The sequence below is a fragment of the Magnolia sinica genome, chromosome 2 (assembly GCF_029962835.1).
Source record: "Magnolia sinica isolate HGM2019 chromosome 2, MsV1, whole genome shotgun sequence".
Taxonomy (NCBI): domain Eukaryota; kingdom Viridiplantae; phylum Streptophyta; class Magnoliopsida; order Magnoliales; family Magnoliaceae; genus Magnolia; species Magnolia sinica.
This window is the reverse complement of record NC_080574.1, coordinates 39,584,033-39,656,121: the sequence shown is the minus strand read 5'-3', so window position 1 is coordinate 39,656,121 and position 72,089 is coordinate 39,584,033. Positions and strand designations below refer to the sequence as shown.

General features: G+C 40.0%; 1 protein-coding gene across 1 annotated transcript; it reads left to right on the top strand.

Annotated features, from left to right (window-relative positions):
- Positions 1 to 17,480: 17,480 nt before the first annotated feature.
- LOC131237000 (uncharacterized) lies at positions 17,481 to 70,099 on the top strand. The gene is made up of 13 exons (XM_058234601.1): positions 17,481 to 17,964; positions 22,724 to 23,978; positions 25,314 to 25,535; positions 26,343 to 26,566; positions 33,194 to 33,268; positions 62,548 to 62,619; positions 65,249 to 65,347; positions 65,885 to 65,956; positions 66,036 to 66,150; positions 66,963 to 67,031; positions 67,935 to 68,274; positions 69,185 to 69,305; positions 69,398 to 70,099. The coding sequence occupies exons 1-13, from the start codon at positions 17,836 to 17,838 to the stop codon at positions 69,821 to 69,823; spliced, it is 3,219 nt and encodes a 1,072-aa protein (XP_058090584.1). The 5' UTR covers positions 17,481 to 17,835; the 3' UTR covers positions 69,824 to 70,099.
- Positions 70,100 to 72,089: the final 1,990 nt, after the last annotated feature.

The following is a 72,089-nucleotide window of genomic DNA, read 5'->3' as shown; positions in this document are numbered from 1 at the left end:
CAATTGATCATCTTATATAGATCGAAGCTATTCACATGAAAGAGATTTTAATTTCATGACATGCCCAAGTCTAAGGGCAAAACTCATTAAGGATGGATTATACCAGAGGAAACAATTTGGAAATAACTCACAATGTTAATGCAGTCGTGGGTCACAAATAACTTTAATTTGTTTTGAAATGACCCTAGTGTGAGCTTATCATTTTCTGATTAAAGTGAACAGATTAGATCGACCGAGAAGTGGCCCCAATAATTAATTTAGTAGTGTTTACACTGCTATTCTCAAAAGGCCTCATTGACTTCCACAAAAAGCTACTGTAATATTGTTGAGTGTCAAATATTGCATATTCTCCCTTATTTATATCTTGGTTTTATGAACATGATAATGCTTAATGATATATTTTATACATGTTTGTGTTGTAAGGTGAATATGATGAGGGTTTGGATTGAAAAGAATGTTAAAAACATGGATTTGATGCTCAAGAATCACCAAGGCAGGGGATGGATCTTACGAGACCAAGATTGAAGAATTCATATGCCAAAGATTCTAGGAAACTAAGTGAAGAATGAAGAGAAATGAAGACTTGAAGTGAAGAAAAGGAATCCTAAAAATTCAAGTGAAATTCTACTTGCTCGAGAAAATTCGGCTCGAACTCTAACAATATTATTTTTTAAATTTGCACGAAATTTGACTAGTCAAAGATTACTCTCGACTAGTCGAACTTGTCATTCAACTAGCTCGAGTTCTGGTTCGACTAGTCGGAGATTATGTAGATTTTGCACGGATTGCGTAAATTTGATGTTGTAAGTGTTGTGCATACTTTTATTTGATTATAAGTGTTGTGCACATTATTTGTCAAATTTCGATTAGACAAAACACCTTCAAGTGATGGAAAGTTCACCTTCAAGAACAAAATTGTATAGTGCAAGAACAAGTTCAAGACATAGATAATTCAAGCTAAAGAGTACTCAAGTTCTACCACTTTTCTAGTAGAATATCACGCTCCACCTCCAAGTAGAAGACTCATCCTATACACTTCAATGTCCAGCTTTCTCAGGTATAAATGACCCTAGAAAGACCTTAGACTTAGGTTCTTTCAAATGCTAAACTTATACCAGTTTTTATACTTTTATTAGGCTCTAGTTTGACCAGTATACGCCTTAGTTCGACTAGTCCAAGCTTTGGTTCAACTAGTCCAAGAATAATTTCAACCAGTTCATGATTTAAATTCAAAAAATGGATATTTTTGGTGGTTTCTCGATCAGTCGTGCAAGATGCTCGACCAATCGAAGAGACACCTTCGACCATTCGAAGGGTGCTCGACTCGAAGTCCAGCAAGCTATTTTTGGCACCCTCGACTTGTCGAAGGCATTGCTCGACTAGTAGAATAGGGCCCTCGACCAGTCGAGCAGGACATTCAACTAATCGAAGAACGGTTTTATCTGATCACGCCTAAAATTTGAAATTTGGTTGGGTCTTTGTAACATCCTGGATTTTCACTGTTTTGGATTTCCAAAAATCCTTGAAATTTTATTATTATTAATTAACTTATAATGTCACTTAATGACCATTAGCACTTAATGATAGTTTAAACATGGGTGAAACAGTAAAAAAATTGCACAAGTCCGAATAATCAGCCGTAGGAAGTTAATGAATTCGCCCGATCACTTGAACATCAGGTGTAGCCCCATGATTTACTCACGTAAGACCCAAATCTAACCGACCCATCACTAACTAATTAAGACAATCATGACTAAATTAAAGATCTAACCGGGGCCGAATCAAATAAGGCCCGGATCTTGACTAATAGACCATATCAACCTCGTTACTCCTTTAGCTTAAAACCGATGGTTCAAAGTAATCATGATCAAATCTCCACTTTCACTAGTTATAAATGGGCCACACTATGAACATAGTTAATCCAAACCCTAATCATTGCCCACGAGAAATTTCACTACCAAATTCATCCAGAAATGCCCTGATTCTCCGAACAAGCTCTAGACCGCTCGTTAGTGGGCCACTAGTTCCAAAACTATATAATAATGTCCGTCTTACTGGGCTTGACGTCCATCGCGGGAGTCGGACCTGGGTAGTATCCAGAACTGCTCAACTTGAGCCAAAGGACAAGTGCATGAGAAGCGTAAATACCCTAAAGAAAGGAGCTAGAACTTAAGTGAATTGAGTCATCCACTCTTATGTAAAGTTGAGGATTTCGGACCGTCGGTTTGCGACCAAACTTCACGCGTGGAGTAAAGATATTTCCCTGCTCATATCCATATAGTCGCTGCCCCGATCGACCATCGATGACCGTTGAACAGACTTCTAATCATATTTGTCGATCGGTGCATCCAAATGGCAGGCCGATCATGTTCATATGTAGATCATCATTAGGGCTAACTATCCTATGGTGTATATCAATATGTACACCCCATAGTGGGTCGTAGAGCTTAAAAGGACCCTCTCATAGTTCTAGTATAGTAAAAACTCAACACTTGGGGCCATTTCCACCAAATCTGACATTATAAAAGGGCCTCATTTGGGCACCCCCTCTCCCCATACGATTTTGCCTTAGAAGAGAGAAAAGAAAGAAATGGGAGAAGAGAAGGAGGAGAAAGAGAGAGGAAGAAGAGAGTGAAGAAGGGTGTTGTTGATGGTGGGGCCCAAGGAAACTCAACCTTGCAACTCTCTACCCCTTCTCCATGGAAATCCCTACACCACAACCACAAGAATCGTTCCGTTGATCATTTAGGTAAGATCCTTCATCCATTTTCTTGAAACTCATGTGTTAAGAAGAGATTGGCTTGGAGTTCTAACATGCAAGTGGTTGCTTTAGGGATTCCGGCCGATCGACCCCAAATTCCTCATTCCTAGGTCATTTTCCAAGTTTTTAACGATCCATAAGTGTGAACTATTGCTCTTAGGTGGCCTAGCACCTATTATGATATGAGTCTAATGATTTCGATTGCTTGAATGATACATTTGGAGAATCTAGACAAACCTAGAAAAGACCATACCCTTGATCCTATCGATTCATATGAAATAGTTATGGAATGTTGTTGCCTTTCCCATAGTTTGGTTCCAATGGATGATTGCATGTACTTGTCATGTTTGGTTCTCATATGATGTTGTTCTTGTCTCTCACATGATTTGTGTATGGATGATTACATGCTCATGTTTTGTTTGATTTTTTCATATGGTGTTGCTTCATAGTATGTATGATTTATTACTCTGGTGCATATGATTCCTTAAGATGTAGGAAGAGCTTAACTTCCTCACCAACCCACACAACACACACACACACCTTATTCATGATATTGCCAGCTTTGTTTGCTAGGAGAATCTGAATTGTATGTTGAGAAGTATGAGAACATGATGTTATGTATGCTAGATAATTCATTGATAGTTGGCATGTTATGAGTCACCACCCCACCCTTGGGTTGGTCAGGAATACGAGGAGAGCGACGGAGGCCCCGTTGGTAGGACTGTCTCGAGGTTAAACCCATGGATTTGGGCGAGTGCGTGTGGGCAACAGCAGTTAGGCTACATGGGCCGCTTGCACCCGATGTCGTTCTGCCACCTACTTGACTGGACTCGTGCAGTCTAGTCTACTGGCTGACCAACCTTGTTTGTTAACATTATTTGCTTACATATATATGGAACCTGGAACACCCTACAACCGTTGCAGCCCACCGATAACCAAATTGAAATCGATCCACTATCTCGTGAGCCAAGCATGGTGGAATGGGACACTGTGTCTGAGCTGTCGGCCTATGCTGGGGTGACACGCCTCCCCGTAGTGACCGTAAGCGATCCCTTTCTCTCAGCACTCCCCATGTGCTTGAAGTCAGGGATGGAAAACCTGACAGGATCAAGGATCGCGGGGTCTCGGCCTCACAAATTAGGGGGCCTTGGCCTCGCAACCAGTTCAGGGCATTGATACGTGGGGTGTATCAGTTTTCCTAACCTGCTAGATGAATAGAATTAATGAAGAACTTGGCTAACATTATCATCGCATCGCACTAGCTAGGTTGGCGACTCAGCAGTCGAGGTCGCTCTGAGGGATGTTGGTCAAACACGATCATTAGACGGAGTCGCTCGAGGGAGTGTTGAGGCAAGGGCATGCGTCATATCATCTATCATGCATATGCATTAACAAGATTAGTTAGGTGTTCCTGAATGATTGTCTTTCATTAAATTCATAATATAATTGTTGTATGTTACGACTTAAGACTAATAGCACCCACTGAGTTGATCATTCACTCCCACTCTAGGACGGTGTTTTAAAACACCAACCAGACTCTCCCGTAGTTGCAGGTGACGAGGAGTATGAGGAGCCTAGTGGCACGAGCTTAGATGAGGAGGAGGAGCTGTCTTACTTCCATCTGATGGGCGGTTCTCCATCGGCTTGATAGGCAGGATTTAGATCGTTGAGCTGTGGGCACAACTTTATTCTTTTGGACGTATTATTCTTTTGCGATTTTTGGTTGGGCAACGCCTTGTGCGACCCATTTATATTTTTGGACTTGTATATATACTTGATCTCTTTTATTTCAGTAGACTTGTGTGTTTGTGCTTTATGTTCCAGGAAATTCTAGGTTGCGCCTTTAAACTTGATTTAAGCGCATCTTAATGAAAACCGGTTATAAGTGACCTCGGGAACTCGGGAGTCGAGTGTATGCACAACCCTCGATTTTCAAGGCGTTACAATCTTAAACGAGTCGAAGGAGACCTTAGACGAGTCGAAGCAACAGCATTTCAGCCTATAAATGTAAGACCCGAGGCCCCGAAATCTGGTTTGTACACTGGATAGTTGTTGACTATAGGTCCATTGGCCCTGAGAATGTTTTGACTTAATCATAATGTTGTTCTATTATCGAGTCACAAGTTATATTGCAACCCGATGTCCGAATTTTAAGATACGGACTTAAAATTAAGCAATCTGAGAAATGACAATTATGTCCTTATTTTATATGGCGGACCCCACCATCGAGTTTTTAAAATCTTTTAGGTCCGAGAGCCTAACCGTTGTAACCGTAGTCGAGTTATGGAATTAATGGCGAAAACGGCATGTCAATAGGACACCCGGATTGTAAGTTATGCATAGAGATGCATATGTATATTTTGAGAAAATATACTCAAATGACCTCGATGTTTTTAAACTCCTTGGAATACGTTAGTTCAAATTACTTAAATAACATTGTTATATTGCTACTATAAGTTTAAACTTTTCAGAAATCATCACAAAACATCCCATAACTCTCCTTTTCAGACAAAAGCTAATTTCAAACCATTTTCAAGTCCATAAATATGAAAACCCTTTAGCAACATTCCATTTTCCAGCACTCTCTCTTGTTGAGTGTGAAGTTGAGAAGAAGAAAAGGAAATAGAAGCTGAGGTTAGGAGCCAATCCTCTGATAGTTATAGGTGAGTGCATAGATTAGGAGTACGCATATGTGTACGTTAGGGTTTCCTTCAAAACCCTTTTGCTGGATTTTCATTTAGGGTTAGAAAATTGCTGGATTTTCTGTTTTAGAGTTAGGTTTTTGCTGGCTTTTCATTTAGGGTTAATAGATTGCTGGAATTTCTGTTTTACGGTTAGATAATTGCTGAATTTTCTGTTTTAGGGTTAGGTTTTCGCTGGCTTTTCATTTAAGGTTAATAAATTACTGGAATTTTTGTTTTACGGTTAGATAATTGCTGAATTTTCTATTTTAGGATTAAGTTTTCGCTGGCTTTTCATTTAGGGTTAATAGATTGCTGGAATTTCTATTTTACGGTTAGATAATTGATGAATTTTTTATTTTAGGGTTAGGTATTGCTGAATTTTCTGATTTCAAATTAGGTATTGCTGAATTTTCTTGAAAACCCTATAAAAGATGAGATTTCTGATTTAGGATTAGGTTCTTGCTAGAATTTCTGATGGAGTTGGTTAATTTGTTGCTGAATTTTCTTTTAAAGCCTTAAGCAGACTAGCTTTTCTTATTAAATTCGTTAGGTTATTGTTGGATTTTCTTACGGGTATGAATGGATTTTCTGAGTTAGGTGATTAGGTTATTAATGGAAGATTAGATGATAAAGATGATTTAGTTTTGTTTAAAGTCATACGTATTTCTAACGGTTTCTCTCTTTGTCCTTTACAATGTCTGCCCACTACCTGTTTGACAAAATGTTTAAAAGAAATATCCTTCATCCTTTTGATGTAGTTAATTCTTGAGAAAAAGCATGCTAGTGGCATGAAGTCTTATAATAGAATAAATCCCAGATTAGATTTAGATTGGCTAAGTCAAGTGCATATCATATGCATGATTCATCCTCGTTGTATCGTTGTATGATTGAGAGTAGTTGAGTCAAGCGCATATCAATTCATAGTCGTTGTATCATTGTATGATTGAGAGTGAATGATTCTTATCATGATATGGTGATATGGTGATCATCGTGGGTTGTATTGCGACACACGATGTGTCTATGATGGGGTTGTATTGCAACACATGATGTGTCTATGATGGGGTTGTATTGTGACACATGATGTGTCTCTGATGAGTATGTAAACCGTCTAGATACATGATATATTACATAAGACCCCTATGAGGAACTTAAATATATGAGCAGACCACATGAAGAAAGTCATCCTATGTTTGCCTTAAAAACTATGACATATAGTGCTTGTGTGTGGACTTATGCATATGGTGATTATAAATACGATTAAACATACTTTCTTATAACTTGAGTTGGACACCACACCGGAAATGTGTAATTCGACAGGACATGATTAGAGGGTCCATGGGTGAAAGTCCCTAAACCCCGATTGGTTCCATTGGGAGCGACCAATGCTTAGACCGAGTGGAAGAACAGAGCGCTGGAATGCCGAAATACCAAAGTAGGCAGCGACTCCCACCAACGCGTGTCGATTGGTTGAGAGATTTGACCTGACCTGCTTATGGGCAAGCAAAGATAGGTTGTGTGTGACGAGCTTGTAAATTGTCCGCTATCGTTTTGCCAGGCAACTTATGACTTTTCGCTATTAGGCAGATAGTGAGGTTCAACACAAGTGGGTTAGACTAGTTCGGCCCGTGAACTATGTAGTCCAACCTCTGTAGTTGACTACGGTGGAAAAGTCTATACAAGTGGGTAGCAATAAAATGCGAGTCCCACCTCTGTTTTAGACTTTGGTGATCCAATTGGGAAATATAGAAAGTTGTGGAAACGTTGAAAGAGTATGTATGTTACAAGTGGGTGGAAGTCCCACCTCTGTAATTAAAAATGATTTGAAATAAGTGGCATAATGCATTGTATCTTTAGTTTATTGTTATCAATTCAGAAAGCTTGTGCATTCCTATGCATTATATAAGCATAACATGAAACATACATTTTCACTGCACACACGCACTCACTGGGCTTAGTAGCTCAAGCTTTCCTTTCTATTTTTTTTCAGGTAAGAGTAGGGAGCTGCAGGAGTAGATGCTATAAACTCCAGTTGTCATTTTTATTTTGTTCATATCAGTGTATATATATTTTTTGTAATACCCTAAATATGTACATCAGGTATAGTAAATATGACATGGTTTATGTTTTAGTTTTGCCTTGATGTGCTCAGTTATACATAGTAATATATATTGAATATGATGAAATTTTGAGAAATGATATGTGTTTGTCGTCTTTACTTTCAAAAATCCTCCTTGTGGAGCCCCGCTTATGGGACTTAGTATATGATAGTTGAAAGTTCCAAAATCGGAGTTCTACGGAGGCTGTCGACCAAAATTTGGTGTATAGTAATCATGGATTACCAACACTAGATTTAGGGTCGTGACAGAAAATGGTATCAGAGCAGCATTGTATCTTTAGTTTATTGTTATCAATTCAGAAAGCCTGTGTATTCATGTGCATTATATAAGCATAACATGAAACATGCATTTTCACTACACACACGCACTCACTGGGCTTAGTAGCTTAAGCTTTCCTTTCTAATTTTTTCAGATGAGAGTAGGGAGCCGTAGGAGTAGATGCTACAGACTCCAGTTGTCCGTTTTATTTTGTACATATCAGTGTATATATTTTTTTGTAATATCCTGAATATGTACATCAGGTATAGTAAATATGACATGGTTTATGTTTTGATTTTGCCTTGATGTGCTCAGTTGTACATAGTAATATATGTTGAATATGATGAAAATTTGAGAAATGATACGTGTTTGTCGTCTTTACTTTCAAAAATCCTCCTTGTGGAGCCCTGCTTATAGGACTTAATATGTGATAGTTGGAAGTCCTAAAATCGGAGTTCTATGGAGGCTGTCAACCAAAATTTGGTGTATAGTAATCATGGATTACCAACACTAGATTTAGGGTCGTGACAGAAAATGGTATCAGAGCAGCATTGTATCTTTAGTTTATTGTGATCAATTTAGAAAACATGTGCATTCCTGTGCATTATATAAGCATAACATGAAACATGCATTTTCACTGCACACACGCATTCACTGGGCTTAGTAGCTCAAGCTTTCTTTTCTAATTTTTTTCAGGTGAGAGTAGGGAGCTACAGACTCCAGTTGTCCTTTTTTTTTTTGTACATATGAGTGTATATATATTTTTGTAATACCCTAAATATGTACATCAGGTATAGTAAATATGACATGGTTTATGTTTTGGTTTTGCCTTGATGTGCTCAGTTGTACATAGTAATATATGTTGAATATGATGAAATTTTGATAAATGATACGTGTTTGTCGTCTTTACTTTCAGAAATCCTCCTTATAGAGCCCCGCTTATGTGACTTAGTATGTGATAGTTGGAAGTCCCAAAATCGGAGTTCTACGAAGGCTATCAACCAAAATTTGGTGTATATTAATCATGGATTACCAACACTAGATTTAGGATCGTGACAATAAATAGAGGCATTTTCTCATTTCAAAATTACCAATCCAAGCTAAGAAAAGCCTCCATTTAGAAAGAGAGAAGTCCACACTATTATCAAGCTATTGCATGGTATTTTACATTTATGTTTATAACTTTTGTTTTGATTCTTTGATCTCTGATTTATGAATCTTACTTTTTAGAAAAGAGAGTAATCACTCTTCTTTTTTAGATCTAAAGGATTTAAACAAGTAGTCTAAGGTTTGAATTAATTTAAAATTATAACGTCTCGGAAAAATTCGTACAAGGACCCGAGTACCACCTCAGGCAGAAATCACCCGGGACTAAAACCTTTAGAAATTAGGTTAATATTAGCAAGTGCTAAACTAGAGTACTTGTGAAATTAGCACTAATCACTTTAAATATGATCTGCAAGATCCAAAACGTGCAGAATCATTGACACTATATTACCCTGAAATCTAGAATCCATCTCAGAACTCAGTTGCTCTCGGGAGCATCTTGAAACTTCGTATCGGACCTGGACCACACGTCGAAAGTCCGATAACCGCAAAACTATACAGTTATGACCGCATTACTGGACTTGACAACCCCCTCAGAAATCAAGTCTTAATTGTGTCTAGAAATGCACAACTTGAGCCTGGAGCAAAGTGTGTGAGAAACGTGAAAATATTTAGAAATAAAATCCGAATTTAAGTAATCTGAGTCATGTCGCTTGCGGGTCAAATATAAGGATTCAGACCGTCAGAATCTGACCCAAATACACCCTCGGATCAGGAGAAATGTCCCACACATGTCGGTGTACTTGTGACCCTGATCGAGTGACCGTGACCGTTAAACTGAAACTGGTCCGCCACGGCTGATCTACAAACCCGATCGGAACAAAAACTCAGCCTGACCTAGATTCATGGTCAGGGAGCTTAAGTCCGACTGCACGTGGAAAAGGGGCCACCAGAAGTGTTCCGTTGGATCGGAACAGTTCGTATTTGGATATAACCTAAGTATACCTTGGCCCTGGGGCTATTCCCATTAAACCTGGGCCTATATAAGGACCTTAAACCCTCTCCCTCTCACCCCATACGAATTTGAGAAACTCTAGAGGAGAGAGAAGAGAAAAGAGAATGGAAAAGAAAGAAAGTGAGAGTGAGAGTTCGAGATTCTTCCTGGGATTCGATCCTGCTAATCCACGCACTCAACCACCATTCCTGTATCGCTATACAGGCGATTTCGACTCCGTACTTAGGTAAGAAAACCTAACCCTAACTTGTCTTAGGGTTTCTAACTATTGTAATAGATGAAATAGCTGACCTATTCCCTAATATAGGTTATTGTGGTGCCGTAGACAAGACTTAACTTTTAAAACTGAGTTCGCTATGAGTCTACCTGCAAAAGGTGCGGACTATAAATGTTTAGGTTATGGTTTTCAAGGCTTTCAATGTCAGTTAATGATTTATGACTGACTTGAATTGCTATCACATGCTTAGACACGTTGTTCCCGCACTTTACACATATATATGAACTATGTCGAATATAGTGTATTCTTGTGTTTGTTGAAATGTTTGTATGTGTATGGATTCTAAGTATGGATTTGCCATAATTAACTGTTGTAGACATATGGTTGAGGTATACGTGACAATTCCTTAGTGAAAGGATTTGCCCTAATTCATGCTATCACCAACATACATCATGTATGTTGGAATATGTAGTTTAAGTGTTTGTAGAACTGTCTAAATGAACAAGTGTGTAATAAATTGTACTTTATATGGGCGTTGAGAAGAGATTCTCAGCTATCTTAACGATGTGCATGATTTCCTCCATGTAACTTACATTCTTTGTCTGTTTTACTTAGGGACTACATATATGTGAATTCAAGTTTAAGTTGAAATCCATCAAATGCTCACATGCTTATATGATTAGAATTGTTGATCCTTTACTGTTCTGATTATCTTGTATGATTATCTGTTATAATTGAATGTGTTTGGGACTACGGAATAGTTCAGGCAATCGTTACAAGCACTGAATAGGCGGCTGAGGTTGTCTCACCACATAGGACGTGATCGATGAATCCGAACCGTACTTTAATTGTTAATAGTGATTAGGCCACACGGAGTGCTTACACACTTCATGTCGGTTAACTTAACGTATGCTCGTACTAGTCGAGCTCGTCAAGTAACCCGATTGACCCGATGTATATTTACCATGTATGGACGCTACTGCTTGAATCTAAGGTACCCAACTCACCAATGACGACAAATTTAAACATTGGTACCTCGATCCGCTAAGACCCATGAGCTGGACATGGTAGTATGGGACACCGTGGTCGAGCTGTCGTCCTACGCTGGGGTGACGAGCCTCCCTGTAGTGTCCAGTGAGCAACATAGCCTCGTGAGCCGAATACGGTGGTATAAGACACTGTATTCGAGCTGTCGGCCTACACTAATAACGTGACGAGCCCTTTGTAGTGACCTCGAGCGTACGCTAAGACTGCGTAAAGGCGACGAGCCCTTACGTAGCAACCAGAGTACAAACTAGGCTTGCACTGATAAGGTGACGAGTCCTTTCCAGTGACCTAGAACCGTAACATCATATGAGATTTACTAGGATTGACGACCCTAGAATGGATCATCGTTTGAGAATTGATATAAGGGAGGTACATTTGCTTCCCAATCCTGCTGTATGAAAAGGACTAATAAGAACTTGGTAATCACGATCATGCACCGCACTGCATGTACTGTTTAGCGTTGGGTAGAGCACTGACGAAGTGACTGACATGCACGACCGTTAGATGAAGATCGTAGAGAGAATGCAGGCGAGGTCATGCATCATTTATTCATACCATTCTTGCATTAATCAGAGTACTTAGGGATGTTTGATTGTATTGTTTTATCATTACTGCTTGACTGAATTGAGAACATGTTAACCTTTGCTTTATTGTTCCACTGAGTTGATCACTCACTCCCACGTTTCGGGACGGTGTTGTACACACCAACTAGACTCTGTCTTAGTTACAGATGGAGACCCGACTAATGAGGCGGAGGCGGACTTCATAGACGATGGGGATGCCTTCTCATATATGCAGTATTCTAGCGGGTTTACCTAGACCGTTCTGATCGGCGGAACTTCAGGGTTATACTTGTAGTGGATTATTACATTTTGATATTTTGTAATTTGAAATAATACATGTAATTATTGACCTGACAATATATACATACTTTAGGGACCTATACTGAGTTATAACGCTATACATATTTGAGTAAGTCTTCCGCTTGCGTATTACAACTGTCTCTGGATTATGTCTTGCTGATTTGACTTAATCTTATTCATGTTTTATGCACTAATACAGACAACATTTAATCATCATTAAATATGTTGCATAAGTGATGCGTTGAAACTCGGGAGTTGGATTTCTACTTGACTCCCGATTTTCAGGGCGTTATAAAAATCAATTTAGAATCTAAAACCCTTGATTGTATTACTGCACATTGAGCTTTCTACATCAAACGAGGCGGTTCCACGGGCTACATCAAAAACGTCTTCAAAGAAGAAGATAAGTATCATTTTGTAATATTTTTTTTAGTTTCTTTGAGATATCCAGAAAATCACATGTATTAGTTTTGACTGAGATAACTAGAAAATCTCAGCATAGGGTTTTGTTTGTGATAGCACATCCAAAAACACAATTGTATAGGTTTTAAGGTGAACATATGAAATCCTTAATTATTAGTGAACGCCGATATCACGTGGGTTGTGATTATTGGGAGCGAAGTAGGTGTGGCTGTTTGAGAATGGTTAGTGTACACACTAAACCACTATAACTTCTGGTGTTTGTGGTGAATGGTTTAAATTTTTGTATATGTGGTAAATGTTTGTAATTTATTTATGTTTGTGTGGCGAATGCTTATAATAGATAGCTCTCTTCTGTCTCTTGCTTAGTTTGTGATCTTGATCCTTACTACATTCATGAAATCAGGTTGTCCTACCTAAAACTTTGTTTTTGGTGTAAGGTTGTCCTATGAACAAAGTTTGAATCAATTTCTCAACACTACTGCTATTGAGATCAGTGATTTATTCTGATTTAATTTTTATTTCTGTACGTTACTTAGTTTGTGATCTTGATCCTTACTACGTTCATGAAATCAGGTTGTCCTACTTAAAACTTTATTTTTGGTGTAAGGCTGTCTTATGAACAAAGTTTGAATCAATTTTTCAATACTACTGCTATTGAGATCACTGATTTATTCTGATTTAATTTTTGGTGTAAGGCTGTCTTATAAACAAAGTTTGAATCAATTTCTTAATACTACTGTTATTAAGATCAGTGATTTATTCTGATTTAATTTTTATTTTTGTACGTTGAAATTTTATTTGGCATAGTCATATTCACCCCTCCCCCAATACTACTGCTATTGAGATCAATGATTTATTTTGATTTAATTTTTATTTCTGTACGTTGAAATTTTATTTAGCATAGATGAGTACGGATGCACCTCGAAGCTGCAAGTTGTACGGATGATTCAAATGAGATCAAAGTGTACAAACGATTCAAATGAGATCAAAGTGACATGGGCCCCACAATGATGTATTTATATTTATACCGTTCATCTATTTTTAGAGATCATTTTAAACCATTAGAAAAAAAAAAGAAATAATCATATTGAAAGCTCAAATGGACCATACCAAAAATAGCAGTGAGGATAATGATTTTCGCCGTTAAAAAATTCGTGGGCCCAACATAACGTTTATTTTTCATCTAATCTGTTAATAAGGTTAAAAATATATAGATGAAGAGGAAAAAAAAATTCGTACTAATCTGAAACTTCTGTGACCCCTTAAAGGGTTTCAATGGTAAAGGTTCAATCCCCCACCGTTTTTTTTTGCAATGAGGTCTAATTGACCTTTAGATCTATCTTACTTTTTGGCTCAAGCCTTAAGATAAGCTCGCCAAATAGATGGACAATTTGGATATAACACATACTTCATAATTTGATCCACAGAACTTGCTGACAACAATCCACCAACTATATAAATGGTGTCTGGTACACCAGCCAATCCGCTTCCCCCTAATAGCACCGTCCCCTCTCTGGCTATGGCTATGGCTATGTCCCCCGATTAACTACCCAATCCACCAGAATCTATGTGGGTAGGATCTCAGCAATGGGCCCTATTGTGATGAGTGTGCCTTATATCCATATTCATATGTTTGGAAAGCTCATCTTAGGACATGATACTAAAAAATAAAGTAAATCCAAACCTTAGGTTAACCAAATATAGGAAAGAGTGGTATTCAACTATTAAGAACTTATTTTGAACCACAAAAGTTTGTGATCAAATTAATATTTGCGTGCTCTCTTCATACAGGTCTATGTAATATTGTCAACATGTTGGATGGCAAATAAACATCCTCTGACTTTATAAAGTGTTTAACGATGGGGATTCAATCACAACTGCTTCCTTTGGTATGGTCCACATGAGATTTGATTCATGTCTCAAAATGAGCTTTCAAAATAGACGGATAGGATGGATGTAAGGCATATACTTGGGTGGGACCCAGAGCCAGCAATGTGGGTGGTACCCTGACCATGGGACCCACCTCGTTACATGCACTGTGTATCTATGCTGTTAATCTGTTTTTTAAATTCATTTTATAACATGAGCCTAAAAATGAAGCAGATGCATATCTCCGGTGGACCACACCACACGAAACAATGCTCCTCAAACACTAATGTTTATTTGTCATCTAACCTGAAGATAAACAAGCATGACCTTAAAAGAAGGTTTCAATGGTCATTCACCGTTCCTATGGTGTGGTCCTATCTAGTTATTTTCGAGCTCATGCCATAAGATGAGTTGGCAAAAAGGTGGACCCCGCCGTATCTAAGATGTCCATCAAGTTGGGGCCCACCAAACAGGGTACCACTCAGGTAGCTGGTTCGGAAACGGATTGGCTGCTCCCCTGCCACCCACCACTGGCTGGTGGTTGGTGCCCTGTGGGCCCACCATGATGTATGTATTTCATCCATGCTGTCCATGTATTTTGATAGATCATTTTATGGTATGTAATAAAAAATGAGTTATATCCCAATCTTAATGGACCACGTTTAAGGAAATAAAGTTGAATGAACGTGGATCGTTAAAAATTTTATGGGGCCATAAAAGTTTTGGATCAAGCTAATCTTTGTTTTTTCCCTTCTTGTAGGCTTGTATGATCTAGTTAACATTTTGGATGTCAAATAAACAGTACAGTGGGCCTTAGAAGGATTTTAATGGTAGATATCCAATCACCATTGTTTTCCTCTAATGTGGTCCACCTAAGATTTATATACCTCTCAATTTTGGGACGAAGCCCTAAAATGATCTATAAAAATGGATGAACGGCATGGATGAAACACATACATCATGGTAGGGCCCAAAGAGCATTGACGATCAGCCACCGAGCTAGTGGAAGGGAGTAGGCAATCCATTTCTAGCTGGTTCCTGGGTCCCAACCCAATCGCGCCCATGTTATCACCAGATCGTTTATGCATGTTATAATTAAGGTTTACTCTATATTGGGATCTAATCCAACACATCTTTGGAGAGATTTCCTGGTGGGCCACGCATTTCACGTGACGATGGGAACCTGATTCAAGCCAGGTTAGGATTAGTTGACATCAATGACCAAGGTATGTTAGCTAGAAATCTTCCATTTCAAATCAATTTTTATGTAGTTCAATTTTATTACAAGGTAAGAGTTAAGACTTCAATAAACCAACCTCTTGTCAGATTTGGAGCACCATTCACAAGATACCTTTACCCCCTGCACACGTGCCACAAGCAAAAGGTGGCCCACTCATTTGTGGGAGATCCGAGCCATGCATAAGGTGATCCAGATCTACATATGACAGGAACGAATTGGCTACTCCCCCTAACACCGGCCAATGGCTGGTGGTCGGTGCTCTGTGGGCCCCCCATGATGTATGTGTTTCATCCATGCCATCCATCTATTTTTAAAGATCATTTTACGGCATGATACCAAAAATGAGGAATATCCCAATCTTAAATGGACCACATTATAGGAAATAGTATTGAATGAGCATCAACGATTAAAAATATTTTTGAGGCCATAAAAGTTTTGGATCGAGATGATTTTTGTTTTCCCCCTTCATCTAAGTCTGTATGACCTAATAAATAGATTGGATGTCAAATAAACAGTACAGTGGGCCTTAGGAGGATTTTAATGATGGATATCCAGTCACTAATGTTTTCATGTGGTGTGGTACACCTGAGATTTATATACCTTAATTTTTGGAATAATTCACTGAAAGGATCTTAAAAATTGGATGAACATAACGAATGAAATACATACATGGGTCCATAGAGCACCGATCACCAGCCATGGGCTGGTGTCAGCGGGAGTAGCCAATCCGTTTCCCAGATGACCTGGCACAAAACATCAAGCAGTACGGATGCGGATTTCCTGCTAAAGCCCTTTCGCCAGAAGTTCCTGTGCAAGGATGCCGGTGGGGCCCACCTCTATGTTTTTGAGAAATCCACCCAGTCCATCCTAATTTAGAGCTCAATTTAGGATCGAAGAACGAAAATTAAGTGTATCCAACCCTCAAATGTGCCACACGAGAGGAAACAGTGGATATTTAGTAAGAACCGTTGAAGCATTCTCATGGCTATAAAACTCTTGTATCAGGCTATGTTTTTAGTGTTTTCACTTCATCCCATTAAGAATGACTTTATAAACGGTTTGGATAGCATATAAACATCAGGTTGGAGCCTAGGAAGGTCTCAACCGTAGGAATTTCATTCCCCAATTTTTCCTCTCGTGTGACCCATTGAGTTTTTTCTCCACCTAATTTTCGATTGCACGTTCTAAATTGAGCTCTCAAAACGGATGGACGGAATGGATTTCTCACATACGTTGCAGTAGGCCCCACCCACCATCCTTGCGCAAGAAGTCCGCGTCCAGGCGGTACTACCAAGGTGATTTTTGCGCGAGGTTATCTGCACAGTGGTACCCACCTTACGGACGGCTCACATGTACCACACATGCAACAATGTTCAGGAACGTGCGGGATTAGAAAACACCACACGTGTTGGCCTGCACATGTGGGGGCCATGGCAGGGTAGCGTTCTTCCCAAAAAATACCAGATTCCAAATTCGTCTTCAGTTTACTGTCCTCGATCGAGAGAGAGGAGAGCGATCTGCAACCAACGCATTTGCCATTTGCAATGGGGGGTTTTATACTCCAGAAGAGTACGATGCCTGATACACATGCACTCAGAAATAATACACGTGGCATACATAAACTCAAGTTAAACGGATTAAATTGTGGAACCCACCATCTCTAAGTCAATCTCCCAGGATCAGATTGGTTGAACAATCCTAACCTCTGATTCGTGGACACTTGTTCTTTGAGTTAAAGCCATTCATTTTTAACCGTCCAATAAATGTCCACCAATCCGATGGTCAGATAATCAAATAAGGCTAAATTTTGTACAAATTACATCTAAAATGGGACCCATGTTTTGGACGGTTTATATCGAATTAATTGTGTGCTACACGTGCAATGCCAGTTTCTAAGTGCCTGAGCATCATACATCACACTCTGCCAGAGTATCGAAGGTTGTCCTTCCACCAGAAGAGAAAGCCTCGAATTCCAACAAACCCCTCAAATGCGTGGGAAATCTCCTTCCTCCAATCTGTAATGTCGGCCGTCCTCGATCCGACCATAGAAAACCCACGAATCTTTCGATCCTCCCGAAAAAACCCATTTCTCCGTTTCTCCAGCCGTTCCCCCCTCACCCAGATCTTCTAAACCCTTGTCTCCTTCTTTCCCATCCGTTGATTCCTGGGCCCTTTTTCAAATCTCGTTTTCGTCGACTGGGATCACCTGGGTCCTTCCCTTTCTCTGATTTTGCGTTGATTTCATGGTCTGATCTACGAATTTCAGCGAATTCCATTGCTTCTTAGCTGCGCAAATGGCGAACATGGAGGTCTTCGACACATATTTTCGGAGGGCGGATTTGGATCATGATGGGAGGATTAGTGGTGCGGAAGCGGTTGCATTCTTTCAAGGATCGAATTTGCCAAAGCAGATCCTCGCACAGGTAGTTTCATTGCTCGTTTCTTGGAATTCTCTCGTTTTGATTATATGGGTGTCTTCGGTTGCCGGAAATCTTTTCGGGATCCTGCCTTTTTCTGACAATTTCCTTGAATTCCTATGAAATTGGATATTTTGATGAGTAGAAACTGTAATCGGTCGAGTTAATTGTCTGTATTTTGCGAAAATGCTTCTTGAATTGCTTGCTTGCTTTTTATTATTTATTTATTTTTATTTATTTATTTTTTTAACGCTTTTACTGAAATTATTGTTATTATTGGGGACACTTAACGAAATTGAAAAAATTCCATAGGAAATGTTTGTCACGGAGAGATGGCTTGAACTTGGGAAACTAGAACATGTGTTTTTCCTTGTAAGGGTAGAATCAGAGATCTTCCTTTTGGATGTGAGATCCAATTCCAGATCACTGACCGTCTCTTTCATCCGATAGAACATGTGTTTTTCCTTGTAAGGGTAGAATCAGAGATCTTCCTTTTGGATGTGAGATCCAATTCCAGATCACTGACCGTCTCTTTCATCCGACCAAGAAATGGTGATGTATGTGGAATGCAATTCCTATTTCTAGTAAATTATAATCCTCCTAGTCTAATCGTCTAAAATTTACACCAAACACATGAAGAAATGAATTTGTCCTGAACAAAGTGAGATCTGTTGGCATTATCATCATGCTGGAGTGGGGATTGTTTTAGGATGGATGCTTGTCGACTCTCCTGCATGTACAGTTCAACATTGGTTTTCTGTAGCTTGTAGCTGATATCCATGAGAAATCGCTGGTATGGAATGGGCACAGAGATCCAATTTCAAAGTCTTAATCTTAGTTGCACCATGAAGCATTATCATGGACGTCAGTTGATTCAGATCCAGGGTAGAGAGGAAGTGTAGAAGTGGAAAGAGGGAGCAGCATCTTATGAAACTAAGCTTCTAACTGTAGCTTGAACTAGTTATTATATTTCGACTGAGAAGAAAACACAGTTGGATGAAGTGTGACTTGGTACAAGCTTGTGAGTATGCGAGCTGCTGTTCTCAAATTTCAGTTAGTGTGAAAGCCTAGGAAGCAGTAACGGGAGTAGGAGCACCATTCTTGCTGCTAGCTCTATTTAGAAGTTATACATGTCATAGATCATTCCAATGACAATGGAGTGGACATGCTTGAATCTGAACTTGCAACCGGTGATTTAAATTTCATGGTTCATTACTTTAATTTCCATTTTTCAGTCGGGGACTTGAAATGCTAGATTTTATTCCAATTTTATAGTTCTTTGATGGATCTCATGCTTTGCACAAGCAGGCATGCATGTTCTTGGCCTGCCACCTGTCCCTGCTCAATACCTTGACTCATCATCATCGTCATCATTATCTAAGCCTCATCCAACTAATTTGGGTCAGCTACATGAATCCTGTTCCGCAATGTCACTCTATCAAGGGCCATAACTTCAGTGAGACCATAGGTCATCAAGTCTTTTCTTACTACACCAACCTATGTCCTTGTGGGCCTTTCCCTTGCCCTTTTATAACCTTCAACTTGCACCAAATCAATCCTTACCGGCACAATTCTTGGTGTCTGTTGGTCAATATCTCGACTATTGAAGTTACGAACTTCTTTCAAATGAAGCACTAACACACACAATCGTACTCTAAATTGTGTGGTTATTTGCTGGAGGAGTGATGACAGGGTCCCTTGTTGTTGGTTTTGTTCTTTTTCTTTATCTCTGTATATTCTTATGTCTTTTACAAAATCTTTGTCATTTATAAAGGAAAAGGTATGGTTGCTGGATGTTGGGATCTTACTTTGTGCAGTCAATGTGCCCGTTTTGCTTCGTTTTGTTTGGAGTTCTCTTTTGTATTTTTTTCTTCACTATCCATTGGTCATACAGCTTCAAATTGTTCTTTGTATACCTCCTTTTCTCTCTCTCCTTTTTATCTCCTTGATTTCTTTCGCACCTCCAATATCTACTGTAGACTTGAGCTTTAGAATTTACGTGCATAATCTAGTGCGTTGACATAAATTCTTTGCCTCGTCATTGATCATGACAAAACTGATTTGCAAGATTATTAGCCTAGCGGTGTGCTAATTGATCAATGCTTGCTATCTTTGGTGTTTCTCCATCCATTTCTGTGTTTATGGAAGTTATAACTGTGAGCAAATTGATGATATGTGGTGATCTGGATCCAAGTTTCAAATATCCTATGGTTGGATGTACATTGGGCTCATTCTGGGGTTAGCAGTTAGGAGCATCACCCTTCAGGTGGTGTGGAATGTTGCACTGTCAGCCACTGGTATCCTCACCTCAGTGTGGTAAAAAATGGGCACAAAAGCTGATGCACAATCTTCTGGGCTAAAATGGACATTTTTTTGAAGATTAAAATGGGCAAAATCGTACTAAGAGAAGATAACCTTAAGAGACCCATTAACCCATTAAAACTAATAGAAATTCATCAAATTTCTTTACCAACATTCACTTTTGATTACATTTTGAAGCAGGACAACTAACTATTTGCTTTAAAAGTTCAAATTGATAGAGCGTGGCGAATCAATCCCTTTATATCATAGCCCAAGTCAGGCCCTCGGCCAAACCCCCTCGTGGGCTCCAGTTCACATGGGTCCCACCTCACATGAGCCACCCGCCTCACACGAGCCACCCACCCCGAGTGTGCCCCCCCTTCACACAGGCCACCCCACTTGAGTCCAGTGTAAAAATGCTCCTGCATTAATCACCCTTGGTGAGGAGTCTCAAACATGATACCTCTCACTTTAATATCACTTTTAACGTAAAACAACTAACCACTCGCTCTAAAAGCTCAAACTAATAGAGCGTGGCAAATCAACCCCTTTATCTCATAGCCTAGGTCAGGTCTTTGGCCGAACCCGCTCGTGGGCCCCACTTCATATGAGTCATGCATTACATGGGTCACCCACCTCGAGTGTGCCCCCACTTAACATAGGCCACCCCACTCGAGCCCGATGTGAAAATGCCCCTGCATTACATTTGCACATTGCACGGACCTGAATCCTTGTAGCTGATATAAGCCATACTGATGTAGGGCAACTAACCACTTGCTTTAAAAGCTCGAAGTGATAGAGCATAGTGAATCAATCTCTTTATCTCATAACCCAGGCCTCACATCCTATGGGTTAGGTCCTTGGCTGAACCTCCCTCGTGGGCCTCACATCACATGGGTTCCGCCTCACACAAGTCACCCGCCTCACACATATGGGTTTTGCCTTCACACGAGCCACCTGCCCTACACGGGTGGGGCCTGCCTCACAAGGGCCACTCTACATTAATCACCCCCAGCGAGGAGTCTTGAATATGAGACCTTCTACTCTGATACCACTTTGATGCAGGACAACTAACCACTTGCTCTAAAAGTTTAAACTGATGGAGCGTGGTAAATTAATCCATTTATCTCATAGCCCAGGCCCCACATCCCACGGGTTAGGTCTTCGGCCGACCCCTCCTCCCTCGTGGGCCCTCATATAATACGATAAGGCCCGTCAGAGTCCGTCAGTTCACGTAGCTGCCCCATCTAGTGACAGTAAAGAAAGCTCGTCACTAGATGGGGCGGAGGCTGCAGGGCACACTCGGGGTGGGCGGTTCGCAAAACCCATGGATTTGGGGCCCGTGTGAGGCAAGTGGCTCATGTGACGCGGAACCTGTGGATTCAGGGCCCACGAGGAGGGTTCGGCCGAGGACCTAACCCATGGATTTAGGGCCTGAGTTATGAGATAAATGGATTAATTCGCCATACTCTATCAGTTCGAGCTTGTAGATAAAGTGGTTAATTGTCCTTCATCAACTTGCCATATAGTCGTGATGGTGTTTACATTGATTATTAAAGAGAAGGAAAAGAAACGGGAATATTTTACACAACATCTTTGAGCCTTTTTGGTGCAATTGGGTTATGCAGTTAATGAGATCTCGATGCCCAAATCGCAAAAAAAAAAAAAGAAAGAAAAAAAAAAGAAAAAAAGAAAAGAGAGAGAGAGAGAGAGAGAGAGAGAGAGAGAGAGAGAGAGAGAGAGAGAAGAAACAATTTAAAAAGAACATGTATATAGTCACAAGCAATTTTAGAGTAGAGTGGGAGAAATAACTGTATTGATATTCAAACTTCTTTTCTTACTGTTCGAAAACTCACAACTCAAACAAATGTGGAATGCCCAGGCCACCCCTACAAAACTAATCTTTAATGAAAATCCCCCAGCTATCCAACTATTAGATTGATTTCAACTCTATCTATAATTTATTGAAGATAATTAAAAAACCCACTAATAAAGATTTAGCCTAAAATAGTGAAAAAAAAAATCTACTAGATACCCCCAAAATCTTCAATCATATCATCCACATCAGCCTCCCTATCTTCCACAAATGGCATATGCGATCTTGGACATTTAGGACCTAAATCTTGCCACAAACGGTCTAAAATCAGCACGTGCTGGGCCCTACAGTGTGCCATGGGCCCACGTCACTTTTTGTCTGCTCTTGTAGTTTTTAAAACTTCAGTAATATAGTTATTGTACTTTATTTCTATGCTGGGTTCCTTATCACTTGGAAGGAATCTGGATATTAATTTTGGAATTGTTGCCTGTATACAAGCAATTAATGAAAACCGCAGTATGGATTTTTTTTCCATGCATGTAAAAACCTATTGTTCATATCTCTGACCAAGAGTGGGCTATTTTACTGACTCCAGCTTACAATTTCTTTTTACTCTATTAATCAAAATACTATTCTGCTTGCCTGCAGATATGGATGCATGCTGATCAGAACCGGATCGGTTTCCTTGGTCGGACAGAGTTCTATAATGCGCTGAAACTGGTAACGGTAGCACAGAGTGGTCGAGAACTCACACCAGATATTGTGAAGGCTGCATTATATGGTCCAGCTGCTGCAAAAATCCCAGCTCCTCAGATAAGTTCCACGGCTGTGCCTGCAACTCAGTTGAATCCAGTGGCGTCGCCTTCCCCTCAGAGAAGTGCAGTACCACCAACAGCATCTCAAAATCTTGGCTTCAGAGGGCCACAAGGACTTCCAAGTGCGGGTATGAACCAGCAAAATTTTCCTTCCCCAGACAACCAGTTCATGAGGCCACCTAAAGCTACACCTGCACTTCCAATGCAGGGTGCTGCCGGTCAAGGATTCCCTGGTGCAGGTAATGTAGTGGGCCCTCATCTTGCAAATCCAAACTTACCATCCAGTCTCCCAAACGATTGGTTTGGTGCAAGGCCAGCTGGAACTTCAATGGATGCAGCTTCACAAGCTCCCACTAGAGGGGTTACTCCTCCCTCTCTGACACAGGATAGGTTTGGACTGGGATCTTCATCTGGACCAACTGCAGGAGTTCCTAATAGAGGGCCTACTCACTCTATGGTCCAAGATGGATTTGGCTTAGCATCAGGCATGACTCCTTCATTTCAACCTAGACCACAAACACCAACCATGCTAACACCTGCTGGCTTAAAACCACAAGATACAGTTTTATCATCACTCCAACCGGTGGTCAAGGATTCAAAAATGCTGTCCGTCTCTGGAAATGGGTTTTCTTCTGACACAGTTTTTGGAGGGGATGTGTTTTCTGCATCTCTTTCTCAACCGAAGCAAGATGTTCCTGCATTGAGTTTTTCTGCGACTACGACACCTAACTCATCTGCCATTGTCCCAGTAACTACCACGCCTCAATCTACAGTTAAGCAGGCCCAGGTTGATCCTTTTCAAGCATTGGCAGTGACGACTAGTAGTAGTCAGCTTCAGCAGACTTCTTCAGTGGTTAAACAGAACCAAGTCAATTCAAATCAGGGTACTTCAGCATTAGCTGCAGCGGGTGTTTCAGTCGGAGCTGCTGCATCTGCTTCTAGTGAATCACAACATCCGTGGCCAAGGATGACTCAATCCGATATTCAGAAATATACTAAGGTATTTGTGGCGGTGGACACAGACAAAGATGGTAAAATTACGGGTGAACAGGCACGGAATCTTTTCCTAAGTTGGAGACTGCCCAGAGGTAGGTATTGCTGTACACAAAGATGCAGGCCTTTGCTCTTCCTTGAGTAATAAATGAATTGATAAAATTTGATCTTCTAACTGCTTTTTTCATTTTCAAAAAAACCAAAATGAATCAATTTCTAGCTTTCTCTGCATGTGCCAATGTGGCACATTTGTGCAAGATCCAGGCTGTTCATCTGGTGGGTCCACCGTGAATGTGCCATGGCATGAATGCAAGTCAGCCCAGCCATCATGTGGGCCATACGAGTATGATAAATATGCATCTCTGGTCATTCCTATTTGTTTTTGTACATGTGTGGCCCACCTGATGACTGGACTGGCCTGATTCTTGAGCCATTCCACAAACTTTGGGCCCAACATATGAATTATCCGGAAGTTGCACACACATCAGAAAGTGAGGGGAGTGTAGGACTGAACTTTAATCTCCCAAGGAGCCATGGGCCCATGGTATTTCTCTTGTCAAATTTATAAATAGAAAGCTAGGCAATAACTGTGTGATGTTGTAATCTGTGCTTGAACTAGTCTAATGCGGGGGTATTTTCACACCGGGCTCGAGTGGGGTGGCCCGTGGGGTGCAGGGGCACACTCGGGATGGGTGGCCCGCGGAACCCATGAATTTGGAGCCCCGCGTGAGGTGGGTGGCTCGTGTGAGGCGAAACCCATGGATTTAGAGCCCACGAGGAGGGTTCAGCCAAGGACCTAACCCATGGATTTGGGGCTTGGGCTATGAGATAAAGGGATTAATTCGCCATGCCCTATCAGTTTGAGCTTTTAAAGTAAGTGTTTAATTGTCCTGCATCAAATTGGTATAAGAGCGGGAGGTCTCATGTTCAAAACTCCTCACTGGGGGTGATTAATGCGGGGGCATTTTCACATCGGGCTCGAGTGGGGTGGCCTGTGGGATGTAGGGGCACACTCAGGGTGGGCGGCCCATGGAACCCATGGATTTGGGGCCCGTGTGAGGCGGTGGCTTGTGTGATGCGAAACCCATGGATTTGGGGCTCACAAGGAGGGTTCGACCAAGGACCTAACCCATGGATTTGGGGCCTGGGCTATGAGATAAAGGGATTAATTTGCCATGCTCTATCAGTTCGAACTTTTGGAATAAGTGGCTAATTGTCCTGCATCATAGTCTCTATTGTTACTTTTGTTGTTTAGTGTTTATGTTTCCTTTTTGTGTTTTTGGGTGTTGTTTGAACCTGCACATCTTTTTTTTTTCTTGAAGAATATTTTTTGTAGGGTGGAGCTCATCTCATATGTGTAGGTTATTGCAATGATCATTTTATTATCCAATTGTGTTATGCTCACTGTGCTATTTGTCTGCATTGGTCAGAGGTCTTAAAGCAGGTCTGGGACTTATCCGACCAGGATAATGATAGCATGCTTTCGCTGAGAGAGTTCTGTACTGCACTCTATTTGATGGAGCGGTACCGAGAAGGGCGTCCTCTTCCAACGGTGCTCCCAAACAGTCTCAGGTTTAATGCGACATCGTTGCCCACCGCTGGGCAACAAACAACACCTGCATATGGCGGAGCAGCTTGGCAGCCTACTCCTGGTACTCTTACAGCGGACATAGTTCTTTGCTGATATTTGCGTCTAAGGGCCCATTTGGACACACTTGCTCAAAAGATTGGGGGGGTTGCAAAAGGGGGTTGTAGGCCTGCATTTTCGGACAACTCCACGAGAACCAATTGGATTGGTTTTCGTTGAGTTGCCATTTTAGCTCCTATTTTGTCAGTGGGATGGTGAAATGGGGGCAAAGTGTGTCCAAATGCACATAAAAAACACTTGTTTGGCTCAAAAGAGGTTTTACACCCCTAATGCAATTTTAAAGGGAATTTGCGGCCATCTTTTTAAACTTTCATAATACGTTTTTTTTTTTTTTTTTTTGAAAGATAATGGAATGTTATTAAAGAAGGTGCACCAAAGCTGGTGCAAAGCCACAACCGAAACATACTATACAACGTCCACGTATCACAACCCTTCAAGCATGAGGCCCATCCCAACACCTCAAGCTTAACCCTCCTAATCTTCTCCAACACTGACATGCTTATATTATGAAAACACCGATCATTCCTTCCCCCCTGAATAGCCCAAAGAACTGCCATGAAGACGAACCGCCAAACAATCCTACCTTGTTTCCCAACCTGTCCTCCATGCCTAGCTAAGAGGAGCTCTTCTATTGTCCCCGCCATTACCCACACAATATTCAAAAACTCAAGGAACCCCTCCCACTCATAGAGGAACTCTTTCTTAATACTTTTTACTATTTGTATTTATTTCTCAGGGTTGGTTTTTCTCATTCTTGACTTCTGATTTTGATCTATGTTTGCTTGATCGGTTTCTTGTTCTTTTATGATAGGCTTGTCACAGGTAGGAGTCCCTGGAACACGGTCAGTAATGCCTGCAGCTGGATTGAGGCCACCTATGCAAGGTCCCATCCCGCATATGGATGGTGCGGCACAACTCATGCCACAAAAATCGAGAGTGCCCGTATTGGAGAGGAACCTTGTGAACCAACTCGGTAAGGAGGAGCAGAGTGCAATGGATTCCAACTTTCACGAAGCAAATGAGGCAGATAAGAAGGCAATACCAATTGACTCACGACCATTTTTTTTTGTGGAGTTAATATCTTACAGTGTGTTCATGCATCTGTAGTAAAAAATAAATTTCTCATTTTGATATTTTGTGAATTCCAATATCTAAGACTCAAGTAGTACGAGGTGGTCTACAGTTTCTCAATTTTCTCGAGTTCACATATGTAAGCTGGGCTCTTACCCGAAACTTCAGTGTTAAAGCATAGGCATCCTACCATCGAGCTACAGGATTGAACCCTACTGTTTTCTCAGTTGTTACTAATTGGATCACCTCCTCTTTTTGATCCTTCACCAATGTGGATTCTTCTTTACTAGCGACATGTACCCACCAACACACACATGAGGGTTCAAATACAACTTGTTGGACTACAAAGTTACTTACCAAGTATTGGATTATTGCCAACCTGTCAAGTGTTTATGACATCCAATCTGTCCAGAAGGTTGGCTCCATCATGAAGATGGAGCAGAAAATGAGAACAACAAACTCATCATGTGGACTACACTATAGAAAACAATGGTTAGCTATTGTTTGTTCCTGTGTGTGGGTGGTTTGTCCATTTCCGATTTTTTGGTGACATGCATGTGTTTGTACAACCCATTTGATCATTTCTTTTGTTGTTGCAATTGTTCTCTCTCTCTCTCTCTCTCTCTCTCTCTCTCTCTCTTATCTTTGATTTTTTTGTTCCTTCTATTCATGCCTATAACCAAATTGGGAATTTCAGTTTAAAAGTTAATCCAGATTGCCTGATTACTTTCTTGCGATGGAGACTGCTATTTATTCTGTTTTTGTTTTAAATTAGTTATAATTTCTCATTGGCATTTTGCATGCAAACTAAACTATGTTTTTCTTTTTTTCCATAAAGGGTCTTTTTGTGGCACAATTTCATGAATTATGATTGTTCTTAGATATTTTGTTTGCTTGAATGCCAAGTGTTTATTATGGTTAACGCACAAGGATGTGGGTCGTACAGTTGTGGCCCACCTAGCCTCTCTCTCTCTCTCTCTCTCTCTCTCTCTCTCTCTCTCTCTCGCTTTCACTTTTATATTTATTGTTTATATTGGATTAGGATGCTGGTTTAGGACTTAATAAGTATTTTTGCTTGTGTTGCTTAAGGGTATTTATGTCATGTTCACTTTTTTATTGAATAATATAAAGAGGAGAGGGGGGGACACCCAATCCTAATATTCTTTCTTTCTTCTCCTAACTCTCTCTCTCTCCCTCTGTTCTTTCGTCTCTTCTTTTACTCTTAATCTACAAACCTACATGGTATCACGCAGCTTTGCTGTTGATTTAATCCATCTTTTGCTCTTTTCTACATTCTCTTTCTTCTTCTTCTCTTCTTGGACTTTCTCATCGATTGTGCAGAGACTTCTCTAAGAAACCTAGGTTTTCTTCTTCTTCTTCTTTTGTGCCGGGCCTTTGTAATGGCCTGTGCATGAGAAGGCAAATAAGGTTTATGTGATCATCACCTCTTGTGTGGTTATTTGAAGTGTGTGGGCTGGTTGCTCTCGTTGGATGTCGTGTTCATGATCATCATACCCTGTGGTCGGTTGGAAAGTGTGGATGTGTGGGCTGATTGCTCTCTCCAAGTGTGGTGTGTGCATTTTGTGAAGCGTGCAAGTGAGGTGTTTGTCAATTGTGATAAGTTAGCCCATGTTTGTGCAAGTGTGGAAGTATTCTTCTTTTACTTGTTCTCATGGAGGTGAAAAGTGATTTGAAAACTGGGTTCATAAATCCATATGATTTCCTAGGGGTCTAGATAACCTCTGTTAAATTAAATAGAACAAACTATCTCTAGTGGTTTGAGTCCATTCAAGTGTTTTTAATGGCCAAGGGAAAATTAAAATATTTGACCACGGAGAAGCCCGATGGGAATGCTTGTACATATGCTCAATGGATCCAAGAGAATGTTTAAATTGTGACATGGTTGTGGAATAGTATGGAGCCATCTATCAGTATAAACGTAATGTTTTTGGATATTACAAAGGGAGCGTGGGATGCATTTCAAGAGATGCGTTCATCTAACAACATCTTTGGCATGCACGGGCTGTTTGAAGAGATATTTAGATTTTAACAAGGAGTTAAATCCTTGGGTGAATATTATTCGAAACTTAAAGGGATATAGAAGATGGATGTGAAAAAGCAATGTTGGCAACATTAGGAGTTTCGAGTGGAGTTTTTATCTAGTTTAAAGCCTGAGTATGAGCCAGTTTGTGCATAGATTTTGAGTAGTAAGGATGTACTATCTTTAAACAAGGTATATGCTTGCCTCCAACATGTATCCTTGGTTCTATAAGTGGAGCCAATGATAGCTTTGCTCTTGTATCTTTTATTGGATGAGGCAGAGGTGGTGGTTACAGACTCGTGATGGCAGAAGTAATTAAAGTGGTTGTGGTGAAGTCGGTCATGGACCTAGGAAGTGCACCCATTGTGGGCTTACGAATTATTCGGTTGCAAAATGTTGGCACTTTCATGAAAAGGTAAATGAGCTAATTAGGTATCTCACATAAAAGAGAGTAGTGGGTCTCATCTGGTTAGTCCCACTTCTATAAAGCAACAACCATGCATGTTTAGAGAGATGGTTACACTTACTAAAGAGAAGCCTTCCATGTTGGTGAAAAGTCTACAGAATCAGCTTGTTCAAATTCCTGCTATTTTTGCTGCTACTTCCGCTCTTATGTTTACATTTGTGACGTCGGGTATGGCCTATTAAGGATTCACCTTTCCTGCTCCATAGTTCATCAACTATGGAGCATTTGACCATATGACAAGTAAATCTAATGCATTTTCCTCAATCAATACAACATTAATGAATTCATTTGTTACCTCGGCAGATGACACCTAGTCCAAAGTATGTAGAATGGTTATTGTTCATCCAAGTTTTTCCATTTCATTATCTTCTGTTGTTTATGGCCTTAAATTTCCTTTAAGTCTTCTATCTGATAGTAAGCTCACAAATCTCTTAACTGCTTGGTGACTTTCTATCTTTCACATTGTGTTTTCAAGGATAAAAAAGAAGAAGAAAATTGATGGAGGACATGAACAATGATGGGTTGTACTATCTTGGTTGTGAAGTTGTTGGCATAGCAATATAGAAGAACATTTCTCCTTATCAGTGGCACTGTTGTCTCGGTCATGTATCCTTGAAGATTCTCAAAAGTGATTCCTTCCTTGTTATCCGTGTTAGTTTTAGAGTATGAAGTGTGAGTTGAATAAACATCATTGTGTTGCTTTTCCATTATGTGTGGAAAAGCGTATTTTAGTTCTTTTTCTTTATTTTATTCACATGTTTAGGGACGGGTTAAAATTTTAAACAGGCTAGGATATAAGTAGTTTGTTACATTTGTTGATTATTTTTTGTGAATGACTTGGATTTATTTAATGAAAGAGAAATGCGAATTGGTCTCAAATTTTAAGGCTTTTCTTATGGAAGTACAAAACCAATTTAACTTAAAAGGGTCTATGTTTCATTTAGTTAATGCCAAGTAAAATGTCTTAATCCTTTAGTCTGTATTTTTCTGAAATAGGTATATTGCATCAAACATCGTGTGCTCACACCCCATAACAAAATGGTTTTTGCAGAACAGAAAAATCGTTAGTGCTTGTGGGGACTCATGCTTTATTAATTCATATGAATGTTCCTAAAATTTTTTGGGAGATGCAGTATTTATGGTTTTTTTGTTTTGTTTTTTTTTTAAATAAATTGAATGCCTTCAACTATTTTAATGGGTAAATCACTTCATGAAGTTTTACTCCCATATACTCCGTTGTTTCCTTTGCCTCCCAAAGTTTTTTGATGTGTATGTTCTATTCATCAATTGAGGTTGGGCAATCATAAATTAGATCCTAGAGCCATTAAATGTATTTTCCTTGAGTACTCCAAACACAGAGTTATCATCGTTATTGTTGTTCACTTCGAAGATGATATGTGTGTAGATGTTAGATTTTTTGAGTCAACTCTGTTCTTCGTGAAAGACGGTAAATCTCTTGATGTGGAAGTTGTGCTTATATTTGTTGCGGTTGAAGAAGGCATAGTCCAATCTTCTACCTCTGTCGACTCTTCCATTCCCACTGTTCCTTAATTGAAAGTCTACTTGTGACAAAATAAGGTAGATAGTGTGGCTAATAATGATGTGTCATCCACCATATCTTCTTCTGAGCTTAGTGATCTAGTGACTTTTCCGGATATGTCTAATGTTCATATTGCCTTGAGGAAAGGTAAACGTGCGTGTACCGATCATCCTATCTCCAAATATGTCTCCTTTCAATGCTTGTCTCCCATTTTTCATGGATTTGTTCTATCCTTGTCTACTCATTCTATTCCCATGTCATATGAGGAAGTATTGTAACATTAGGGGTGGAAGCAGACAATGGAACAGGAAATGACTGTCTTCATTAGAATAACACTTGGGAGCTCACCAGTCTATCAGTTGGTAAATGTGATGTTGGTTGTAGGTGAGTGCACGCCATTAAGTTTCACCCTAATGGTATGATTTAACATTTGAAGGATCACTTTGTTGCTAAGGGGTATTCTTAGACCGTTGGTGTTGACTATATTGAAACATTCTCTCTTGTTGCCAAGTTGAACTCTATTCAAATTAACTTTTTTGTGGTTGTCAATCATGGCTAGCCCCTCTTCCAACTGAACGTTAAAAATGCCTTTCTTCATGGTGATCTCATAGAGGTCTATATGAAGCAACCACTTGAATTTGTTGCTCAGGCGAAGTCATACAAGGTGTGTAAACTAAGAAATGTGATTTATGGGCTGAAGTAGTCACCACATGCATGGTTTGACAAAGTTAGTAAATTTGTGTTGAATTATGGTTTTGTTTAAAGTCATGCAGATCATTTTGTTTTTGTGTTAGTGGCATATGTTGATGATATTGTTGCTACAAGAAGTGACGATAAGGGGATTGAGGTGCTGAGAAGTATTTTTAAAGGCATTTTTCTCACAAAAGACCTGGGTCATCTTTGATACTTTCTCGGGATAGAAGTTGCTAGATAGAAGGAAGGAATTTATTTGTTTCAATGGAAATACTTTTTGGATTTGCTCATAGATATGGGTCTTTTGGGTACTAAAGCCAATTGATACACTAATGAAACCTAATCACAAATTTGTTGGTGATCAATGAGATGTATTTGAAGATCGAGAGAGGTGTAAAAGATTGGTTAGTAAACTCATCTATTTAACTATCACTCGACTATGTATCTTATGTTATGAGTGTGGTGAGTAAGTTTATGAGTTCACTAAAGGTAATTCACGTGAATGCAATTGTTCGGATTCTGTGGTATCTTAAAAGAGCACCAGGCCAAGGAATTATGTACAAATGGAACAATCATCTTCTCATCATATGGTACTCTGATGCAGACTTTGTAGATTCTTTGGTAGATGGGTGATCTATCATTGGGTACTTTGCATATTTGTGGGAGGAAATCTAGTAATATGGAAGAGTGAGAAGCAAAGTCTTATGGGCTGATCAAGCGCTGAAGCAAAATATATAGCTATGACTCGTACTATTTGTAAGTTAATGTGGATGAAGAATTGTTGTAGGAATTTTGGTTTGCGGTTAATCTTCCTATGTGGTTATTTTGCGATAATCAAGGAACATCCCACATTGCAAACAATGCAGTCTATCATGAAAAAACTAAACATATTGAGGTTGGTTGTTACTTTATAAGAAGGTCTCTAGTGGTGAAATCTTTACTCTATGTTTGGTCTTAGGATTAACTTGCAGATGTGTTCACCAAGGCTTGTCCTCATAGTCAGTCTACACACGTACTCCAAACTTGGCATCGATAACATCTATATGCTCTAGCCCGAAGGGGGGTGTTAACGCATGAGTATGTGGGCTGTACAACACCTAATGGATGTGGATGTGGATGTGGGCCATACTTCTATGTGGCCTACCTAGCCTCTCTTTTATATTTATTGTTTATATTGGATTAGAATGCTGGTTTAGGATTTAGTGGGTATTTTTGTCATATTCATTTTTATTGAATAATATAAATGGAAGAGAGGGGGCGTCCAACTCTAATACTCTCTTTCTTCTCCCAACTCTCTCTCTCTCTCTCTCTCTCTCTCTCTCTCTCTCTCTCTCTCTCTCTCTTCTCTTCTTTACTCTTAATCTACAAACCTGCAATTATTATTTACCATTATTTTTGAATGCTAAACATTTTAATACTCAAAGATATGAACCAAAATATTTCTTCACTGTTCTCTCTTTTACCTCTAAAACCAAAAAGAAAAAAAGAAAAAAGGAAAAAAGTTCTTCCTTTCCGTTTATCTTTCTTCCAACTTGAAAATTATAATCAATGGAAATGTCACCAATTGATATCCTTGTGAGTGTTCCGCATTTGAATGTACAAGGTTTATAGCCTGCCAAAAGAAAAAGAAGGATCATCTACTTATTGATGAAAAAGCAGGATTGTCAGTCATATATTATGTCTTAATAGTTAAATACTTTTGTATGCTAAGTTTTTAAATTCTTAGCATATAGGTTCTATCATATGCTTCATTACTGTTCTTTTCCAAGTTTCACCTTTGGACCGGCTACTTTGTTAGTTTTCCTTAGAATACATGGATTGATCTAACTGAATATGACATTTTGTTATCAGGTGGATGAATTGAAGAATGAGATTATGGATTCTAAAGAGAAGCTTGAATTCTACCGAACTAAGATGCAGGAACTTGTGAGTTAATTGTTGCTTCTTCTTTTCTTTTCATTTTTTAAAAATATATTACTTTCGTTTTGCTTTAGGGGTGTTTAAATTGTACAATTTGAACCATGTCATGCTTCTGTTGTATGAAAACTTAATCAATTGAAGAGCTAATCCTGGTCAATGCATGTGTGTATGATGCAGGGGCATTTTCACACTGTGCTTGAGTGAGGTCGCCTGTTGGACGCAGGCGCACACTCGGGGTGGGTAACCCATGTGATTTGGGGCCCACGGGGGAGGTCTCGTGTTCGAGACTCCTTACCAGGGGTGATTAATGTGCATTTCACATTGGGCTCAAGTGGGGTAGCCCATGGTATGCGGGGACGTACTCGGGGTGGGCGGCCTATGTGATTTGGGGCCCACGAAGGGGGTTCGGCTGAAGTCCTAACCCATGAGATGTGAGGCCTGAGCAATGAGATAAAGGGATTAATTCGCCATACTCTAACAGTTCGAGCTTTTAGAGCAAGTGGTTAATTGTCTTGCATCAGTGTATTTACTAACTGGCAGTTTAAGGGGCTCACTCTTTGTCAGATACATCATAACATTATATTTGTTGAGAAAATGTTGTTGAGACTTGTTGTAGTTGGGTGATACTCGGATACATTGACTCGGGTTCGACACTACCAGATTTGGGCTAGACTTATGACCAAGGTATTCTGTATTGGTAACAGTGGTTGTAATGGTTACCACCATTACCGATACGGGTATCGGCTATTATGGACGATATAGAGGCGTAATGCCCACTACAACTCCCGTAAGGTTAAATTTTTTTTATTTTTATTTATTATTATTATTATTTTTTTTATAATTTTGCCTAAAAAATTCTGGAAAAATATCTAGAAATGCAGAATAATGTAAATACTCCAAATATGTAGTCTTTTTTTTTTTTTTGAACGTTTATGGTAGTGTAACGGTCCACCCTTTGGTGAGAGTGTTGTATTTGGATGTCTAGTGAATTAATGAACATGGTTATGTCTCTAATGTTTATGCATAGGGGTGTACATTAAGTTGAACCGAGTCGAGCTGGCCTCAGCTCGGCTCGGCTTGGCCACTGGCTAACCTCAGCTTTAACTCGGGTCGGCTCGGTCCTTGAGCCTGACTGGCCAGCTCGGCTCGGTTCAGTCAGCAACTTGGGCCAGCTCGGGCTGAGTTCGAGCCAAGATCGAGCCGAGTTCGCCATTGAGGGATTTCCACAAACACCTGAATTGCAACTTCAAAATCTCACTGTTTACAAACAGAGGCAATGATTTTATAGGTATTTTATCAAACACCTTCTAAGCAGCATAAAAACCAAGAAAAACTAAGAGAAAAAGGGTATTTGTTTCATGTACATACCTTCCTTACCATCAACCACATTTCGTTGAGTCATTTTATCAAACAATTGGTGAGCAACATCAATGGCAAAGTAATCGAGTCACCAAACTGGTTCGATTCGAGCTGGATTCGATTCAAGCTGAGTTGAGCTGGGGCATGCTCGAACTCAGCTCGAATTCATTTTCGAGCTCAAAAAATCAACTCGACTTGGCTCAAACTCAGCTTCGAATCGAGTCGAATCGAGCTTTTTCGAGTCGAGTCGAGCGAGCTAACTGAGCTAGCTCGGTTCGTGTACACCCCTATTTATACATCACAATCAGTACACCCCTATTTATACATCACAATCAAGCAGTAGAATTAGAAATCGGAAATAGAAAAGGCATAAATACCACCTTTTTTTTCTTCAAAGTTTTTTTTCTTTTGGAAAAAATGGCCCTCGGAGCTTCTATTCGCTCAAATCGCTTTAATTTATAGTTTTAATCCTAAAATAAAAACTATGGTAAGAGTTGTCAAAATTTGCTGTAGAATGATCTACGAGAGTTTTTGGAATGAGAAAAGTGAAAAATTCCGGAGGGTGGGGGTGGGAATGGATTTAAATAGAAAAAAGTGGTCATTTTTTAAAACCATTACGGGAGTAACGGTTGCCATGCCTTGTAACAGTCGTTACGGCCCCCATAATGTTTGATTCAACCCCAAAAAACAAACTGCCCTATTTCACCCCCGTATTGTGTTACGGTCACGGCCGTTACCAATACGTATTGGCCTTTATGGCGGCATCGTAACGGATATGGAACACCTTGCTGGAGACCTAACGAGTTGACCCAATTTTAAAAGGTTGAGCTAATTCTTTTTAGTCCCTTCCTCTTACTATTTATCTCTATACGCATACAAATTATGTGTGTGTGCGTGTGGGGTCTTTTTTTTTTTCTTGAGAGGCATACATAATAATATGTATATATGCATACCCGACCCCAGATAGCTTGAGCAAGGCTGTGATGATGATGATGAATTCTATGTAAGCATCAGGATACTCACTGCAAGTTGCTAGATGCACTGCACAAAACTTCACCAGTTTTGATGCATCACTAAGGGTTGTACTGAGACATCATATTCAATGTGTGTGCTCTACAGTGCCCCCGAGTGTGCAAAGAGTATCTCTGCAAAAAGGCTTCTTGAAAAGATAAAATTTCCACGATGTGGTCACTACACAACTTTTCAGAAGCATATTTAATTAAAAGGGGTAGGAAGGATAATTAGTAAGGGAAAAGGATACACGGAGTTGGTTATGATTTAATTTTCCCTTTGTAGGTTGTGAGCATGAGTAGAAGTCATAAAAGCTCCCTTTCACCTATTCAGGGAAACACCAATAAAGAGACTTTGTCTTGATATAAAATAATGCAAACAAACCCATGATTAGTGGCTGGTGGTACTGGTAATGAAGGAGGATATAGGCATGGTGTTGATAGGAAAATACAAATCTCAAGATATCATAATGATAACTGCTATAAAATCTTGCTAGCTATGTTTATGATTTTCACTAGAATTATTTGGAGGAAAGAAGAAGAAGAAGAGAGTCGAAACCTAACCTGCATTTGTCTGGTGGCAGTATTGGTATTGTGTTGGAATGTTGCACATATAAAAGTACTTGTTTATCATAACCAACCTGTAACCTTGGTTGGTTTCTGTTAGAGATTATCCTTCTGCTCTTATCTCTGGCCAGATCATGATGCTTTAGTAGATTATTTTAATGCTTGGTTCCTCCATTAGTGCAGATTCTCTTGTTATATATATGAAAAAAATAGTTGTTTTCAAGGCTTAACAAAAGTCTTCCTTTTTACCTTCTGATTTAATTTCTTTTGCATGTGTTTTCCAATTTAATGTTAGGTTCTTGCTACCATATTCACCATCTGCTCCATGCATGTGTTTTGGTCCCACCTGACAAGGGTGCTTGATTTTGTTAGAAATTCCATGTCAGGCATGTGTCAGCGTGTCAGATACCGCAGCACATCTAGTATGATAATTTAGTCTTATCTTCTGTTTATCTGGTCTGGATGCTCATCCTCATCATCAGCATCATCATAACCTTGTCCCAGCAATTTGGGGTTGGTTTATTTTTGTGTTAGCTTGGCAAACGTTCAATGATTAGCCGGCCACCTTAGATCAACCCTCCTTTACCTGGGCTTGGACAGACTTGTGCAATTGCCACTGGGTGTAGTTTATTAGAGGTTTCCATCAACAGGCTGAAATGAAAGAAGGCAAGCAGTATTACGCGCTCCAGTTTCCATTGGCCTAGTGTTGATTCCAATTGGCAGTAATCGGAACAAGTCTGTCTGAAGGAGTGGAAATGGTTGTGTTCTCTGACAAGGATCTCCCATTTAAAAATATCAAGAATAAGCTTATTAGAAAACTAGCATTCCTGTCACATGTAGACAAGCTAATATCTATGTAAAGACGTATTTTGCTTTGGCAGGGAGGCCGTGTCAGGCTTTGACAGGTGTCCATGTACAAGTTGCAATTGCATAAATTTTGTGAAAGTTATTGCATTTGTCCATTTGTGGCTCTTAACCTTCTAGAGGTTGATAGCCATATCTGTTGGTTCTATTTAGATGGTGGATCCTTATGGAGAAACCTCATTTGTGGGATGATTGTTCAACTGGGATGATGTTGCATTTTATCACGTCAGGAAATGCACGATGCTCAATCTAGCTTTTGTTTGGCCCAGCAAGTTGTATATATGAGGGTTACTTGTGATGATCCAAATTGTTCATGTAGGTCAAATGTTGGCTATGAGATAGCCAAATTCTCCCCATCTAATGATCATGACTTCCGATTCTGACCCTGTTAAGTGTGTACACCATTGGTCTCAAGTATCTACTTACTAGGATCATATGATGATGATCATCATCATCCTAGATTTTCTCCTAACAAGTCGAGGTTGGCTTTTAAATGGCAGATTGGAAAAAGTTTTACAGTTTGTTTCCCACTAGACATCAACCTTCCTCTCTTAACTAGGCTCTAGAACCGATCATGGCAGAGGCTCACAGTAACAACACTCCAATGCCAGCATGGTCCCACCCAGTACTAATCCCCAGCTCGAGTAAAAAAAGCACACCCTAAACAGCAAGCAAACTGAGGGTCATGAAGGAGTAGTTGCCACTCCAGACATACCGTTGAGCACGAGTCACATAGATGCAGATGGAGTTCCACGTATCAAGTAAACACATGCACTCAAGTTGGCACCGGTGGACACATGTATGCCATCATTGGACGAGTAGTGGAAAGTACATCCTCAGGTAGTCTGCTGAAAAGAACGGCAGGGAGCCATCGGTGTTTATGAAACACCACTCATGTGAACATGTTCAATGCCCAACTTTGCACTTTACAACAACTATTGCACATTACTCTCGAGGGGGATTTGGAAGAAGTTAAGGTCTTAAGGCATACAATGCCAAACAAGCATGTTAAGTATGCTGGCTAGGATCATCTGCTAATGAAGAGATCAAGCCATGGTTCATCCCATGATGGAGCCTGATGCGGGACATGTGATCTAACCATTTGGAAGCAGGAGATTTTTAACGGATTAATCAAAGTAAGTCAAATATAATAACATGCCATTCTACCATGATTAAAAGAATACCAAACAGATAATAAAATTCAGATTTACGTTAAATCACAATCCCACACAAGCATAAAAATCTAAGGCCTAATGCAAGACTGGAACTCTCACGTTAGCATAGGTATGATTCTAATTCAATGGGCAGATTTGCACAATTCTAGGGTTAGGGTTTTAAGTGGTTTGAAAATTTTGGGGAAAATGGGAGATCTAGGATTTGGGAATTAATGATTTAGGGTTTCGTAGGGAATTGGGGGATTAGGGTTTCATAGGGAATTAGGGATTAGGGTTTTAGGCTAAGGGTTTATAGGATAGGAAGATGGATTGAAGAAAGGGAGGAAAATGGAGGGAATTGGCTGACCGTACATTCGGACGGCCCTATTCGTACGCAATGTTTTAAATATCAATGATATCGGCCGATATATCCCACGATATATCTTATATCCCACCTGTGCGATATGAAACGCAAGGTAGTGCTGATATATCCCACATGTTCGATTCGGTGAGCATTTTTAATTTTTGATTTGATGCAGGACAATTAATCACTTGCTCTAAAAGCTCGAAGCATCCCACGGGCTACCCCACTCGAGCCCGGTGTGAAATGCCCCTGCATAAATTACCCCCGGTGAAGAGTCTCAAACACGAGACTTCCCCCGTGGGCCCCAAATCACATGGGTCACCCACACCGAGTGTGTTCTCGCATCCCAAGAGCTACCCCACTTGAGCTTGGTGTGAAAATGCCCCTACATTAATCATCCCTGGTGAGGAGTCTCGAACACGAGACCTCCCGCTCTGATACCAATTTGATGCAGGACAATTAACCACTTGCTCTAAAAGCTCGAATTGTTAGAGTATGGCGAATTAATCCCTTTATCTTATAGCCCAAGCCCCACATCTCATGGGTTAGGACCTCAGTCGAACCTCCTTCGTGGGCTCGTGGGCCCCAATTCACATGGGCCGCCCACTCCGAGTGTGTCCCCGCATCCCACGGGCTACCCCACTCAAGCCCAGTGTGAAATGCCCCTGCATTATGATTCCTTTTTTTTTGTTGTTGAAATTATATTAAATAAGTGTCAACTTATTACAAATCCATTGGTTCTTCATGTTTTGCACGATAACATATGGAGTTGGAGCTTTGATTTCGATACCCCTTGGTTCTTCATGTTCTCCATTTTTTTTCTTTCGAAAATTTCCTTCAACTAGCAGTCAATTGAGACTAATTTCGAAGTATTTATGAGTATTTGATGAAATGATCATCACATACACTCTAATTTCAAAATTTGAGTGTAGGTGGTCCAATTTGGGAAATTTCGAAAATTTCCTAATTTCTTCCAAATTGCTTGCAATGTTGCACTCCAAACATGAAATCAAGCATGTATAAGGGTTGATCTACTAATTTGTTAAGTCCTAGTCAACTTTTAGAAAATAAAAATAATTTTTTTAATTAAAATTTAATAAAACATTATTAAAAATTATTATTTTTTTCAAAAATTTCCTTAAACCAGTTATCAATTGTGACTAATTTCAATGTATTTAGGAGTATTTGATGAAATGATCATCATATACAATTTAAATGTTATGCAGTCAATTTGAATATAGTTGCATTAGTTTAGTCAAACAACGCATAACTTAGGATCCTACGCAAAGGAAACCTGCTATGTGCACTTCTTTTTTGAGATGTTATGATTTTGAAAGTGTGTATTAAAGTCTTTTTTAATAATCCCTGAAGTTTCATTGAAAAATTCAACCATTTTTCTAATGTTTTCTCATGTTTCCCAAAAAGTGAGATAAATTACCTGATACAAATGATATATCCTATGCGATAACCGATACATATCTGTATCCCAAGGATACGATATGTAACGCGATACCGATATTTCAAACACTGTTCGTATGTGTGGGGCTAGTGGTGATGGGTTGGGTTTGGTGGAGTGCTGACTAGGAAAAGATGGATTTAGGAAACGGGTTTAAGTTTAAAAGGAAAAGGGTAAAGGGATTTAGGGTTTATGGAAGAAAAGTGGTGGAGAAGAAGGATTTGAGAAGAGATGAGAAAAAATTACCTTTTAGAAGAGAATAAGATAGAGATGAAAATGATAACTAGGCTTCACACTAAATAGTATTTTTTCACGAGAATCTCAAATCTCATGAGAGAAGTTTTTTTGTTTTTTCCATTAAAAGAGTGTTTTTTTTCATTCTATCATTATGGGCTAGGGCTGGACGCACCCCCCCTTATAGTCTCAACATGTGTTGTGACAAAAATAGCCTCACTTATACCTCACATATCCCATGATTCAATAAACTAAAAGTTACTCATCCTAAACTATAAATAACCATAAAAAACATAAAATCAGCTAATCTTAATACTAATGACCAAAGTGATCAAGGATCACAATGATCCAACCGCCCGATCGAAGGATTCACATGATCCAACAGTCCGATTGTCGTGTCCTCGCGATCTAACGGTCAAAACTCCTTAAAGAAGCAGCCCACATGCATCTTCCTAGTGTAAGATGTACGATTATGCATGTGAAGTCTTCAAGTCCTCAATGCGATCCACCTGGGCCCATTTATAAGTCATTGAGCCAAAGTGAAGGCTGGGCCAACCTCCTCTTCTGGTATATTCTAAATGGTCGGATGTCCTCATCGACTCCCCCTAACTGAGAATATTTCGCCATTGGCAAAATAAAGCTGCAATACTATTCTAAGAGATTCGGGTCAAGTCGCTGAAGATCTGTCTCTGTGAATCGCGTGCAATCTAAAATTGGTCGATGCTTCCACATGACTAAAAATTTCTGAAAGCCCCATAACGAGTGGAAATCACTTGCTTGTCCAAAATATCATCTATCTCTTCTCTGCTCATAGGTATGGATAGTAAATGTGGTAGAGACTGAGAAGAGGGGTCAAGTATATAGAGAATGCTAGTGTATTGTGTATGTGGTTAGGGCCCCTTTTAGTGTAAGTGCATGTGCACACTTCCCTCTTCTCCTTCAGTGTACTATATGCTTTATTATAATAAAATATTATGTGTTAGGGCAAGTAAGCCTAACACATCATCTCTCCCAAACTCTCCTTCTTCTCTCTCAATATTCTCATCTCTTCTTCACATTATCATCATCAAATCATTCTCTACTTGGTATCAGAGCTTAGATCCAGGCATTCCGCATCTAACAGATTGAGAGGCGACACATCACCTTGCTGACGTCAGCAGTCGTACGGCTGACGTCAGCGTTGTATGGACACATGGACTCCGTTTGAGCTAAAAGTTTAGGATTTGATAGATCTTGATTTTAGAAGATTTGTCATGATTTTTTCAGAATTTATTGGACCTCCTTTCATAGTATTTTGGGCAAAATAGAGAAATTCGAAAATCGGGCCCATCTTCCGTTTTTCTTCGATCTACCTCAAATCGGTAAGCTTTTCTTTGGTTTCTTTCCTCAAGGTGGATTGAAATCTTCCTCCCAAGCTACCCATGGTGGATTTTTTACTTAAGATCAATGTTTGAGAGGTTTTTAACCTCAAACGGACGTGCGGCTGGGCCGTTTTTCACTCGGTTAGGGCTTTTTAAACCGCATTTCATGGTATTTTGGATGATTGATATTTGTTTGAGGTTTATCTCTTATTATCTTGAAGGATTGAGTGAGATAGAGTTGTTTGAATCAATTTTTCTTAGCGTAGGGGATCTCTTGGCATAGGTTTATCTCTCTTGGACTCTCCTATGGCTGACAAAGGGCCCTCATCTCTTGGCATAGGGTCTCTTGAATCCAACCCCTTGCAGATTACCTCCACTAAGTTGAATGGTGACAATTATCTTCAATGGGCACAATCTGTAAAAGTATTTTTAGGAGCTCGTGACAAGTCGTCGTATATTTTGGATGATCCCCCAAACTCTACAGATGTTACCTACAAGTCTTGGATAAAGGAGAATTATCAAGTTATTGCATGGTTGTTGAATAGTATGGATTCCTCAATTAGCCACTCAGTGATGTTTTTATCCTTAGCTAAAAGTATTTGAGATACGCTTCATGATATGTTCTCAGAATCTCAGAATTTTTCACGGGTATTGCAGCTTATTCAAGAAATTGGTCGGTTCCAACAAAACTCCAGATCCTTAAAAGATTACTATTCGACGCTTCGGGGTATGTGGGATGAGTTGGATATGTATCAGCCTCTTCCTTCCAAATGTAAAGAGGATCATGAACATGCTCATAAGCAGTGGGATGATACTCGCATCATGCAGTTCCCAGCTGGGTTGAGTTCTGATTACTTTCATGTTCGAGATTAGGTTGTTTTGCAAGATCCTCTTCCCCCATTGACGACAGTCTATGCCATATGCTTCTTCCCTTCTTATTATTTGTTTCAGGACCTACAGACGAAGAGAGTGATTGGTGGGGGGCATGAGCGAAGAGGCGTTTATCTTCTCAATGATACACATATTGCCGCTTCTAGTACCCTTTCTCTAAATCGAGAGTCCATGACTCGGTGGCATTGCCGCTTAGGCCACCCATTCATTGCTAGATTGAGGCTTTTGTTTCCCTCCTTACCTGTCACTAAAACATTATGCTGTGATATTTGTGAATTGTCTAAACATCATTGTGCTACATTTCCTCCTAGCTCTTCTGGGAGGAAATCTCAACCTTTTCTTCTGGTTCACTCGGCTGTCTGGGGACTTGCTCCAGCTACCTCAACTTTTGGATTTAGATATTTTGTTACCTTTATTGATGATTATTTTCGCATGACTTGGATTTATCTTTTGAAATCTAAAAGTGAAGTCTTTGATGCGTTTAAAGTGTTTTATCATGAAGTGTGTATTTAATTTCATTGTTCCATCAAATCCCTCCATTCTGATATTTTTTTTTGGGGGGGGGGGGGCATGTCTAGGACATCATGTACTCGCACACCTCAACAAAATGATATTGCAGAACGAAAGAATTGTCATCTTCTTGAAGTTGCTCGCACCCTTCTGCTTGGTATACATCTACCTAAGCATTTTTGGGGTGATGCTCTTCTCATTGCTACTTTTCTTATTAATCGTATACCCTCACGTATTTTGTCTTACAAATCTTTATTTACTACATTGTATCCTCATGATAATTCATTTCCTCTCCCGCCTAAAGTTTTTGGTTGTACATGCTTTGTTCAAATTTTGGATGGGAGTAATGATAAACTTAGCCCCAGGGCATTTAAATGTGTCTTTCTAGGGTATACTCGGGGTCAGAAAGGGTATAAATGCTGACCCATTGACTCGCAAGAAATATGTCTCTGCCGATGTCACCTTCTTTGAGGATATTTCTTTTTTCTCCGCTCTAAGCCGATCCCTCTGTGATCCTTTTGCTAGTCAAGGAGAGTATAACTCTTCTCCTCTTTCCACTAGTGATCATGGGAAAACTCCTTTCCCCTCTATTCAGCATCCTGTTGGTGGTATGGGTGAGCCTAAGCCTCTGCGGTTGTATCATCGTCGAGATAAATCTTCACACGCTCAACCATCCACCCTTCCGCTCACTTTGGATGTTGGCTCAGGTGATTCCTACCTCGAGTTTAGATCTTCCCATTGCCTTATGCAAATGGTCACGATCTTGTACTCAACACCGCATTAGTAATTTCATTTCATATGATCATCTTTCATCGTCTTTTCAGTCGTTTGCAGCTTCCCTTTCATCACAGGCTATTCCTAGATATCTCTCACATGCTCTTTAGAGTCCTGATTGGACAAAGGCAATGATAGAAGAAATGTCTGCTCTTGAGAAGAATCATACTTGGGACCTTGTGCCACTTCCTTTAGGCCATAAACCTGTCAGGTGTCGATGGGTTTATACGATCAAGTTTCTTCCGGATGGCTCAATTGATCGCTATAAAGCCCGTCTTGTTGCTAAAGGTTACACACAGACTCATGGTGTGGATTACTTCGAGACATTCTCTCTGGTGGCTAAGCTTTATTCGATTCGCGTTGTGCTCTCCTTGGCCGTTAATTTATCAAGGCCCTTGTTTCAACTTGATGTTAAGAATGCATTTCTCCATGGAGATCTTACAGAGGAAGTTTACATCCATCAACCTCCTGGCTTTGTTGCTTCTCACAACCCTGCACTTGTATGTCGGTTGAAGAAGGCTCTTTATAGACTCAAACAATCCCCACGTGCATGGTTCGAAAAATTTAGTCAGGCTCTCTTGAAGTCTGGCTTTGTTTGTAGTCATGCCGATCATTCTCTTTTTATATGTCGTCGATTGACGGGCATCATGTTTCTCATTGTCTATGTGGATGATATTGTTCTATCCGGTAGTGACTCTGTTGGAATGAGGGAAGTCAGAGATTTTTTGAAGACCAAGTTTGAGATCAAGGATCTTGGTCCTCTTCGCCACTTCCTCGGAATTGAAGTTGCTCGCTCATCATCAAGATTGGTCTTGTCACAACGAAAATATGCGCTTGATCTTCTCATGGAGACCGACATGTTAGGGTGCAAGCCTGCTATTACTCCCATGGGTAGTTCATAGAAGCTTCGACCAGATGATGACGCTCTCCTTACTGATCTCGAGATGTATCGATGACTTGTAGGCCGACTTATTTACCTGACTATTACTCACCTAGATCTCTCATTTGCTGTGAGGGTTAGCCAATTCATGCAAGCTCCCCGTACTTCCCATCTCACGGCTGTCTACCGCATACTTCGGTATTTAAAATCAGCCCCGGGTCTTGGCCTCCGCTTTCAGTTGCATGGTCATCTTCATCTTTCTGGCTATTCCGATGCTGATTATGCAAGTAGTACTTTTGATTGCCGTTCTACATCTCGCTTCTGTACCTTCCTAGCTGGCAATCTTAAAACCTGAAAGAGCAAAAAGCAGCCAGTTGTTGCGCGGTCCTCGGCTAAAGCAGAATATCGTGCTATGGCTCATGCGACGTGTGAACTCGTGTGGCTTCGCAACTTCTTGAAGAACTTGGCTATCCTCCTTCGGATCCTGTTCCTCTTCACTGTGACAACCAAGCGGCCATCCATATTGCTCGTAACCCAGTTTTCCACGAGCGAACTAAGCATATTGAGGTCGACTGTCACTTTATTAAGGAGAGTCGCTTCTAAGGAAATCGTCACTCCTTTTGTTCGATCTGGGGATCAACTTGTTGATGTTCTTACAAAGTCTTTGAGTCGAGATGCTCTTCATCGTGTTCGTGACAAGTTGGGCATGATCAACATTTATGCTCCAACTTGAGGGGGAGTATAAAGAATGCTAGTGTATTGTGCATGTGGTTAGGGCCCCTTTTAGTGTAAGTGCATGTGCACACTTCCCTCTTCTCCTTCAGTGTACTATATGCTTTATTATAATAAAATATTATGTGTTAGGGCAAGTAAGCCTAACACATCATCTCTCCCAAACTCTCCTTCTTCTTCTTCTCTCTCTCAATATTCTCATCTCTTCTTCACATTATCATCATCAAATCATTCTCTACTAAGTATGGTCCATGGGCAATGGGACAAGTCGGGTGTGTCATCATCTGGGTTAGGGTAGAGGTCCTGGAAAGGCACAAGATCTTTCACATTGAATGTAGCACTAATACCCATACTAGGTGGAAGATCTACCAAGTACGCATTGGGACTTAATCGTTTCAAAATATTGTTTGGTCCACCACTACGGACTTATAATTTTTTGAAGGTTTCCTGTGGAAACCGTTCAGGCCTTATCCTTATCATCACTTTATCGCGTATCTAATGTTCTTTGAACCTACAGTGAGAGTCAACAAATTTCTTATATTTTTCATTACTTACGTTAATCCGTTTTCTAATCTCTGTATGCAAGTCATGAATGTGGCGTGCAAATGCATTAGCAAACTCTGAAGGCCTATGGGAGACTAACATGGGAATAAGGTCTATAGGAGTTCTAGTTATAACCAAACACAACTTCAAAGGGACTCATGCCTAATGACCTATTGACTATACTGTTATATGCAAACTTGGCTACAGGTAAGACTGCGTCCCAAGTCCTAGTATGGTCACCCACAAGACACTATAACAGGTTCCCTAAACTCTTATTGACCACTTTTGTCTGACCGTCAGTGTGAGGATGGTATGCCTATAAAATTGTAATCTCATGCCCATCATGTGCCAAAGTGTCTTCCAAAAATAACTCATAAACCTGAAATCCCTGTCAAACACGATGGCTTTTGGCAAACCATGTAAACGAACCACCTCCTCAAAGAATCGCTTCGCGATGTTGGAGGCGTCAGACGTCTTTGAGCATGGCAAGAAATGGACCATTAAAAAATATAGTCCACTACCACGAAAATGGAATTGTGCTTCTTGATTGTCTTGGAAAGCCTAAGCACGAAGTCCATATTGAGGTCTTGCCATAGAGCATGTGGCATTGGTAAAGGTGTGTATGAATTTGTGTTTTGCTTTTTCTACTTTGCTAGTTAACAAGTTCAACATTGCCCTATAATTTTGGCTACATCTTGCTTGAGACATGGCATATAAAACTTATCCTCTACGAGGGCAATAGTCTTGTAATTACTAAAATGGCCGGCTACTCCACTGGCTTGTAGCTCCCAAACAAGGAAATCCCCTAGGGATGTGTGAAGAACGCGGAATCTGTCACTTTTGAATAGAAAGTTATCAATCCGGACAAACCCACTATCATTCCTCTAACTATCCAAAAGTGATGCATATACTTTCCTGAAGTCTTGGCATGTGGGATATTCGTCCTTCAAACTCTTGAATCCAGGGACTCCAATGCTCATATATTGAAGTAACGTCACTCTATGGTTAAGGGCATCAACAAGTTTGTTCTTGACCCTGGCCTTGTGTTTCAAAACAACCGAGTATTCTTGAAGAAACTGAACCCACTTGGCATGCCTTGGGTTTAATTTCTTTTGGGAGTTAGGATAACATAAGGCCTCATGGTTTGAGAACTTGTGGCAGTAAATAATGTCGCCAACGACGTAAGGACTAAATCACCATGTAGAATTCATTGTCAAAAGTAGAGTACCATTGCTCTGCTTCATTTAACTTCTCACTAAAGAAAGTAACAAGGTGCCCGTCCTAGCTAAGTACTTCACCTATACCTTCCACAGAGGCGTCATAAGAAATCTCGAAGACTTTAGAAAAGTCAGGAAGGCGCATGACATGAGCTTCTATCATCTTTCTCTTGATCTCCTTGAACGCTTTTGACGCGACGTTAGTCTAGTTGAACTCCCCTTTCTTTATGCAATTTGTGATGGGGGGCATAATGGAACTAAAGCCTCTAATGAACCGGATATAGAAGGTAGCTAAGCTGTGAAAGCTGCGTACCTCATGAATGTTTACCGATTTAGGCCAACTCACGATGGCCTTTATTTTTTCGGGATCCACAGTCATATCTTCTGATGAAACTATGAAACCTAAGAAGATAACTTTATCTGACATGAATGGACACTTCTTGAGGTTTGCATATAACTTTTAAGGATTCCGCAAACTTGGCTCGAATAGTGGAGGTGTAGTTCTTCGGAGGTACTATAAATGAGAATATCGTCAACACTTGTGTCATCACACGCTTGAACGCACGTAGAGAATTAGTAAAACCAAAAGGCACGACCAACCACTCGCAGAGCTCATCCTTCGTTTTGAAGTCAGTTTTCCATTTATCCCTTGGGCGAATACGTATCTAGAAAATCGTGGTACTTGCCATTATGTCCAACATATTATCAAGTTGCGGTACGGGAAACTGATACTTGACCGTGATTTTGTTGATGGCCCGACTGTCCATGCATATGCGCCAAGTGCCATCTTTCTTAGGTGTGAGAGTGTTGGCACAACATACAGACTCAAACTCTCTTAAATGAAACCCTTCCTAAGGAGCTCATTTACCTACTTCGTCAACTCTGCATACTCCATCGGGTTCATTCAATAATGAGGAAGATTTGGTAGAGTCTACCCAAGGACAAGATCAATGGCATGCTAAATGTCCCTCATGGGTGGAAGCTCATCTGGTAAATCCTCAGGAAAAACATCACTAAATTCCTCCAGTACAGAACTCACCTCGGGTGACAACTATAGGATGTAGCCTCTTTAGCAACGAGGGCATACACCATCAACCCGCCTTAGTCTCCCAAGCAAACTCTTTGGCGTTTAATATGTGGAGAGACTTGGGCTGTGATTTTGTCACATCCTTTTGTCCACCATTTTTAATTCCCTCTCTCTTAAATTCCGGGTTGCTCTTAGGTGTAAGAGGATTTAACTTTATTTTTTTGCCCTCATGCATGAAGGAACAAACATTTGAGTGACTGAATATTGTTACATCACGATCAAAGAGTCAAGGCTTACCCAAGATGATGTGGCCTACATCCACAGGCAACACATCACACCACAACGAGTCTTTATAAGATGCGAACTGGATGGGAACAAAACAATGCTATGGGATTGGCATAGAGGATGCATCAACCCATGAAACTCTATAGGGCTGAGGGTGAGGAGTGGGCTTCATGCCTACTAAATGAGAGATAGTGCTATCGGATATCACATTTGTACAACTGCCACTATCAACGATCACTTTGTGGTTCTTCTCACTACACTTGGCGTAAGTATAGAAACTTGTATTCTTGTGCCAATCATTAATTCCCTGAGCCTAAGTTTAGGCACATCTGACAATTGCAAGTGGCATGACCTCTTCTTCTTCTTCTTCACTAGCACCAATTATAGGGTAATATTCTTCTGCTTCATAGTCACCTTGGTCATTTGCATCTTCCTCATGCTCTCTAATCACAAGGGCCTTAGGTCGCTCTTTTGTAGGACACTCATATGGGAAATGGCCATTTCCTTGGCAATTTTAGCACCACTTGGGTTCGCCTCCTTTCGAATTGGTACTGGCGACTCCTTTACCCTTGAAGTTCTTTTGGTTACTTTGAGTGCCAGAAAAGGGTTTGGGTTGACTCCCAAAGTTAGTCTTAGCTCCCTGGGGACTAGTCTTGCACCAGCTGATAGGCATGCTCAAGGGTGCCAACATCATGAGAGAGCAACTCATGTTGAATATTGGATCGGAGGCCCATCTTAAGACGAGAAAGAGTCACTAGTGGGCCATCCTCAACGTTACATCACATCATGTATTCTTCAAATTTGGTGATGTAATCCGTCACATGCATTGTTGCCTGGTGATGTAATCCGTCACATCATGTATTCTTCAAATTTGGTGATGTAATCCGTCACATGATTGCCATTGATCCAATAATTTTTGGCAATATGAGAGGAATATATTTTTTCCTTCAACACTTCATTTCGACCCAATTTACGATCGGGTCTTGTGCAGACCTTTCTAACTTGCGCTCAAGATTGGTCAAAAACAATTTAGCCTAGCCCACCAACTTCATCTTGGCGAACCTCACTCAACGGTAATCAAACATCTCATACCACTCAAAGTAGTAGTCCATGTCCGCAAGCCAGTCGAGGAAAGAAAGCCTTTGGGTCCAGACGACCGTTAAAGCTCGGGGCCTCGATCTTGACACTTTTCAAAATACGTTCATTTGGATCGTAACAATCGTGATACTCTCCATGGGATGGCTGGGTACTCACCCCATTATGGCCAACACCTCAGCCATGGCCTCTTCCACATCCTCCAACGTGACTTCCCATGTGAGCTTCCTCTACACCTCCCACTTGAGACTAGCCATCTTCCCCATTGTTGGGGTTTTCCTGAAGGGAAGTCTCCAACTGAGCTATACGATTGTTAGTTGCTATCAGTTGGTTGTTAGTGGTTCTGCTTTGAGCCTTAAGGGCCTCCAGTCGTCAAGATATGACATTAAGAGTTGTGAGAATTTGATCTTGGCTCATGGTGGTGGTGTAAAGGCCAAAACTTGCCCAAAACGCATGGGCATAAGCAAGGGACAAACTAAGGGGCCTAAGACCTAAGTTTCCAAGTACTATGTTATGACAAAGGAAAAATGACTAACCTAGACTCAACAAAATATAAACCTAGACTCTATATGCAATGAATGTGCTAAAAAGACTCTAGATGTGATGAATGCGCTGACCCTATGTATACCTATGCTAAAACCTGGCTCTAATACCAGAATTTGATGCATGACATGTGATCTAACCATTTGGAAGCATGAGATTATCAATGGTTTAATCAAAGTAAGTCAAATATAATAACATGCCATTGTACCATATTAAAAGAGTACCAAATAGATACTAAAATTCATATTTACGTTAAATCACAATCCCACACAAGCATAAACCACATAAGCATGAAAATCTAAGGCCAAATGAGAGATTGGAACTCTCATGTTAGCATATTTATGATTCTAATTCAATGGACAGATTTGTCAATTCTATGGCTAGGGTTTCAAGGGGTTTTGGAAATTTTGGGGAAAATGGAAAATTTAAGATTTGGGAATTAATGATATAGGGTTTCTTAGGGAATTGGGGGATTAGGGTTTTAGGCTAGGATTTATAGGATAGGAAGATGGATTGGAGAAAGGGAGGAAAACGGAGGGAAGGGGCCAACCGTACGGTCATATGACTCTCTCCGTATGTGTGGGGCTGGTGGTGACGGGTTGGGTTTGGTGGAGTGATGCCTAAGAAAAGATGGATTTAGGTAACGGGTTTAGGTTTAGAAGGAAAATGGTAAAGGGATTTAAGGTTTATAGAAGAAAAGTGGGGTGTACTAACAAGCTAACCAAAAAAAAAAAAGGTTTAGAGAAGAAAAGTGGTAGATAAGAAAGATTTGAGAAGAAATGAGAAAAAAAAAAAAATACATTTTAGAAGCGAATGAGATAGAGATGAAAAGGATAACTAGGCTTCACACCAAATAGTCTCTTTTATAGCAAAAGAGCATTTTTTCATTCCATCATTATGAGCTAGGGCTGGACGTTCTAACACCCCCCCCCACCCCCAGGGTATCCCAAATTGGTTACGTTTCGGCCGTAACGGCTGATACGTAACGGTAACGGTGGGACCCGTAACGGCTGTTACGGGCCCTGGAAAAAAAAAAGAAAAAAAAAAACCTTACCTTTTTTTCCTTTCTTTTCTTCTTCTTCTTCTCTTTCTTCTTCTTCTTCTTCTTCTTCTTCTTCTCACTTTCCTCTTTCTTTCGTTCTTCTTCTTCTTCTGATCTCTCTCACTCTCTCTCTGATCTCTCCCAATCTCTTCTTTCCAGTTTCCCTCTTTTTTCTTTTCTTTCTTTCCCTCTTTTTTCTTTTCGTTTCCCTCTCTCTCAGTTTTTTTAATTTGCCGTAGATACGAGTCGTGCGAAGACCACCGGCGACACTCCTCGAGCTCCGAGTTGTACCGAGCGGTTCAAAGGAGATCAAAGTTATATGGGCTCCACGGTGATGTATTTATTACATCTAAACCGTTCATCATTTTCGAGAGATCATTTTAGAGCACCGCCAAAAAATGAATTATATCCAGAGATCATCTGGACCACACCAAAAATAGCAGCAGGGATAATGATTTTCACGGTTAAATAATTTAGGGCGCACGTAACGTTTATTTTCCATCCAATCATATCAGACCCAAGTGGGCCTCACCATAATGTATATATTTTATCCATATCGTCAATCCATTTTGCAACGTCATTTTAAGTCAGGATTCAAAAAATTAGTAATATCCAAATCTCAGGTGGACCACACCATAGGAAATAGTGGTTATAGAATGCTCACCATTAAAAATTTCCTAAAGTCCACTGTAATGTTTATTTTCAATCTAACCTGTTAATTGGGTCACATTGACGTGGATGAAAGGAAAACACCCATGTCAGCTTGATCTAAAACTTTTCTAGCCCTCAATAAATTTTTAATGGTGAACGTTTAATTATTATTGTTTCTTACGGTGCAATTCACCCGAGCTTTGGATGTGCCTCATTTTTGGGCTCATGCCCTAAAATTATTTGGCAAAATGGATGAATGGTGTAGATATAACGCATTCATCACGGGTGAGGCCCAAAAAACTTTGACACGTGTGCTGCACTTTACATCCGAGTCCCTCCTAATTCAAACCTTAAAAAATTGTACACGAGACATATATTAACTTGAAATTTGGCAATTAAATTATGGACTGCAATTGCTAACTCACAATGCCAAAATCAAATTATTTGAATAGTTTTAATTGTTAATTTGTGAACTTTTATTTTTTAAAATAGGGCCTTTTGATTTTTTTTTTTTTTATGATTCACTATCCAATAAGTGTCCACCAATTTATAAGTGGGATAATGACAATAAATGGCATGAATTTGAGGCTGATTTGGAGAATAAATTGGTCCTCCAAGTCAGCCCCAAATTGGCAACGCCATCTACCTGAATTTAATTTTATTTTTTTTAAAGAACTATTGGGAGAAATGATATCAAGATGTTAAGTATATAAATTACATATTTTAAAAATTAAATATATGAATTTTGTAGTCAAATTCAAGCTACCTGGTTAAAAAATTAATCAGACAGTCCGATACAACTTCTCACCAAAGAGTGGACCGTTACACCACCATAAACATGTTCCAATTTATAAATGAATGCATATTTGGAATGCTTAGAATATTCTGGATTTAATCCATATTTTTTCATATTTTTTTGGCAAAAAAAAAATTTGCGCCGTTACGGGCCGTTACAACCCCGTATCGCCGTTACGCCCCCGTATCCGTATCGGTTTCGGAGGGCACCGTTATGCCAACCGATACCGATACGGGACACCTTGGGATCAATAGAACAAGTACCATACACTAGTGGCTCTAATACCAGAATTTGATGCATGACATGTGATCTAACCATTTGGAAGCATGAGATTATCAATGGTTTAATCAAAGTAAGTCAAATATAATAACATGCCATTGTACCATATTAAAAGAGTACCAAATAGATACTAAAATTCATATTTACGTTAAATCACAATCCCACACAAGCATAAACCACATAAGCATGAAAATCTAAGGCTAAATGAGAGATTGGAACTCTCATGTTAGCATATTTATGATTCTAATTCAATGGACAGATTTGTCAATTCTAGGGCTAGGGTTTCAAGGGGTTTTGGAAATTTTGGGGAAAATGGAAAATTTAAGATTTGGGAATTAATGATATAGGGTTTCTTAGGGAATTGGGGGATTAGGGTTTTAGGCTAGGATTTATAGGATAGGAAGATGGATTGGAGAAAGGGAGGAAAATGGAGGGAAGGGGCCAACCGTACTGTCATATGACTCTCTCTGTATGTGTGGGGCTGGTGGTGACGGTTTGGGTTTGGTGGAGTGATGCCTAAGAAAAGATGGATTTAGGTAACGGGTTTAGGTTTAGAAGGAAAATGGTAAAGGGATTTAAGGTTTATAGAAGAAAAGTGGGGTGTACTAACAAGCTAACCAAAAAAAAAAAAGGTTTATAGAAGAAAAGTGGTAGATAAGAAAGATTTGAGAAGAAATGAGAAAAAAAAAAAAAAAAAATACATTTTAGAAGCGAATGAGATAGAGATGAAAAGGATAACTAGGCTTCACACCAAATAGTCTCTTTTATAGCAAAAGAGCGTTTTTTTCATTCCATCATTATGAGCTAGGGCTAGACGTTCTAACACCCCCCCCCACCCCCCGGGTATGTGTTTTGACAAACATATCCTTGCTTAAAAAAAACATACCTCACATGTCCCATGATGTAATAAATTGAAAATAACTTATCCTAAACTATAAATAACCATTAAAAGCATAAAATCAGCTGATCCTAATAGATCACAATGATCCAACCGCCCGATCGAAGGATCCACACGTTCCAACTGTCCAATCGTCGTGTCCTCGCGATCCAATAGTAAAAAATCCTCAAAGAAGCAGCCCACATGCATCTTCCTAGTGTAAGATGCACGATCATGCATGTGGGGTTTTCAAGCCCTCAGTGCGGCCCACCAGGGCCCATGTACAAGTCGTCGAGCCAAAGTGAACGTTGGGCCAACCTCCTCTTCCTCTAGTATACCCTAAATGGTCAGATGTCCTCATCAGAGCCCCACTACGTTTTCCCCCCCGAAAGGCAACGATTTATTTATCTGACAAAACGAAAAACAGAGAAGTTAGAAAACTGACCGAAAATCTAGAAAGGAGAAACTATGATCTACAATATTCACAATGACAACCCACTCTTGAACAAATAGCTTCACCCTATTGAAGCAATCTAAAACTCGACTACTTTCTTTCCTCCCAAAGGGACCAAATTCTCGCTAGCAAAACCAACCTCTAGATAGCTCTACCTCTTTTGCCTACCCCCCCACCGTGCCAATCTAGGAGCAAGTTCTTCATTGACTTGGGAACCACCCACTAGGAGCAAGTTCTTCATTGACTTGGGAACTACCCACAATAGACCAAAAAGGAAGATGAAGTTGGCCCCTAGTTCCTTTGCAAAGGTGTAGTGAAGAAAGAGATGGTCCACTGTTTCCTCATCTTTCATACACATGATGCCCACGTTTGGAAGTGGCATATTTCTTTGGTGTAGATTATCAATTGTTAACACCTTATTGTTCCCAACCAACTAGGCCAAGATCACGAACTTGGGGGGAGCCCCATAGCGCTAAACAATGGTATGGTGAGGCAGGCTTTTCGAGTGTTGCTGAATAATTTGTATAAGGATTTTGCGGAGAATTGACTGAACTTCTCTTTAAAGCAAATCATGGTATTGTTGACCCCCACTGGCTTTGCTTGATGAAGCATCATTAAGAGATTGGCGAAATCTTTTGTTTCTTCATCTAAGAGATTCCTATGCAGTGTTCAAAATATCGGTATCGCATTACGTATCGCACCTTTGGGATACGGATACATATCGGTTATCGCATGGCATATATCGGTTGTATCACATAATGTATCCTTTTGGAAACATGGGGAAACATTGGAAATTGGTCGAATTGTTAATGAAATTTCAGTGATTGTTAAAAAAGACATCAATACACACTTACAAATCAAAACGTTACAAAAAACAAGTGCACATAATAGGCTTTCTTTGTATGTGGTCCTAATCTATGCGTTGTCTAACTGAATTGATGCACGTATATTCATATAATTTATAAATGTAAGAAGACATGTGGAAACACAACAAATACATTCAAAAGCAGAAGAAGAATCACTAGATTAGGCTACATACATGTTTGATTTTATGTTTGGACACAAAGATTGAGATCGATTTGGGAGAAATTGGGAAATTTTTGATTTTTTTTCAATTTTCTGCAACTCTGTCCTTCTCCAAATCTAGAAATCGAAACTCCCAATCCACGATTTTTCATGTTTGTAACAATTTGACATCGATTTAACATGATTTACAGAAAAAAAAAGGAATAAAAAATTAAAAAATGCTCACCGGATCAAACTTGTGGGATATATCACACTACTTGTGTGTTTCGTATCGCATAGGTGGGATACAAGATATATCGTGGGATATATCGGCTGATATCGTCGATATTTAAAACACTGTTCCTATGACATGGTGGGGTCCAAACTAATTCGTCTCCTACTAGTGAGAAGCATTGTGCGACTTCAGAAGTGGAGATTCGCGCTAGCCTTGGAGAGAATTCCCGCAGCATTTTGTCGCCCAAGCAAATGTCCTTCCAAAAATGAATCCTTTCGCCATTTCCCAATGAGAAAGCCACCCTCTAAGAATTTGCTTTCTAGCCAATCTACAAATTCCCATAAGTATGAAGTTCTATATAGTGATGAATCCTGGGTCCACCACCCCCCTGCTTGCACCTTGTATTTTCTCCTGACGATATCTTTCCATAAATTGCCTTCCTCTGATTTGAAATTCCATAACTTTTTTCTGAAAAGAGCGCATTTTGTCGTTTCTGAAGACCTTAGGCTGGTGCCTCCTTCATCTTGAGATTTGCACACGCCTCCCCATTTCATCTAATGGAATTTATGTTTGTCGGATGCTTCTTGCCTTACGAAATCCCTCCTAAGCTTTTCCAATTTATCTAACGTCGATTTTAGACAACAGAAGAGATACATATAGTAAACTGGCATATTGGACATTGCCGCCTTGATTAACGCTAGCCTTCCTCCCATGGAGAGGTGCCTACTTGTCCAACTCAAGAGCTTCCTTTCGACTCTTTCTATTATTTTAGTCCCACAAGTGTTTTGTTGTCTTGCCAAGGCATGGTTGGAGACTTGAGGTATGTAGAAGGAAAGGATGCTGCCTTATAGTTGAAGACTTGTGCAAGCTTGTTCATCTCCTCGTTTGTAAGACCCGCTCCAAGGAGCTCACTTTTACCTATCTTCACCTTTAAGCTTGAGACTGCTTCAAAACATGTGGTAATTTTTCTCATATTATAACTTTTTCTTCGGATACATTACAAAAGAGCATCGTGTTGTCCCTATATTGAATGTGTGATACTTGGAATTCCGACCTATCTACCTTGATTCCCTTTATTAACCCTACTGAAACACCTGTTTTTACATCATCCTACATAGGGCCTTAACCATGACCACAAAAAAGTGGCAGGAGAGACGACCGCCTTGCTGTAAGCTCCTCGATGCCCAAAAATAGCCTTTTGGGGAGTTGTTTACCAACATTGAGAATTTTGTTGATTGCACACAAATAGTAATTCATCTTCTCCATTTTTGCTCGCATCCCATCCGCGTTAACACAATCTAAAATTTTCCAACCCACACAACTGAAAGTCTTTTTTATGTCGAGCTTGCAAATCACCCTTTCTTTCCTACCTGATGTCAGGCATCTATGCATTCATAAGCGACTAAAGCAATGTCCATTATTTGCCTTCTACGAATGCCTCTTGAGATTCAAAGATCACCTTTGACAGCATCGCTTGGAATCTTGTGGCCAAGATTTTTGCCAAAAGTTTTCAAGGTGATTGATCGATCTGTAGTCTTTTAAGCCTTCCACACCTTCCTTTTGCGGGATGAGAGCAATGAAATTTGCACCCGGCTCTATCGCTAGATGGCCTCCTTCAACATATTCTTTTATGAAGTTCATAAGTCCTATTTCATTTCCTCCCAAAAATTTTCAAAGAATGTAATGGGGAAACCATCCGGATTGGAGGCTTTATCGCTACCTAGCTCCTTTATTGCCATTTTTAGCTCTTCCTCTGACCCTGGCTTTTTCAACACATCCGCCTCATCTTTTGAAGTTTTGTTGAAATGTAAGTTGTTTAGACCCGGCCAACTCTGCCCTTCTCTAGAAAGAAGATTCTTGTAAAATGTGACGATGGGATCTCACACTTTAGCTTTGTCTTTGATTCTCTCACCATCCACTAGCAAGCTTTGAATATTGTTTGTTCGAGCTCGGTCACTGGCTATTGCATGAAAGAATTTTGTATTTCAGTCCCCTTCCTTTAGCGATGTTGCTCTAGAATGTTGCTAACATTTAATTTCTCTTCTCGCAACCTCACGTTGTATTCGTCTTTCAAAAAAAAAAACCGTGTTGTATTTGGCTAAGGAAACCTCCAGTCTAGCAATTTCATCTTCCAATAGAGCGGCACCTTCCTCCTTTATATCTAGTTCTTGAATGTCATGAAGAAGGGTGTCGAATTCTGCATCCTGGCTTCTAGAAACCTCTTTCTTCCACACCTTGATCTTTTCTTTTAGAAGTTTCAGTTTCTGAAATAGTATAATACCTGCAAAATCTTCTATCGAGAATGATGGCCACCATGTAAATCCTTCCACCTCAAGCCACACAAGTTTGAAATGAAATGGTCATGACCCCCAATTCTCCTCATCCCACAGACAATAGGATTGGCCAGTGATCTGACACTGGGTGAGGGAGACCTCTTTGCCGTACTAGACTGAATTTCTCGGCCCAATCCATAGATATGAGAAACTGGTCTAGTTTAGATTTGACCATGTTCACCTGCCCATTAGTCCATGTATACTTCACATCACCCATCAAAAGGTCCTCCAAGTTGTTTTTGAGGATCCGGTTAGAAAAGTCCTTCATATTTCGGTTAATGTGACTCCCATTTCACTTTTGGAAAGCATATCTGAACATGTTGGAATTTCTGCCTATGCACTAGCATATCTGCCACTTTTTTCAACAGCAATCTAGTTCAGCTGAAAACTGAGATCGATGACCAGGATTGTTGGGACTATACACTGAGGAGAAAACCCAGCGGAAGCTTGAAACCACCTCTCTCAAAGCAGCGAGATGGGGAATTCCCCAACCTAGCAGTCCTCAACCCAAATTTTGGTGTCCCAAATCACCATTATGCCCCCTGCTGACCCCACTCCATTCAACACCACCACGTCTTTTGATCTGCCCCCCCAGATAGAGTCCACTAACCTTGGTCAGCCGCATGCAGTTTTGTTTCCTGGAAAGTAACCAGTTGCGCCTTGAACCCATTTCAGATATCTCTGATTTGGAGCCTTTTTGTGGACACCCCAGGCCATGTATGTTCCAGCTGAGCACCTTCATTGAGACAATTTCCGAACCCTCTTCCCTCTTTCTAATCTTTTCGCAGAGGCCTGACCCTCGTTGTTAATAGATGAGACCAAGTTTTCCAAATCTCTGCCCCAGTAAAGTATGATGGTTCATCCTGTAGGGAAATATGGGCTCACTTCTTTTGCCATTCAAGATTGTCTGGGCCAAGCCTATGTTTATCTGGTCCTCTTCATTGAAAAGGGATAATGCTTTGGCACAAGTTACCACATGCTATTATGTTGGGCATTTGGAAAAAAAGAAGAAGTGGAACAGTAGAATATTTGATGGGGTCTCTCGTTCTTGTGACAGTGATGCCATACTTGACGTCTTCAGGTCTCTCATTCTTGGGGGCAACTGTTTGAAACAGTTAAATCATGCCTGATGTCTTTGGGTCTTACAGCTAGAGATTTTAGTGGGGTTTCTCATTCGTAGCTATTGAGAAAATGGCATGAGACTATTAAAGCTTCTAGTAGGAACTCCAAGAATAGGACTGTTTGACAGCTGCCACCAACTAATTGGTGGAAGTTGAACACTGATGGGTTCCAAGAGTAGGACTGTTGGCAGCCGCTGCCAAGCAATTTGTGGAAGTTGAACATTGTTGGGTTCCAAGAATAGGATGGTTTGGCAGCCGCCACCAAGCAATTTGTGGAAGTTGAACATTGTTGGGTTCCAAGAATAGGATGGTTTGGCAGCCGCCACCAAGCAATTGGTGGAAGTTGAACATTGATGGGTTGTTCTTCTGGTAACCAAGTCCATCAGGTATTGGTGAGGGTTGCTTGGGATGAGCACCGGGAGATCAGAGTGGCATTTGCCAGTCCCATTGGCCATGGAACTCTGTAGAACAGAGTTGTTTGCGATTCTGTGGGAATCAAGCTGGTTTGGGAATTATTCTCTGGGAATCTTTTTGTGGAAGGCGGCTCCAGAAATGCTATGTCTTGGGCTTCTGCCCCTTGGAACATGGCTAGTGGGTCTACATGGTTGATGTCGGTGTACTTGTACCCAGTGTTCGAGTTGTCATTATCGCTACAAGTTTCGCTAGCCAGAGATAAAGATATAATATCGTTATTGCCAATAATATTGCCAATAATCAGAAATGGGGGAGATACATGGGAAAATGATTGAATTTTATAGTGAAACTTAAGGAAATGTCTAAATACAGATATTTTGCATATTTAGCAATAAAAAATTTGCACATGGAGTGCATGCACAATAAATTTTTATTTAATAAGAGCCTAAAACCATGTGTCGTTGTAAGAAATCAATCCAATAGGAATACAACAATGGATTAAATCTCATTAAATCAATGAATAAGCAAACAAACATGCATAATGTATGCATACATTACACATCAATGCATAAATAAACATATAATCATGACACAAATGCATGATGATCCAACCATCCAACCGTCACATCCCATCCATCCAACCATCCATCCATTCATCCAACCATTCCATCCATCTATCCAATCATCCAAACATCCATCCATCCAACATCTAACCATTCTATCAATCATCCAAACATCCATCCATACAACCACCCCATCCATCCATCCATACATCCATCCAACCATCCCATCCCATCTCATCCATCGAACCATCTCATTCATCCAATCATCAAAACATCCATCCACCCATATCATATATCCATATCCATCCAAACAACCATCCATCCATTCCCATCCCAACCATCCAACCATCCATCCATCTAACCATCCATCCATCCCATCCAACCAGCTATCCATCTGCCCATCTAACCGTCCAACCATCCCATCCAATCATCCAAACATCCATTCATCCCATCCAACCATCTCATTGATCAATCTATCCATCTGTCCATCCAACTATCCAACCATTAGATCCGTCCATCCCATCCAACCATCTCATTGATCAATCTATCCATCTGTCCATCCAACTATCCAACCATTAGATCCGTCCATCTAACCATCCAAACGTCCATCCATCCCATCAATCCATCCCAATCATCCTATCCATCCATCCATCTAACCATCCCATCCATTCATCCATCCCATCTATCCATCCATCCTATCCATCCAAACATCCAGCCATCCATCCATCCATCCAAACATACATCCATCCATCCATCCCATTTATCCATCGATCTAACCATCCATCCATCCAATCATACAACCATCTTTTCCATCCAACCATTCATCCAAACATCCATTCATCCCAACGATCCATCCAACCATCCAACATATTTTTATTTTATTTTAAAAAAATATTTAAACAGATTTTTTTAGCAAGTGTCCACCAATCAAGAGGTGCCATGTGTACAATTCCTTACTACCCGTGTATCAAGCATCATACACTGCCCGAGTATAAGGCCTTTTAAAGACAACACCCCTTTTCATGCTCATTTATTAAAATGTCAGAAAACAGCCTTTTCCTGGCTCATTTATTAAAATGTCATAAAACAGCTTTTCTAGGCTCGTTTATTGAGAGGAGAGAGAGCCTTTTTAGCTCATTTTTCAAGAGAGAGAGAGAGAGAGAGAGAGAGAGTTGCAGCAGATAAAGAAGAAGAAGAAGAGGAGGAGGAGGAGGTTCCGATGAAATTCCCTCCCCTTTCTCATTTTTCCATTATTTTTTTATTTTTAGGCTGTTTATTCAAACAATAATTTGTTTTCGAGCCGGTGCGATAACTAGCGAGGAAATGTCAATTTCTCCACCAAATCGAACCTCTAATCCAACGTGCTTTCGTAAGAAGTGCCAAAATTTTCTACTTAATTAAGATTTTTTATTTTTTTATTTTATTTTTTTGAAAGAAAAAAGAAAAAAAAAAGATGTTTCGATTTTTTTTCATAATGTCGGAGGTATTTACGGTCCTTGCTGTCTTGCTGGCGTCGACATCCAGTGAAAATATCGCACATTTTATCAACAACTCTCGACTTTTGTGGTAGATAAGCACAAATATCAGCGATAAAATGATGTTTTATTGATACTAGTGATAATATCGCGATAATATCGATGACATTTGGAAGAGAAAAGATATAAGTGGTGTTCGTTGTCGCAACTCCTTCGATAACAATATTATCAGCGATAAAACGATATTATCGCCGACAATTAAAACACTGCTTGTACCTACTTACATGTTATCCTGACAGATGCAAATGCTACTACTGATTCTCTATACAAGGATAGTGTAACCAAACCTTCTCTTGTAACTGCTAACTGTCATCCACTGCCTTACTGGATAAAGCTTTTGTTTTTCTACTCTTTCGATTAAATAAAATCCAGTATTCTGTATTAAAAAAGAAAAGAAAAGAAAAGAAAAAAAAAAGATGCAGCCCACTATATCAATGATATAGGTTACCAAAAGGTGGGCCCCCTTGGGCTATTGTTGGGCAAAAAGAAATCAACCTTTGGTTCTATTCATCAAGCATCATATGTTTCCTCTTGTCATGCTTACTTCCTGCCAGGTGAAATGCTTTTTAACCTTTAATACAATATGCCGTAGAGGCGTGAAAGGGAGTTACATTGAGAAGGTGACATATAGGATTTCTAGCGATAGGATAGAAAATAAATGAGACACTGTTTGTTCACGAGCACAAAAACTTGTCATTTACATCTATATTTGGAACAAATGGAGTTTAGATGAATCTGACGCCCCAAGTATATTGAATAGTCATCCAACGATGAAACAAATCTGTGTGATGGATCGAGCAAACATCAGACTATACAGGGCAGATCATACTATAAGTAGACGTTGGCCAGAAGGAAACCAACCATGATTATTGGAAGTCCCAACGGTTTCAAGACCTCCCGCTCTGACATCTTCTCTAAATAGCATGTGAAATGTAGTTTAAACAATTTATCATGATTCAGCGATCCCTCCCTTGCTTATATATGCACTAATGCCCATTAGTTGTGATGCTAGAGCAGTAAGAACTTACGGTGCTGGCATGTTCTTTTGATTGAAGAACTTATGGTGCTCGCATGTTCTTTGATTGATTCTTTGGATCTTTCTTCTTTGCATCAGGTTTTGTACAAGAGCAGGTGTGACAATCGACTTAATGAGATTACTGAAAGAGCATCTGCTGATAAGCGTGAGGTACTATTCTTTAATGGTTAGCAGTTTCTCTCTCCTTTCGAGACATTTACAGATTTTTCGCTCAATGTTCTGGATATTTTATTAGCCAATGGTTAAATGGATAGTTCTCCCAAATTTTTGGTTCTTGAGCTTGGAGTTTGAAAGTTCTGTTTGGAGAAGTGGTGGAGCTAATCTATGTTGAACGCAACACAGTTTTATCATCTGTTGATTGTGATCTTTCACTGGTACTTGTGCTGGTTGATACATGTTGACACAACACTCGAACATTACTTGCCAGCACTATTTTGAGTTGCTTGCACATGCGATATCTAACAAATATAATGTTCAATCAGTTTTCCAGCTCTATCATGTTCACTGTTATCATTAAATGGTTTTTAAATCTTGGCATTCAGTAAGTTTGTCAGGGCTGATGACATCCCTGTTTGTTGGGTTTTCATGTCTTCTAGACATGAGGTGGTAATATTTGCCCGAATTAACTTTTTTGGGGTTTTCAACTTACTGGGCAATCATAATTTGGACCATGCTGACGTATTACCAGTACCCATGTAATATTGGTCAGGGTGAAGTCAAGGTGTGTGTTGTGTTTGATTGGTTGCCTGCAGAGTTTAATGTTTGGCACTCTTATATGACATGCCACTTCTTTAAGTTTCTTTTTTTATTGTTATTATTATTATTATTATTATTTGTCAATTTTGTAAGCATTGATTCAACGTGCTGCTGTGTAGCTGCATTCTGATTATGTGGGAAATCCTATACCTTTGAGCATTGTGGCCCCATTGTGACGTGTGTTCACCATCCAACACGTCCATCAGTTTTGCCTCCTATGTTAGGGCCAAAGCCCAATAATCATCGGGATCCAAAACTCAGGTGGGCCACACCACAGGAAACAATGTGGAACAATGGGGAGTGGGACACCCACTGTAGAAACTTCCAGATGGTATGTGGGGCCCACCATGGTGTGTTTGTGCCATCCAACCATGGTTTTATGTAGTCCGAGTTGTATCAGTTCCAGTTGGAAACAAAATGAGTCACCATCTGTAAGGGGACCAAAACGTACTGATACAAAGGTGAGTTGTATCGGTCTCAGTTCCCTGGCAAGTACTGAAACTGCTACTTTAATCCGTGGATCCAACCCATTCATCAGGTACGCCCCACCAAGATGATTGGACACCCAAAAATCAGCCTGGTCCAAAACTCAGGTGGGCTCACCAAGTGAATTTGGAGGTTCTAGGCATGATTTACATTGTTTTCTGTGGTGTGGCCCACTTGAGTTTTGGATTGGCCTTATTTTTGGGCTGTACGGTGAGCATGAGGGGCTGCCACTGATGGACAGTTTGGATTCCACACTCACATCATGGTGGGCTCCATGGAAGCTTGACCGCATGGGATCCCATCTAGTCAAATGTATTCAATAACACATGCACATGCGCATGCGCGAAGGGAAGCAAGATACAAAAATCTTATTGTGGAAACCTCTGATTTAGAAGTGCTCTACGAGTGGCTTCATTGATGAAGTTACTGATGCTACAGATCATATGCAGCTTGTCTATAGATGGAACACTTAGGTTTTTAGTTCCGTTTGATTAACAGTCCCCCATCTTGGGATCATAGGCATTGTCCAGGAACACTTTCCTTTGCTTGGTTGAAGGTTACAGGAAGATCCCTACGACCCAAGGTTAATTGGACCATGGGTTGCTTCGCTACATGGTATGGGTATGGGTACGCGGCATGCTATGTCCTCCAATATGTGGTATGCTAGGGTAGCATCATGTGGGTTGATCCAGTACAGACTACTAAATGTGCATTGATATTTTAATTTATATATGAAACGATGGATGCCATTTCATATATAAATTACCTATATTGGATATGGCTTATAGTATATAAATCAAAGAATAATCACAACCATCTAAATATAAATGTAAATTACAACTTAATTAACAATAGGAATGTAAACCATAATTTCAGGTCAAAAGAAATAGCGATCCAGATAACAATGACCCATAATCTGGATCGTGGGATTCGGAATGAATGGAATCTGACATGGAACTATTCTTCTTCTTTTTTCTTTTTCTTTCTTTTTTTTCCTTTTTTTTCAAGGGGTAATGAAATTTTATTAAAAAGGGGCACCAAAGAAAAAAATTCTATGCAAAATACAACAGCCAAAGCCCGAACAAAGAAGTCAAATTACAATCATGAAGAGCCTTTAACATGATGCCCATCCCATTACATCTAGCTTTGCTCTTCTGTACACCTCGGACACCAAGTGGCTATGGCTTGAGTAAAACACTGACTTGTGTAGGTCTGGAAATTCTCAGAGTTCTAAATACTAATCATCTGTCATGAATCTCTGATGATTCGTGGACCTCATAACATACATCTAAATTTCTCCACTTCTCATTCCTGCAAACTTAGTTCTGATTCTCTGAGATCATTGGCTCGGTTACAAATTCTATAGAAATTAGATTGTATGCAAAGACAATATATTTTGCCTCTTCTATGATAGGACTTAAAATATGAAGTCTACTAGTAATTCACACCAAGTGCTTGATGGGGCATCTTGATTTTTATTGGTTTGTTCTGAAACTTGTAAGTACAAGAACGGTGTCTTATATAAATTGATTTTCAGGTTGAAACTCTGGCTAAGAAATATGAAGAGAAGTACAAGCAAGTGGGAGAGGTAGCCTCCAAGTTAACCATTGAAGAGGCTACATTTCGTGACATTCAGGTACTTTAACCTTTTAGTCTCCTGGCCTGACGACCAACGAAATAGTCTAGCTAGAGCTGGCCTCTTGAAACTGAGACACACTTTATAGAGGTTTGCTCAAATGCATCCCGACGTATTGCAAGATGCTACGTTGGGACTTTATCCTTTGAATATGGTTCATCTTCTAATGATCCAAACCGTTTATTATGACAAGTCTCATATTGTAAGGTGTAAAGATGACAAATAAAAGCTCTCAGTTGGATTATTTCAACTTTTTGATAATTTGCCTCTTTTGCTTTGAACATGAACGGCCACCATAACCCTTTCATAATCAATGGATCGAAATATTCAATCTGAGAGTTTTTTTGGGTCCTCCCCCATCCAAGGGGATCCCTATCAAATAAATGGTTTTTGTCATTGAAAAAGGCCCCATCCAACGGCTGGACTCCAGACTTATCTAATTGTAATACATCATGATGTATTCAAGCAAATCTCCCCTTTATATTTGTGCTTCAAACAAAATATCTTAACTAAAATTCTACCTGATTGATTCTGCAGGAGAGGAAAACGGAATTGCATAATGCAATTGTCAAAATGGAACAAGGTGGTAGTGTTGATGGTTTGCTTCAGGTAAAAATTCTGTCATGTTGAGTCTGCAGAGGCTACATGTAACTAGTCTGACTCCAGTTTGGTAATGGATCACCACCAGGTTCGTGCTGATCGGATACAATCAGATCTTGAAGAGCTAGGGAAAGGTTTAAATGAACGTTGCAAGAGACATGGATTGCATGTTAAGCCAACTGCAATGATCGAGCTTCCCTTTGGTACCTTCAATAATTTAGTATCTTTCTGTTTCTGGTTCTTACTGCGGCCTATTTCTGCCCAGAACAATTTTTTAGGGTTGTAAATGAGTACCTGATGGACCTGACTCAATTTTAACGAGTCCAAATTTTTAAGAAATTGGGTCAAGTTGGGTCCCAACTTTTTGGAACTGATTAAAGTTCGGGTCTAGCTGGGTCTGGATTGAGTCCATCAACTTGGACCTGGTTGAAATTGGGTTGGATCAGGTCCAATTAGTTTTAATATTTATATTATATATTGTATAATGTAGTAATGATTATTCTAGCAAAGGAATGAGGTTTCCTAAGCTACATGTGTAAGAGAGCCCCTCACACACCAATGTATGTTTCAAAAGTGGCATATGTGTGCACTATAATCACCATTCAAAATACATATACATGTGCACGTGCACGTGCAATTTAATCTATCCATTGGGTGGAAAAGACCATGTAAATGCTCTCATTTGACTCGAAACTTACATATAAAGACCCAATAGGTATCCGACGGGTACCCGAATCCAGTCGGATCTGGGTTGGTTCTTCAAGACTGAGACCTGGACCCCGCAAGACCTTGACCCAGTTAACGCAGGTACAGTTACTATCGGACCAGGCCTGTTTACAGGCACAGCCCTACAATTTGTCATCCCATTGGTTCTTGCTATTATAATTCTATGCTTAAAACCTATGTGACTTATCCTGTCTGTCATCTTGTGATTTCCAAGGTGTCTTAACTGTTTTTTTTCCCTTCCAGTTCTCTTTCATCTTTTACAAATGTATACTGTTGTTATTTTGTCAAGGCTGGCAACCTGGAATTCAAGAGGGAGCAACAGTTTGGGATGAAGACTGGGATAAGTTTGAAGATGAAGGTATGGTTTTTGTTTTTGTTTTTATTTTTAATCCTTTTGCATTTTGTTTTTGATGGATAGAAGATGAAGGTGTATTCATTGGTTCAAGTTGTGGTGTGGATGTATTTCAAAATTTAATGCTTCTAAATGCGATATTATTCACTTACCAGAGACTTTCGTGAATTCTAATAGTGACATTCCAGCTTTTTCATTGCTCCTTAAACCCTTGTGTTTTCTATTTCTGTTACTAGGATAAATTTGGGTAGGTCCCAACACCAATGCCCCTATGATACACTGCATTCTTAAATCCATGTCTTAGCTTTTGATTTGTCTATCCAACTATTTCCTTAGTCCTTGTTCAGTTGAGAGAGGGAAACACTGTCTACTTCTATCTAGTGCTGTTTATAACTGCTTCAGACCTTTTCCTCTTATGCATTCTAGGGTTCCCATCCCTTCAAATCCCGCCTTCTGAATTAGGGCCGCAACATGGGTTCTGGTCAACCTGAATCTGACCGATCCAGCCGAGTTCGTTTTGGGTTGGGTCAGGTTGTCAAGGCCCTTGGGTTGGGTTCAGGTTGAAAAAATGCCAACCTGATATGCATTTGGGTTGGGTTCAGGTTGAGCAAATTTGGTCAGGTTGGTTCAGGTCGGGAATAATCACACGTTTTTGGGTTGGGTTGGTTTGAGTATAGGGGACTTCTGCTTGGGCAACTTGGGTTGGAATTCTGGTTGGATTGGGTTGCGAATTAGGTCCTCTTGAGGTTGGGTTGGGCTTGGGTTGCCCCTCAACCCAACCCACCCTGCCCAAGTTGCACTTTTCTTCTGAGTATGTCATGTTAATTCTTGTTTAGATCCTGGACTTAACCTGTCTCCATATTTGCTTAATATCTACATAATTGGTTTATGTGTCATGTCCACTTTCAGGATTCGCGGTTATCAAGGAGCTTACCACTGAGGTCGAAAATATTGTGGCCCCTCAAAGAACCAAGTCCACCCTCGTTCAGAGTGATGAGATTTTTATGGAAGATGACTCTGGTGCTGCTTCGTCATCATATGATGATAGTAAGACAGAGAAGCCTTCTAGTACAGTTGAGCGGGCCACTGAGAATGGTTCAGCATATGACCAAAGTGAAGATGATTTAGCAAGAAGCCCACCCGGGAGTCCACTGGGAAGAATATCATTGGAAGGTTCTCAAGAATTCACAGCCACACATTTCGGAAAGAACATGGGTGCTGACGCTTCACCAAGTGCCAAAACTCATAGGTATGCTAATTGCTTTGTGTTCTGATTTACCGCTTATTTTCTGGATGTTGCCTGCTGTTACTTTTGCATGACATGCCCAAATTTATCTTCCTTTCTGGTTTTCTTGGATAACTCCAAAGCAGACACTGCATCATTCCCACATGTTTCACTAACTTCCACTGCTCAATTTGTAATTTGGATTTTTTCCCATGAGGCCATGTTTGGATACGTGGAATCCAGGGCAAAAGAAAGGGAAAAACAATAATTCTCCAATGATGGTTTCCATTATAACTATTGAAACACGGATTACAATTTCGAGTTCTTGTTTGGGTAACAAGTGGAAATCTCATATTTCTCTCACAATACTCACCGATTCTTGTGCCAAGAATCCAAATTATAGATAAATGTAATGATTGCATGATGGAATCCAACCTTTTCTTTGCGATCCCAACAACACAAATCCTCAAATCGAAGGAAAACCCTTTTCTGCTGTTTGGCATGGAATCCATGGTTTCCAAACATGGCGTAAGTTTAATATATTCCATTATCTTTATGATTATGTTGATCTGGGACGTATAAACGGAAACCATTATGTATGTGTCAGTCAATCCATTGATGAGCTCCCTAGAAGAACACAACATGGTTCTTTCTATGTTTTACAAGCTTCTGCTGCCCAATTAAGAACTTTGGATTTTCCATTGGATGTGTTTGCATGAGTAGAAGGTAATTCTTTAGCAGATGACCTTGTGACCTGTCTTTGCATATGCCTTTTAATTGAAGGGTTCATACAAAAAGGATAAGGAAACACAATTTTGGACAATTTAATTTTTTTTGGAAAGTGGGGGCTGCATTAGAAACTGTTGCATGTGTGCTGTTTGTATTATCTGTAGTAATTGGTCTGGTTAGTTTAAAATTCTTAGCATTTGTGCAGCGAACATGGTGGTGCTGAATCCACTATTTCTGACAAATACGACGAAACCTCTTGGGGTGTTGCCTTTGATGCTAATGATGATACTGACTCAGTCTGGGGCTTTAACCCAGTTCAACCCAAGGTAAACTGATTTCCCAGCATACATTGCCATTGATAGAGGAGCTTCAGAGATTCACTACAAATTTATTATTTATTTTTTTGGTTCTCAAACAGGAGCTGGATCATGAGAGGAATGAGAACTCTTTCTTTGGATCTGGTGACTTGGGTCTGAATCCTATTAGAACAGACTCACAGAACGCTGATGGGATGTTTCTGAAGAGGAGTACGATTTTCGCAGATTCTGTCCCTGGCACCCCACTGTTCAATACCAACTCCCCACCGAGGTACAGTGAAGGATCAGAGGATCACTCCTTTGACAATTTCTCGAGGTTTGATTCCTTCAGCATGCATGACAGTGGGTTCTTCCCTCCTCGCGAGAACCTAGCAAGGTTTGATTCCATCCGCAGCACGAGGGACTCCGATCACAGTCAGGGGTTCTCATCTTTTGACGATGCAGATCCTTTCGGCTCGAACGGGCCTTTCAAAACTTCCCAAAGTCAAACACAGAGGCGGGGTTCTGATAGTTGGAGTGCTTTCTAGCAGGCAATTTGGCTTCAAATTCATGTGCATTGGCTCTTGTGAGGTTTTTGTTCATTCAAGGGGGCTGCAATGGCCTGGTTTTTGTGTGCTATTATCTCCAACCATTGGATGGTTGTATGCTTGGGATCACTTTTTCTTCTTCTTCTTCTTTTTTTTTTTCCTTCTTTTTTCTTTTGCTCGTCTCTTTGAATGAGGATGGATTTTTTTCCCCTTTATTTCATTTGATGTGCACTTTTGAACATTCTTTATATAATGTATTCCTTATTTGTGTTTTGAGGGTTGAAAGAGTTTGGGTTTTGCTGTTTTTTGACTCCCAAAATTTATTATTTTTTTATGGAAGGAGTGAAAAAAAAATATAAAGAAATGCAATTCTGTAGTACTGTTGACTACAGTTAAAACGACACAAACTTGAGTCACCTTGAAGTCCAGTCAGGTCGGGTTAACTCAAGGACTCAAACGAGTCTTTAATTGACCCGACTCGACATTACATAGTTTAGTGTGGCAAAAAAATTTATTTTAAATGCCTATGTATGATAATAGGCTTTATTAACATTATGTGATGCGTGGTGCGTTTGGTTAAGCTATTTGCTTGTTTAGCAGGATGCAATCGACTGAGTGACTCAGCCCAAGTTGTACTGAGTCACGTCGAGCCAACTTGACAAGCCTGGCTGAGTCCAGGTTGAGTGAGTTTCATAGTGACTTGGCTCGAAATCTTGTGGAGTTGAGTTTTGAACTGAGTTAGTGAGCTTTAGAACTATGCCGTGCACTTATTCTGTCAGTAGAGAATTGATAAAAAAGAACTTTTGGTATATAAGAGTAACTAATGCCCATTTTTTGCATGCAAAATCTGAATCTTATTTCTCATATTTGACTGAATATTTGTTGTCTGAGTGATGTTTTAACTGATTGGAGTACCCTTTGTGACTTGGAAAGGCATCAAACAGTAGCATTTTAATGGTCATGGATTGGGTACTGGCCTGTCCCTAGCTAGGAATGGACAGGGGCTCTGAGGGGCCACTGTGAGGTATGAGTTTAATCCACACCGTCCATCAAATTTTCCATATCATTTTAGGGGCCACCCATTTCCATATCATTGTAGGGGCCCTCAACCTACCTAAGCAAATGCACACTTCACTGATCTGCATAATTCATAAATGTGGGGTCCATTGTTAAGTTATCCAAAAGGTTGATTTGATGGGCCACACCGTGATGAAATATCATGATGCTTCAATCAACACATCAGTGTAGATGTCTGAGAAATTTTGGGATTCCCCTCACCAATATACGGTTGTTGGCAAATCATAATTTTGTATCTTGGGCCCATTATTCAATGATGTAAACTGTTCATCTGATGGACCACGCCATGGATGGAGGATTCTCTAGAAAGTTCTTGGATATTCTATGTCCGCAACCCATTGAGAATAGACCAAACGCTGGAAAGTTTACCATCTCTTCTAGCCCCAGAAGTTTCTGAGATGTCTCTCGTAGAAAGCGAGGCCTGTTAGATGAACGGTCAGGATCAGTGGAACGTCAGATCCAGATGAAAAACTGTTTGGGTGGAAATAATTATAGCTTCATGCATGTATTGTCGCTACAAGTGAAGAACCAAAGGAGAGAGATGGTAGAGCAAAAGGAGTTAAAAGATGCAGAAGACTGAGAAAGAGCTGAGTTGAGAGTCATTTCAATCCAAACTCACTAAATGATCACATGAGTTGGGAGTAAATGCTTGAAACATTTCATATTTTTGAAGTCCCTTGAGACCGGTGAAACTGGTCATGAGGCAATGGTCTAGCTTAAGCAGTGCAACAGCCCATATATAGCATTTCAATTCACATGTGGTGCACCAGCAGAGCTAGTGGTTCAAGCCATAGTTGTTGGATTTGTCAAAAGAGATGAGCCCACCTGAAGGAAGATGTTTGAGAGGAAGTGTGTTTTTGCTTGTGAAGCTGGAAATGGTTGGAAATATAATCAGTTTCCATGCTGTCAAATGCCATCTATGAAAATCTATTGTCATTCTTATACTTTTCTTCCACGGAATGAGTGAATGAATTTCTTACTAAGAATCTAATCCATGTGCAATTCCAAGATAATGGAAGATATTTCTTATTATTGACCATCGATCTTTTAACATTTCCATTATAGAACTTTGTTAAACACACGTGTGTGATAAAGTTCATGTACACACTACACATGTGGCAGTATAGCATGATGAGTTTGGATCCGAACTGTTAATAAGAAAGGCACCACTATATCAATGCCCTAACCC

Bases quoted from the DNA above. Each gene is read 5' to 3' on its own strand.
- LOC131237000 (XM_058234601.1), top strand. From the start codon at position 17,836: ATGGCGAACATGGAGGTCTTCGACACATATTTTCGGAGGGCGGATTTG. The intron at 65,348-65,884 runs GTACTTTAACCT...TTGATTCTGCAG, and splicing joins CTACATTTCGTGACATTCAG to GAGAGGAAAACGGAATTGCA. The intron at 68,275-69,184 runs GTATGCTAATTG...GCATTTGTGCAG, and splicing joins CCAAGTGCCAAAACTCATAG to CGAACATGGTGGTGCTGAAT.